The sequence below is a fragment of the Sciurus vulgaris genome, assembly GCF_902686455.1.
Source record: "Sciurus vulgaris genome assembly, chromosome: 1".
NCBI lineage: Eukaryota > Metazoa > Chordata > Mammalia > Rodentia > Sciuridae > Sciurus > Sciurus vulgaris.
The window spans coordinates 113554038-113626126 of record NC_136461.1 but is presented as its reverse complement, the minus strand read 5'-3'; the positions used below and the strand labels follow the sequence as shown (position 1 = coordinate 113626126).

Genomic DNA, 72089 nt, shown 5'->3' with positions numbered 1-72089 from the left:
TGCATGCAAGAGAGAGAGTGAAAGCCAGGAGGAGAGAGCATAAAAGCAAGAAGGGGGGGGGGGGAGAAAATGGCAGGGGGAGCTATTCTTAAGTAGTCAAATTTCGAAGGCTGTAACAGACCAATGACTGACGAGAATGTTCGCAGGCTGATGAGTGGACCAATGACTGATTAGGATGTTCACAGGCTGACAATCTGGGTTGTAAAATGGTGTGGGGGAGGGAGAATAATGGCGGCAGCAAAATAGCAGAACTGATGCCAACACTGGCTATAAAAATAGCCTCGTACTGGGAATTTTTTTAAAAACTTCCTTTTGCAAAGAATAACCCACTTGGTGTCTGAAAAACTAGGAGTTCTGGCCAAGCATGTGTTAAGTACAGAAAATCTTGAGGAAAAACAGAAATCTGGCAAAAAGAAACTTGGCAAATAATAGTAACCAACTACAAATGTTTTCATTCCATATTTGTGTTCTCTCTAGCAGAATAGATTCTTTGAGAAATAGATATGAAAGTGGATTAATTTTGAATAGCCTTATGTACACCTTATGTTAAGGACACCATTTGTAGTTTGATCTCAAGGTTTATTTTTAGTACCCAGTAGATTGACTTTTGCATAATTTCTTTTCTTTTATTTTTTCCTTCTCCCCAATCCCAAGGCCCTGGGGATTCAAACTCCGGTCCTCATGCTTGCTAGGCAAGCACCCGAGATGAGCTATATCATCAGCACTGCATAATTCCTTAAGAGAGTATATTAGTATCAGAATTATGAATACATGGGAGAATTTTTCATATATAATTGGTCATTTTAATCTTAGTATTTTAGCTCACTTGTCCTCCCAGAATTTTCTATAAGTTCAACAACTTGGTTTGGAGAATTTTAGTCTTTTCTAAGCAATTTTTAAAAATTCAGTTGGTAGAATCTGGTAAGAGAATCAGTATGAAATATTACATTAAGATGTTATAAAATGAGAAGATTCACTCATATAACTTATAAGTTACTAGATTTGGGCTACTTTTAATCATGGAATAATCTTATATACTAGTGTATGATTTGATGAATGACTTTGGCTGTATGAGTATAAAATATACTGCAAATATTTTGCATCCCTTTTGTGACCTAATTTACAAATATTTAAAATTGTGTTACAGTTCTGCTTTGCTGTTTAATAAAAATATGTTTGGGAGAAAAAAATCAATATACCCTCTCAGAACTGATAGGTCAAAAGTGAGCAGAGGTAGCATATATCTAAAAAATAAAATATTAATCTCAAGTTATTGCAAACATACAGAACTCTTTACCCACAAAAATGAGATTATGCATGCTCTGTAATACATTATGCAATCAAAAAGTACACTATTCAGGCCATAAAAGAAAAAATTCTGAAAGAGCAGCATCCTATAACCTATGTGTCTCTCACCATAATCGCTAAATAATAAGAAATGAATAGCTTTAAGAAAAAAAGCTCACGTTTCCAAAATATGAGCTTTTTGGAGGTGGGGGTGGAGGGTCAAACAGAAGTCATGAAGAGGATTGAGAAACACTTGGAAATACATTATTATGAAAATTCGGGGGAGAAGGATCAAACAGTTCATAAAGGGAAAGTTTGGCATTAAATACATTTGTCAGGAAATAAATAGGGTAAAAACAAATCAAGTAATAATAATATATCCTAAGTATTCAAAGGAAGGCATGGGCAAAGAACAAGAAACCAAAGAATAATTACAAAATCAGAAATCCATGAAATAAGGAACCAAAGTAATAAGAATTAATAAAACTCTGTTTTTTTCTTTTTTTGGTACTGGGCATTGAACTTAGGGGCACTCAATCACTGAGTCACATCCCCAGCTCTTTTTTCTATTTTATTTAGAGACAGGGTTTCACTAAGTTGCTTGTGCCTCACTGCTGAGGCTGACTTTAAATTCATGGTTCTTCTGCCTCAGTTTCCTGAGCCAATTGGATTACAAGCGTGTGCCACCCCACCTGGCAAAAACACTATTTCTTTGAAACAATTAATAAAATACACCCACTTATACCAAAGCTAAACTAAGAATAAAAGAGATGAGATAAAAATACAGTGGTCCCTCAGTGTCCAGAGGGTGACTGGCTCCAGGACTCTCGAGAATACAAAAATATTTGAATGTTCCTGTCCTTAAATACAAAGGTATAATATTTGCACAGGCCCTATACACACCTTCCCATATACTTTAAATCATTTCTACTTATTACTCACCTAATGCAATGTAATTGCTACGCAGATAGTTGTTATACAGTATTGCTTAGAAATAATGACAAGAAAAAAGTCTATTACGTTCAGTACTGATGCAATTTTTTTCCCCCAAATATTTTCAGTCTGTGATTAGTTAAATCTGGGGATGCAAAACCCACAGGAGATAAAGGTCCTGATACATAACAAAGCAAATACACAATAAGAAAGACTACATGACCACCGAACATGTTAACACTTTTGAAAACCTAGATTAATGGGAGGTAGACCTGGAAAAAATATAATTGCCAAAACTGGTACAAAATGAAATAGTTCAATTCAACAAGCCAGTAAGTGTTGAATATTTCCTTTTCTCATCTTGAAACAAAGTCACACCCAGTTCACTAAGGAGTTCTACAAGATTTTTAAGGAAAGATTCTTGTTTTACATAACTTCTTCCAGAAAAGGGGAAGAACAAGCTACTCAACTAATTTTATGAAGTATTATAATCTTGATTCCAAAAATGGAATATGGGCAATACAAGAAAATAGAATTATAGTTTCACTTTATTTATTAGTGTATGCTTTTAAATCCTAAATAAAATATGGACTATTAAATATGATTGTATGCAACAATGGATTTTTAAAGAACACTGTATCATGATTAACTCAGTTTGATGCCAAAAATGCAAAAGTTATTCAATAATCTTTGTAATTTGTCACTTTAATAAAAGAGAAAAATAATGTTTATCTCAGTCAATGTAGAAAATATATTTTAGGCATCGCAGTATATATCAAAGACAAAAAACTCACACTAGAAAGAGATGGTAAGTTTATTAACTTGATGTTGTATATCAAAAACTTATAGTATACCTCATAATTAATTAAGAAACTTAGAGGCATTCCCTTCAGAACTAAAATCTGGGACAATATTATTATTAGTGTTTAACACAGCATAAGATATCCTGCTCAATGCTATAAAAGAAAAAATATATTGATTGAAAAAAAGAGAGAAAATGTGACTTTTTTTTTTCAGATGATATAACCTTACAGCTAGGAAAAAAAAATAACAAAATCAGAAAATTATTGGAACTAATGGGAAAATTCAGCAAGTTTATAAGATGTAATTAAGTTGTAAAAATTGAAAACATTTCTCTTACCAATAATAATCATGAAGTTATTAAAATCAACATTCAAAGTAGCAACAAAAACTTAAAGTAACTAAAAATTAGCAATGATTTGTATATCTTCATGGAGAAAAATTTAAAATTTAATAAAGGACATATGAATACATAGACATTCTATCTTTTTGTTGGGATGACTTAATATTATAAAAATGACAGTTCATATTAATCTGAAAATTCAACAAAATCATATCTTAAAATATTTTGTTTACTTTTTTGAGAAAAGTGATAACCTTAATTTACATGCAAAAATAAAATTCTATAAATAGGTAAGTCAACATTTCAAGAAAAGGGTGAGTGAGGGAACTTGCCCTACTATGTATTAAGATATACTGTACAATCAGTAATGAAAAAATGTGACATTATAGAAATAACAAATAGAACAGTGAAATATAAAAGCTTAGAAATATAGCCATGTTTATGTTTATCTATATAACTATATGTAAATTTAATATACAGTCAAGTGGGCACCACATATTAATGGAAAAAGATAAATGGTTAATAGAGTTGCAAACCTAGATAAAACCTAAATAGACTTTTTTTTTTTTAATTTTAGGTTTTACCTAAAACCACATACAAGGGTAGACTCCAAACTGAATAAAGATCTAAAGGTGAAACTTAAAACAACAAAGTAAAAAGGAGAAGATATAAGAAAAGGGTAATCTCAGGGTAGGAAGGATATTGTAGACAGAACTTCACATGTAACATAGTATAAAAATAGAGGTGACATTATATCATAATTAAATATTTCTGTTCAGGGAAAGACAGTATGAAAAAAGTTAACAGGCAGATGACAGATTGGGAGAAATTATTTGCAGTGTCTAAAACTAATAATGTACTAATATCTAAAATGTACAAGGAACTCCTCTTAAGCAAGAAAAGGAAAAAAAAGAAAAAAGAAAATGGGCAAAATTTTTAAACAGGCAATTTACAGAATAGGTAATTAAAGTGGCTTTGTAATGTACATAGAGCTGCTCAAACTCACTAATTAGGGAAATAAAAACTGAAATACAAGTGATATTGGCTGGAAAATATTAGGAAACTGAATAATTGTTGAGAGTTGGCAAGGATGCAGGTTTATGAAACCTCATGCATTTCTGGTAGGAGAGTAAATCTGTTCTAGAAAGCAATCTAACAGTATTTAGTCAAATCAAGTATACCATCTAGTAATTCTACTTCTTTGTTTATGACATGAAACATCTCTCAGAGATCCATAACAAATAAATAAATAAATAAATATCTGTGTGTGTGTGTGTGTGTGTGAGAGAGAGAGAGAGAGAGAGAGAGAGAGAGAGAGAGAGAGAGAGAGAGAGAGAGAAAAATCATCATAATATTGTTTTTAGCACTGAGGAATTGGAAACACTCTGTCCACTGCCAGGGAAGTGCACAGATATACTGATATATGCACAACAATGCATAGTAATAAGCAATGGACTAGATATACATAGAGAAACATGAATGCTGAGTGAAAAAAAGTAAAAGAAAGAGATCTACCATATATTGCACTTAGTAAAAGTCAAACTATGTTAACATAAAAATAATAATGTATATTTTACATCAACTCACATAAATTAAGAGATACACAATAAACTTGTTAGAATAATTGTCTAGTGGGAGAGGAACAGAAGGATGGGAATAAAGAATGAAGAAGTTTATCAATCAACTATTCCAAAGAAGACTCTGCACAGACCAATAATTATAATGTGCCATGAAGTAAGGAATATAAGCAACTAAAATTTCTACACCTAGTACACCTAGAACTCATATACATACGTGTGTGTGTGTGTGTGTGTGTGTGTGTGTGTGTGTGTGTTTATAAAATGCTGATGATTTCAAGTTGTCAAAAAATCTGGGGCCCAAGTGTATAAAGGATTAATTTTGCAAGCTTTTAAAATTGTGAGTAAGGGAAAACATCTTTGGTGAAGGAATAGGAGGAAATAAAAGAGCAGAGACCTAAGAAAATTAGGGTTCTGGATCTCTGACTTTTTAGAAGATAAAAGGCAAAAAAGGCAAGAAAATACTGAAACAATTTTTTTTAAAGGAGAAACTAGGCTCATATTGCCAGATATTTTGCAATGCTGCATGGGGCTGAGCTCATGAACTCACACTCAACTTTCCACAGAAGTTTCTAGGGCCAGACCCCTATTGTCCTCAGAGAGAACCCTGGCCTTGCCTCCAACGGAATTTATTCTTTAAAATGTATAATGTGACTGGTTTTGGTTCAGCCTTTGATTTGGAGGAAAAGGGGACATATGAAAGAACAGAGAAGAGGGCTTGTTAGTCCCCTTTTGTTACCACTCTTTCTTTAACATACCTCTGGTGATCTTGCTGTTTTTTACACTTAGTATAGATGGAGAGCACAGGAAAAGTAAATAGCAACTTTATGTTAGTTCTACTCCACTTGAAATAACAGAAAAACTCAAACTTTATTACCTGAAAAGGGGAATTTATTGGTTTATGAAATTGAAAAGTATCAAAGTAGACTTACCAGGCAGTGTTCAATTTGAAATTCAAAGGATACCAACAGGTTCAGGTGAGTTTCTCAGTCCCTCATCTCTGCTTTCCTCTCTGTTGACTTCATATTTAGATAGGCTGTTGACATATAGTTGTGAGGTGGATATAACAACTCTGTCTACATCCTTCTATGTTCAAATATCAAGGTGCAAGAGGCTGAGGGAGAAGAACAATGCTGTGTCTTTACTGGTAATTCCCACAAGAGTCCTGAGGTTTGCTCTGCCTTAGACATCTCATCCACCCCTGCCACCACATATCCAAGCAACATTTTTCATCTTTAGAGTCAAAGGTAGATCCCACACACCACACCAACCACACAGTAAGAATGGGCAATTGGGGAATTCACAAATGGAAATCAGGGACTGCTGCCAGAATAAAGTGGAATGTATACAGAGGAGGCAAGAAATAAATACATGTACCTAAAGTAATTTTTATCAATTTGAGTAGTGTTTGTATTCATGATTTCCTATGCCCCTAAAGTTACTCTTTTCCCAAACAGATGAAAATCTTCTCCCTGATCTTCTAGAGTAAGCAAAGGGATTCAGTAGATCACACTGCACCTTAAAGGACCTTCAAAAATTTCCATAAACTCATGGAAAGAAAATTAACTCTTGAAAAACATTTTGAAAGGGATATACCTTCCTGCTCTTGTTTTTTGATGGACCATATAGACAAATCAAATCAAAATAAGAAATAATCAAATCAAATCAATCAAAATAAGAGTGCCTCATGTTGGGTATATCAATTCTGTAAGACTTCATAGTTATGCAATACTAATAATTGCCATTTATTGAACATCTGCTACAATGCCAGGCAAAGTGCCAGACCATTGACATATAATTCATTTAATACCCTCAAGAACCATGCAAAGTAGGTATTATTATGCTCACTTCAAAGATGAGGAAACAGACTAAGGGAGGTTAAGAAATTTGCTAAAAGTCAAAGAGCTGGTAACTGGAGGAGCCAGTAGTCAAATGCAAGTCTGAGAAGTTTGTGAAACTGTACTGTCACCACTGTAGCATGGGTTTTATGATCTTGGCACTAATTAGGGTACCAATATTATGAGCACAGTGTTACATGAATTCAACCAGTTCATGCACCTCATCTAAAAAGTTCTTATTATTAGGAATTTCATGAGAAAATTAAAAAAAAAAAAGATTACTTGAATGTAACTAAATCTATACTGTGGAAAAAATTCCAAGAGTTTTCTATTAATTACTTTAAACATAAATATGTGAAATATTGTCAGAGTGTACTTTGCAGGGGTAATTAACTGGTGGACTGATTAGGAAAATGTTAGAATGAGATAAAGATGTAGATTCTGAGAAATATGAATGATTAAACAAAATTTGAGAACAACAACAACCAAACACCCTTAACCTCTCAAGTAATGCCACCCACAGAAGAGCAGAGAAATCCTGAAAAGAGCCAAAGACTAACCCCTGGGTTCCAGACAAAAATGCTGGGTTTGAGAAACACACTGTGGGTGCCACCAAAAACAGTTAATTTGATTTAGCCCTTTCTCCCAAGTTGTCTGGATGTCCTAAAATAAGATACATCTCTTGAAACAAATGCTTGAAGAAACTGGGAAAATCATGCCTTAGGAGATGCTGATAAAACACATAGAAATGTTAGTGGAGTCTGCCTATACCTCAAGGATCACCATTAATGTGAGAACCTATGAGGTTAACAAAAAGAGCATTATTCATCTCAAAAGTCACACTTTAAGGACTTTGGAGCCTTCACTCAGTGATTCTCTGGACATATGGTAGTTTAAGGTCCTAAATTGTTTTTTTTTAAATTTTTACTACAAGCAGAAATTGGAAATAGTATGCCAGTATAACTCCAGAGTGGTTATGATGTTCACCTTCTGAACTCATCTAGTTGCCAGACTATTAGAGACTGTGTAAACCTTCTGGCCCCATAGCTAAGCCACGTATGCTATTGTGGGCCCTCCCCTAACTACATCTGGGTGACAGGGTGTGGTACAAAGTTTGGTTCTGGGCTACACCAATAATCATGTAGATTATCAAACATTTGCCCGATATACTGAGCAGTGATGGATGAACAACCAACCACAAGACTTATAAGGGGGAAATAAAATCCACATTGATTAAAAAAAAAGAATAAGAACTAAACAGATAAACACCTACAGGTACTAGAATTTTAGTGAGGGTCCCTATCATTTAGAACAAATACTTACCTTCAGGAGGGGGAATTTAAAGATAAGAAGTTACCTAAAACTCAGGAATAAGTATCAGATCACCTATGCTGTTAATCTAGCTTTGATTCCTCTCAAATGATTATAAGACCTCTGTCTGGCTCCTTGTCCTTCAGTGATTCTTGATAGGAACTCTTCTTTGTTCTTCAGTCTTCCTTATTAAAATCCTGGTCTAAGAAATGAGCACTACAGTCCTGCTACCCACTGATGTTCCCAATGTCTGCCCATCTAAACCTCCTGTTCATGGTTTTTCCATTACTAAATACCATCCACCTGTCAGACCCAATTTTATTGAGTTTCCCCTCCCTAATTTGCCCTACACCAGCAGCTGGACAGAACTCTATCCTTCAGCCTCTTGTTCTTCACCCTCCATTATTCCCCACATCCAATGTACCACCAAGGTCTGCTTGTGGAAATGTCTCTTCCCATCCATAACACTGTTGATGCCTTAGTCTGAGGTTTCAATCTCTCTTCTCTTTTATATTTCAATTGTCTATATCCAACTCAATCCACCACCATACTCCCAGCAATTATTTTTACTGAATAAAAATCTGATCCTGTTATTTTTCCACTTGAAAAACCTTCAGTTGCTACCCATATAAATAAGATAATATACACATCACTCATCATTAATTCTGAGGACTTTCTATATAGTCTTTAAGGTCCATCTCCCTCTGTTTTTCCCCTATACAATCCAATAAATGCATTCCTTAAAGCTTAGCTCAAATGTCACCTCATCTTGACCACTCTAAAAGAGAATGAACTGATTCCTCATCTGTCTTATATTAATTTTCAAATACTTTTATTATAACACATATCACATTGTTTACATGTCTGCTTTCCTCATCAGATTATGAATTCTTTGAGAACAGGGAACATACCTTCTTCATTTATAGGCCTGTGACAAGCACAGTGACTGACAAGTAATCAGTTGGCAACAAATGTTTGTTGAATGAATGAATGATCCCTGAACATTGTGACATATCTTAATCTGAATTTCCCTTAGTCACCTGCAGAAATTTTCCCTTCAGAATATATTCTTATCTCTCTGCCTATCATTTCTCTATGTAAAATATACCTATACATAAAGGGGAAAGGTGAGAAAGGAGAGTAGGAGCATATTTTAAGTTCCAACCTCTCTCGATGTTCCACATTCTCCTGTAATTACTGGCCTATGCTAGACCCTGTCTGAACAGATAATATTGGTAAAGCCTTAGTCAGAAATCACTATAATGTCTCTTTCCTGGCTCACTTCTGAATTCTTTTTTCCAAGGTTTTTAATGCCACACCAGTCTGTCACCAATCCTTACTATTTCTATGGGACTTGAACTGATGAATGTTCATCCTTTACCACTTGAACTGGCTCTTGCTGATGATACAGTCACCCAAATATCTTACAATCCCTCTGGTCATAATCATTCAAGAATTAATTCATGAAGACTTTTCCCCTTAACTACACGGCATGATCAGTGGCTTTTCTATTCTTTTTTGTTATTGTTTACGTCTTAATTGTTAGGAAACATTCATATAACATATTTACTGTATAGCTATACCTCCCTTTACATTCTAGAATACCTCTAGTCATCTCTACAGTTGTACTTGAGGGATTTAATAAACCCACATGACTTTTGGGAAAAAATAATCTTATTGATATAAGCACTTCTGGAGAATATCTCTTCACTATTCAAAAGGCTCACCTCAACATAGTTTTCTCTGAATCTGCCTTTCTCTCACACATACTATCAATTTGTGTGTGTGTGTGTGTGTGTGTGTGTGTGTGTGTTCAGTGACTTCTGCATCTGTAGTAGCTAGAATAACATGTATGTCACATACGCCACCACCACCACCACCTATGCTGCAGGCTTACTTCAGTTATATTCTCAATTTCTAACTTGCCAGCCATTCTGATTTCCTCTTTTCCAAACCTAAGTGAAACTGTCTGAGTAGCCACATTGGACATGCATGTAAAAAACTGAAAGATGATATACATTGGCATAAAATTGCTTGCTTATATCTAGAAAAGCCTCCCCACCCTTCCATATATTACTTAACAGTCTCTGTCTTTCTCTGATTCTGATTCTCTCTCTGACAGAGAGAGAGGAAAAAAAAAAAGAATGAGGGTGAGAGAGAACAGGTTGAAGAAAGTAAAGTCTGAGGGCACTGAAGACAACTTGAAAAGTTTGCTTGGAATCAACAATATTTTTCTCCACCATTATCCTGGAAAATTCATGCAGCAAATAAAGGCATTCTCATCAAATACTGCTCCACCACTGAATGGCTAAAGCAAGAGTATACACTTAACTATGCCAAGGAATCCAAGAGAATATTCAATCTGGAAAAATTCTAACCCCAAAAGAACACCTCCCAGGAGATGACTACAGCTCCTATAGGAAATCATTTAACCACAAATTCCAACTCCCCTTCACTCCTACAGCCTCAGTCACACATCTCAAAGGGTTGATCCCTTGAATCGTGACAACCTGACCCACATCAGCAACCCAGAGGCCATATGGCAACACAATGCCTTTCCAGCCCACTGAGTAGGAAAAGGGAGGGACAACCAATTGAATGATTATAATTGAAATCCTGTAATTTATGATTTGTCAATAATTCCTGCCTTTTGGGAAGTTCTATTCGCCCCTTAACAAATTCTGGCAGCTACCATATGTAACTAAAAACACCTAAAACATTTCTAAAACCATTTTATTGTGTGGTACCAATAAGATGAAGAATAAGGTCTGTGTGGGGATTGATTGCCAAGGTCCTATCTAGTTCAAAATTCTCCAGGCAGTGATAAAGAATTTTCTATCTCCAAAGATAATTATTTTCATGTCTGAAAACAATTCTATTTAAAAAGTTACTCATTTAACAAACCCCAAATATGATTTCACATGGTTTCTACCCATCTGTCTGAATTTTACCTGCTTTGGGATTATATGGTCTAAGTATAATCCTTTTTATATCACAGCCACTCACATAACTAAAGACAGTTTCATCCATCCATCTCCATCCATCTGCCATTTCACTTGGTTCTTCCTACCACTAGCCAATCAATCAGCCTAACTGCATTATTCAAAACATATACCAAGTTACCTATATTCTTAATGAAAAGGGATCATCAGATTAGAACAGAGGTATAGAAACAATCTGATAAATGCTGAACTAAGAATACCACCACTTGTTTGGTGCTCACTAATGCACTTCTTTTAATATAGTCTACAATAGCATTCATTACCCTTTTGGCTATGACATTGCAGTCACTGCCACAATATCACTTCTTTTATCCATGTCTTTTAGCTTGTCTTTGTGAAGTTTAACTTAGAACCAAAGTTAGCATTTTATTTTTGTGTTAGAAATATTCTTTTTATTAAATATGAATCATTGTTGCTACATACTAAAATCTTCTTGCATCCTTAGTCATAAAAATATTTGCCATATGTCCACACTTTCATTCAAGTTATTGATGAAATATAACGATTATAACATGATCAAGAGAGCAGTCCTGGAGCAGACCATGAAAGACTACTTCCCAAATTGATATGAATCTGAAAGATTTGGGCCTTCTGGCCATTAAAATGTCGGATTCCAGATTTCCCATCCTTGCCACTCTTGGACTCTATCATCCTCAGTTCTCTTACATTCTATAGTCTAGTCCCCTGCAATGATTTCCACAGTTAAGTTCACCCAGACTTGGGGCACTTTGAGAGAAACCACTGTTTAAAAAATATCAAATATAAATAAAGCTAACAAAAGAAAGGAGAAAAGCTCACACCCAGAGCAACCTGATATAGTGGAAATAATGTGAGGAGTCTGAATGACCTGGGATTGAATCCTAGTTGCTCACCTTATCACTATCAGTTCTCTCATCTTTAAAGAGAGATAATAATAATGACCTCACAAGGGTTGTTGTGAAGATTAGAAGTAATACATGCAAAATCTTACCACATTCTTGGCACATAATGAATACACAATATAGATTATTATTATTATTCTAGTATGGTAAAAGACAATAACTACACTGGCACACAAAGACAATTAAATCCAAGAAGAAAAGAGAAAATGAAAACCTGTGTACTGTGAATGTTAACTGATATTCCAAAAGGGCGGACTTGATAGTCTAATAAGACTAGGAATGAGGGCATTAAAACCTCAGGCATATTTTTCTTTGAATCTAAACAAGATTAGCAGCACCCCCCTTTCTTATTTGCTCATGTCTCTTGTTCTATTATAAGCCCCAAGGATACTAAAGATGATTCAGATTCAGTCAATGCCAGGGTAAGAAAAAACATAAAATGTGGGGAGTTCGGGATGTCAGACACATAAATTAATTATTGAAATATCATAAGTGTTGTAGGAAAAGTACATTCAGAACATGAGGGAACAGCAACCTTTATGGAGATGTAAGTTAAGACTTTATGAACAAGGTGATAATTCAGGAGGGTCCTAAAGGTGGAGAGAAGTTAAGGGACTCTCCAAGTAGAAAAGAAAGTATGTAGAGACTGAGGGGCTCTCACGTCAGTGAGGAGATCACGTGTAGACAGGAACTCTCTGGGAAGGGAGGACAGCATGTAGAGAGATCTTGAACAGTAGGCCACTACAAGATTACCCACAGGATACTGATCATTCTAGAGTGACTTTTCCATAATAGTCATGTAGTAAGAGAAATGAAATCATGTCTATTGTGAAGGGGCTGTGTATCAAGTAAAAGAGTTTAGAATTCTACAGAAAAGAAGCCAGTACAGGGAATGACATTCTAAGATTGGAAGATGAATTTGGCAGACTATTACCGAAAAAGGCTAGTTATGATACTTTTTACAAATACTCAGTCTAAAGCTGGTGAGGTCCAGAACTAAAACTGTAGCACTGAAAATAGAGTAGGCTGCATAAAGAATATTTTAAGTCTGGGCAGGAATTATATGAGCAGGAGGAGTAAAGGGAAGGAAGAAATGAAAAAGGACTTTGTCCAGTTTGAGATGCTTAGTAGGTGGGGATGCCATTAACAACTATGTGGACTTCTGGTAGGGAACACAAAAATGAATTCAGTTCTGACCAGTGTGGACTGAGGTAATGACTGAGGCCATCCAAATGGAGAAGAAATCTGTTTGACATAACAGTGTGGATATCAAGAGAGAGACAGGATTTTCTGTTATTCTGGAGCATCAGAAAATCAACTGTTTAAGGAAGAACATGTCTCTGATCCCCAAATGTAATGAAGCAAGGTTAAATTAGACTAATATTTCTTGCCTAATAAACTAGGCTCTTGCAGATGACTACTTCTAATTCAAGAACTCACATTCTTGCTCTTTTGAAAAAATCAAAAGTAAATTGGCCTATCTTCTCCACTCATCATAATTTCTAGAATATCAACATTCATCTCACGGCAAGTTCTCTCATTATCCAGAGATGGAATTAAGGCACTGGTGATATTTTTCTACCATAAATTGAATTTCAGTTTTTTAAAAATGTGTAGTCCACCCTTCTAGAGATAAGGATCAGGAAGTATATTTATTAACAGATATTTATCAAGGACAAAGTAGGGGTTACAAAAAACATAGGTATGTGTCTTGTACACAAAGAATCTTCAACAAACAAATAGACCCTTCCATAAAATCTCCAATATATGGGGTTTATGTAAACCCAAATTTGAAACTTGCTAAAACAAGTACAGATGAGTACGTGAGGATGTTGGGAAGTAAACATATGTCACTGGAGAATTAGAGGTGGAGATATGGGTGGATCTGGGTTTGGTTAAGAATGAATCAGACCATCCCACAGAGGGTGGCTCCTCCCTGGATGGACTTGCTATAAAAAGGCCATTAACCAGACTTCAGTACCCAGCAAGCTCCTTCAGCTGCATTCTATTTGCTCTTCTTGTGAACAGGTAAGAGGGAATGCATTTAACTTTGCTTACTGAGTTTTAAGCAAAATAGAAATCTAGATGAATGTGTACTCTAAGGAAAGAAGTACTGGTGTTTAGGGTTTTACCCTTATTTTTAGTGTGACTGTCACTAACAGTTTATTTCTATATAGAAAGAAAATAAGGGCAAAAATCTATTTTCCAGGAGGACATTCAATACTCTCTCTTTGTATTGTTAGATTTCCACTTATACATTCATATAACAAATACACATCTATCTTGTATTTGCCAAGTGCTGCTCTTAGCACTCGTTTTTGCAGAAGTAAACTATATAAACTCTGAGAAGCTTACATTTAGTAGGGGGAGACATTCAGTAAACAATAAATAAATAATTTAAAATAATGACAAGAACAATGAAGAAAATACAAGAGTGATAGAGTAATAGGAGGAAGAGAGGATTTCAAATTGTATGGCCAAGGAGGACCTTTCTAAGAATTTTTTGTTTGCCAATTGAGTAAATTCTTTTGAAATTGGCACATAATTGTACATATTTGGGGTACACTATGATTTTTAGATACATATATACAATAAGTCATGATTAAATCAAAGTAATTAGCATACCTATTGCCTCAAACATTTATCATTTCTTTGTGTTGGGAACATTCAAAACCCATTCCTCTAGCCATTTTGAAATATAAAGCAAATTATTGTTAACTATAGTTACCCTACTGTGCTATAAAATACTAGAACTTATTCCTCCTATCTAACTGTGTTTAGCTTCCACATATAAGTGAGAATATGTGGTCTTTTTCTTCCTGTGCCTGGCTTATTTCTCATACTATAATGCCCTTGAGGCTCAATCCATGTTGCCATAAATGACAGGACTTAATTATTTTTTAGGACTAACACTCTATTGTGTATATATGCCATATTTTCCTTATCCATTATCCATCAATGGACACCTACTTTAGTTCCATGTATTATCTATTGTAAATAGTGCTGCAATAATATGGGCATGCAGATATCTCTTTGACATACTGATTTCATTACTTTTGGATATATACTCAGTATTGGGACTGCCAGATTATATGGTAGTTCTATTTTTGTTTTTTTGGTGAACCTCCATACTGTTTTACATAATGGCTATACCAACATTCCTAGCCACACTGTATAACAGTTCCCCTTTCTCTATATCCTTGCCAGCATTTTTTGTTATTGTTTTTTCTAACTGGGATGAGATGATGCTGCACTGAGTTGAGATCTTAATGACAAAAGAAACTAGTCAAGGTAAAGAACTGGATTCTAAAGCACTAACTTATTTCAAGTTAGAAAAGGAGGCAGTGCCTACAGCCAATTTTAAAAGGAGAATAGTGGTATATGGTTATATCAGAGAGCTAAACAGGTGTAGGCCATGTAAAAGGGGGCATAATAGCTAGGTGTGGTGGTACATGCCTGTAATCTCAGTGACTCCAGAGGTGAAGGCAGGAGGATCCCAAGTTCAAAGCCAGCCTCAACCACTTAGCAAGACCCTGTCTCAAAAAAAATAACAAGGGCAAGGCATGCAGCTCAGTGGTTAAGCATCCTTGGTTCAAACCCCAGTACCAAAATAAAAGGTGGGGGTATAATAGAGTTTGTACATTATTTTAAATACATGAATATTAATCAGGGGGAGAAAAATAATCTAATGTTTCTAAAAGATCACTAAATTGCTATGTAGAAAACAGGATTACAGGAATGTAAAAGTGGGATTAAGTAGATAGACTATTAGTTTAGGTGAGAAAGAATGAAAATAAAAATCACAAGAAATACCTGTTTGTGGAATCCAAAAACCTTATCTTTGATATTCTGTCTTTACACCACACTAATTCATCACCATGTCCAGTCAGCTCTGCCTACACAATATGTCAAGTCCACTTCCATTTGTCTTCTTTACCACTGTCATCCTAGTCCAGACTACCCTTATCTCTCACCTCTATTACATTACAAAACACTACAACTTTATTTATTCACTTTTCTAATGATAATTATTTGAATTGTTTCTGAGGAGGTATTATAAATAATAGAGCTATAAGCATTTTGTGTAAAATTTTTGGTTACATGTGCATATGATTTGTGGGGAATATTTTAGGGGTAACTGCTGATTCTTAGATACTGCCAAGTAACTTTTCAGTGATTCTTCCAGTTTATACTCTCTTTAGCTATATATAAAAGACCTAAGTTCTCCACATCCTAATATTTGCTGATGCCAAGTTTCTTTTTTCCTTTTTATCTTTTCAGTCATTTGGTGGATATACTGTAGTTTCCACATTATAATTTCAATTTGTGTCTCCCTAGTAATCACAAGGTTGAAAACTTTTATATATTTATTGGTTATCTAGAGAGTCTTTTCTGTAAAGTTCCTGTGACAGAAACCCAATTTTCTGTTGGCTATCTGTATTTTTTATTCATTTATAGAAGTTATTTTTATATTCAAGATAGCACTTTACTGATTAAATATGTTGTTTATATCTTTCACTCTACAGCTTGTCCTTCTCTCCTTTAAAAGTATCTTTTAAATGAACAGACAATCCTACTTTTAATGCAATCCAATTTTCCAATCATTTTCTTTATGATTAGTACTTTAAGTTCTATTTAAGAAGTATTTCCCTACCCTAAGGTCTTGAAGGTACTCTTTTATCTCTTTTATGTAAGATCCACAATTTTTATTCCACATGGAAATCCTCTTAACCCAGAACAATATATTCAGAACACTACACTTCCCCTACTGACCTGCACCACCATCTGTGCCATAAAACAAATGCCCAGAGTGATATAGGGTCTGACTTTGAACTATTAACTTTCATTGCTCCATCTGTTTAGCCATGGGCCAATGCCATATTGTCTTCCTTTATAATACACCTTGCTATCTGGTATATACTTCATCTTTTCTGAGACGATTGTGTCTAATCTTAGTTCTCTGCATTTTTTATATAAATTTCAGAGATTACCTAATCAATCTTTACTTTTAAAAACTTCATGAATTCTGAATGTAATTTTATTGCATCTGTAAATAAATTTGAGGAGATCTGACATTTAACAATACTGAGATTTTTCAATCCATGAATAAGGCCTATTCTTCCATTTATTTAAATCTTCTTTATCTCTATATTCATCATCTGAGTACAGATCATTTAGAAATTTCCTAAATGTTTATGCTTTTATAAATAGCATCCATTCTTATTTCACTGTTTAGATATTATGTTGAAGTATAATAGATCTTTATATATTTATCTTACAGTCAGTAACACTAGAAAGTTTACTTATTCCAATAGTTTAGCTGTACATTCTTTTGGATTTTCTACCTACAAAAATATCATTCTGTGATTAAGGACAGTTTTATTACTTCTTTTCTAATTACTCTCTTTTCAATTCCTTTTCTTTATTTTTCTGGTTAGGACCTTCAGCACAGTGCGAACAAGATGAAAGCAGGTATATCATTCTCAAACTTGAAGGTGAAAGTTTCAACATTTTACCATTAAACATGAGTTTTGCTATAACACTTTCAAACATAATTGATGTATTTCATTTATAAATCAAAATTGTTGAATTTTATCAGGTTTATGTATTTTTGCATTTTTGAGAGGCTTATATAATTTCCCCATTATTCTACCTATGTAGTTAATTGGTTTTACAATAGTAAATCAAACAAATTTTTTGAAATAAAACTTATTTAGGAGTGATATAAATTCTTATAAAACACTAGACCATGCTTACTATTATTTTCTTTCACATTATTGCACCTATATTTTTGGGAAAAAAAATCTTAAAAACTTCATTCTTTTAATATGGTACTGAGATTATTAATGGATTTAGAAATTAATGTTTCCTCTTTTCATTTCTCTGGAACAATCTGTGGAAGGTCAGATTATATCTATCGCACATTGGAAATGTGTTTAAGAGTCATCTTATTTAATAACCAGGACTATTTAGGTTTTCTATTTTATTAGATTTTTCAGAAGTTGAATCTCAGCTTTCTTGATTCTCTAAATTTATTTTCTATTTCATTAATTTCACTTGCCTCTTTATTACTAGTAAGTTATTATATTTTCATTTATTATTATTTTAATCTTTATTTCCTTCATTATACTCTTTGGGCTCAATTTTTTTTTTAAACTTCTTGAGATAAATGCTTGGTTTATTGATTTTCCAGCCTCTTTTCTTCTTAAATACATATATTTAAGCTCCAAATTTCCACTAGGCATGCAATTAATGAACCCCACGAGTTTTGCTATTTTATATTTTTCTCATTTTCATTAAGTTCGAAATGAAAATTAATAACTGGATTGAAAAGATGGGGGACTTCATCATAATGAGAGTTTTGTAGATTTTTGAGAGCTAAAATGAATTTGAGTACAAGAAAGCAGAATTCAGGAAGTGAGGACTGAATACATAGGCTATCTTTTGAAAAGGTTTGATATAAAAGGAAACAGAGAAGAAGAATTGTACCTTAAGAGGGATGTAGGATTGGGAGTCAGGGGCAAGTGTTAGATATGAAGTTTTTCAGCAAAAATATATGATAAAAAGAATGGTCCTACTGAAATAGAAAAACTGGAGAGAAGTAGAGAACTGCAAAGGTAGTGTGTGATAGAAATGAGAGAGTAAGGTCTAGTACAAGGCACAATAAAAGAGATCAACCTTAATGTATACTCAAGATAAAAGGGAACTGAGTACACAAGTAGTAAGTTGGGCAATAAATTATTGAAGTCAGAGTATGAGAGGAGAGCAGAGAATGGGATCTGTGATACTAAGATTTTTGGACATGATGCAATTAAAGCTAAGTTCAGGGTCTTAAAAATCACCATAAATAAGAATGGCTGAAAAAATATTAAATTTATAAGGGATTTTTTTGTAAGACACATTTAACTGTATTTTTAAAAATTCACTCTTCTTTTATATAGCCAAGATCTTGTCCATTTTACATATATTAAAATAATAAAATTATATGTAATTCTAATTTATTTTACACTTTCTATTTACCATGCCTCTTTATGTTTTCTTTTTTCTTTCCTGATTTCTATTGAATTAATGGAGTTTTAATTTTCCCTTTTCCTCTGTAATGTTTAGAAGATATAAATTCTATTCTTTTAGTGAACATCCAAACATCAAATATACATTGATTTAACACAGCAAAAATTAATCAATATCTATTTTGTCTTACCATCCAAGGCCCACAATTACTTTAATTCTGACTACTACAGTCATGTCTTTCACATTGCTTCTATAGTATTTTAGATTCACCTGTTTTTTAGTCCTAATGTAGTTATTTTAACTTTCATAAATGAATTCCTACTTAGATTTATTGAGACACTCATTAAATTTTTGACCACCAATGAGATAAAACTGAACATGCTATTTCTTTTTTTTTTTTCTTTTCTTTCTTTATTTATTTTGATTCAATGTACACAAATGGGGTACAACTATCATTTCTCTGGTAGTACACGAAGTAGAGTCACACCATTTGCATAATCAAACATGTACACAGGGTAATGATTTTTGTCTCATTCTATTATTTTTTCCTTCCCCCCCCACCCCCCTCTCCACCCCTCATTTTTCTCTATACAATCCATCCTTGCTTAATTCTTGCCTCCCGAACACGCTATTTCTTAAACAGCAAAATGAAAACCAATCAAACCAAATTGTTATAATATTAAAAAGCTACTAAAGACAAACTATTCAATTAAAAATAGTCTAAACTTCACAAAAAAAGGCCAATTTTTAAAAGGCAAATTGAAAGTTCATTTTGTGTCTTGACAGTTGGCAAATTGGCTTTTTCAGCAACTTTTATCATTTACAAAAATCAGCTTTTTGGTTGGGGGTAGGTACCAGGGATTTGACCACAGGGGCATTCAACCACTGAGCCACATCCCCAGTCCTTTTTATTTTTGAGATAGGGTGTTGCTAATTTGCTAAGGGCCTCACTAAATTGCTGCAGTTGGCTTTAAAACCCACAATCCTCCTGCCTCAGCCTCCCAAGTTGCTGGGATTACAGGTGGCCACAACCACATCAAGCTAAAGTCAGCTTCTGAGAAGTGATTTTCAGCAAATTCTTCTAGTAAATTTTCCTGGTTCTAGTTAGTGAGTTTTTTCTGAATCCTGCTATGAGCAACAGCCATATCGGCAAGAGGGATGATCTTACTTAGAGCATACTAAGGTCTGTGAAACTACAAAACTACTGCTGTGAATGGGTTCAAGTCCCAGAAATTAGCAGTTTTAGTAAATCTGTCAAATTCGTTGCTGATTATCACTATGTAGATAGTAGAGAGTTTTTCATGATCAGCTTTCATTTTAAAGATGGACTACTTAGGAGCTATAGCTTAAAAAGTGGAAAATCAATATAATAATTAAAACTACTTTAAAAATGAAGTATAAGAGAAGTAAACTTTTATTTCTTCTTTCTAGTTTCACATATACTGCCTAAAGATGTCTACCATCATGGAGAACATCATTGCCATCATTGATCTATTCCACCAATATTCAGAAAAAGATAAGGAGACTGACACCCTGAGCAAAAATGAGCTGAAGGAACTGCTGGAAAAAGAGTTTCGGCCAATCCTGAAAGTAAGAGCTAGGTGATAGGACCATAGCAGAGCATTTGTATTCTTCATCAAAAATCTAACAAAGGACTGTTCTGAATGTTTTCTGAATTATTTTATTTTAGAGTGAAACTGAGTTAGCCTTATTTCAAAAGAAGTAGATTCTTTTAATTTACCTTTAAATGCACTGCACGTACATACACAGACACGGAATGGGAAAGAAACATACATATTTATTTCCAAAGAAATGAATGCCACTTAGTTTGCTCTTTGTAATGTTCTTCACAAATTAAGCTTATTAATAGGGTATATTAAAAAAAACATAAAATAAGGATTATTTGAAATTGTGATGCTTGAAATACGAAAAGCAGGCAATTACCCCATTAACACATTAACTTATTTCATACTAAGTCTTTAACACTTACTTAAAACATATTATCTACAGAAATCACCTGAGTCAGCATGAGGTAAAAACATCACAGTAAAAACCTCATAGACCTAGTTCCATTCTCTGATACAAAGAGATTAAATAACCAAAATGAACCCGGACTTACTGAGAAGACATTGTGAATAAATATAACATACTCTCACTCTATTATTCCCCCGCCTTGTACAGAATCCGGATGACCCAGACACAGCAGAAGTCTTCATGGAAATCCTGGATATAGACCACAATGAAAAAATTGACTTCACAGAATTTCTGCTGATGGTATTCAAGTTGGCTCAAGCATATTATGATTCCACAAAGAGACAAAATTACCAAACATCAGGGCCAAAGAACAAAAGGCATAGGCATCATGATAAAAATGAAGCAGAGGACGGAGAAGAAGAAGAAGGAGGAAGAAAACTAACAACTAGGAATTCAAGAAGAACAGAAAGAAAGTCAAGATCAAAGAGTCCAAAAGGAAGAGGGAAAAACAAACATAGGAGTGGTTCTGGAGGGCATGGAAAAAGTGATTCAAGCACACATAGAGACACAAAATATGAGCAAAAACATCATGGTTCAAGGGGAAAGAACAAAAGGAGGCCAACCTCCTCAGATATTAGAGAGATAAAGAAAAACGTAGCTCCACAGGACAGTGAAAGAGAGAAATATACACAAGAGTCAAACGGACACATTGGATCACATCCAAATAATGAACAAAATATTGCACGTACACAGGTGAAACAGACCAACAGATGCAATGGATATACTCACAAAGAGAGGAAACAGGGTATACAATATGAATCGGATACTTCAAAAGGAGATTCAACCACACAAAACAGATATGGCAAAAGCAACGAACAGGAAGCAGAAAACACCAGGGACTCAGGTGCCCACACCTCTCATGGACAGGCTCATTCTGCCCACGGCCAGCAAAGAACAGGCCGCAGGGCCGGACAAGAAACCCGCCGCGAGCACTCCGTGGACAGCTCCCGGCACCAGGCCACGGGGCAGGGGCAGGCCACTTCCCGGACTGACAGACACCGGGAACCCAGCGTCGGTCAGGCCAGCGACAGCGAAGGACACTCCGAAGACTCCGCCAGGCAATCCCAAGCGGGCCAGGGAAGGTCCGGGTCCACGTCAAGGACCCAGCGAGGATCTACCCACGGCCACGCCGCAGACAGCGCCAGGCACTCGGGGTCGCGTCAAGGACAGACGGCCAGGCACACGCAGCAGTCGGACACCGCTCACGGCCAGTCAGCCTCCGGCTCCAGGGGAGCACAGGGGAGCCGACACGAGCAGCGGGCAGACAGCGCCCGGCACTCCGGGGCTGGACACTCCCAAACCTCCGCCGCATCCCGTGAGCACGGACGTGGGGCGTACACACACAGCGAGGCCAGTGACAGCGAAGGGCAGTCGCAAGACTCAGAGGGTCAGTCCACCTCAGGCCACGGCCGGGACCGGGACCAGACAGGGCCACCGCCAGGAATCCACCAGCGGAGGGTCCGGGGAGAAGACCAGGCACTCCGGAGGGTACTCTCGCCTGTACCTGGTAGACACTCAGGAAGAACAGTCTGAGTCGGCGGCCCAGAAGGTCCCAGTCCACTACCAGAGCGACACAGGGCTCCCGCCAGGAACACGCACGGGACAGCACCAGACACGGGGCCTCCCAGGACCGCCAGACTTCCACGGGCACACACACCGACTCCTCCCGGGGAAGGTCCGGAACCAGCTCCGGCAGAACACAGGATCCCGCCACGAGCAGGCACGAGACAGCTCTGCGCACTCCGAGTCCGACCAGGCTGAGGCCCACGCTCGCGGACCACTCAGCGTCCGGCAGTAGAGGGGGAAGACAGGGATCCCGCCAGGAGCAGGCACGAGACAGCTCGGGGCACTCCGGGTCCAACACCGCCAGGCGGCCTCCCAGGGACGGTCAGGATCCAGCAGCGCAACCCGCCAAGCCCACGGCCACGAACAGGCAGCGGACAGCGCCCGGCACTCAGGCGCCCGCTCCTCTGGCGCACAGGCTGATTCTGCCCACGGGCCAGCAAAGAACAGGCCGCAGGGCCGGACAAGAAACCCGCCGCGAGCACTCCGTGGACAGCTCCCGGCGCCAGGCCACGGGGCAGGGGCAGGCCACTTCCCGGACTGACAGACACCGGGAACCCAGCGTCGGTCAGGCCAGCGACAGCGAAGGACACTCCGAAGACTCCGCCAGGCCAATCCCAAGCGGGCCAGGGAAGGTCCGGGTCCACGTCAAGGACCCAGCGAGGATCTACCCACGGCCACGCCGCAGACAGCGCCAGGCACTCGGGGTCGCGTCAAGGACAGACGGCCAGGCACACGCAGCAGTCGGACACCGCTCACGGCCAGTCAGCCTCCGGCTCCAGGGGAGCACAGGGGAGCCGACACGAGCAGCGGGCAGACAGCGCCCGGCACTCCGGGGCTGGACACTCCCAAACCTCCGCCGCATCCCGTGAGCACGGACGTGGGGCGTACACACACAGCGAGGCCAGTGACAGCGAAGGGCAGTCGCAAGACTCAGAGGGTCAGTCCACCTCAGGCCACGGCCGGACCGGGACCAGACAGGGCCACCGCCAGGAATCCACCAGCGGAGGGTCCGGGAGAAGACCAGGCACTCCGGAGGGTACTCTCGCCTGTACCTGGTAGACACTCAGGAAGAACAGTCTGAGTCGGCGGCCAGAAGGTCCCAGTCCACTACCAGAGCGACACAGGGCTCCCGCCAGGAACACGCACGGGACAGCACCAGACACGGGGCCTCCCAGGACCGCCAGACTTCCACGGGCACACCACACCGACTCCTCCCGGGGAAGGTCCGGAACCAGCTCCGGCAGAACACAAGGATCCCGCCACGAGCAGGCACGAGACAGCTCTGCGCACTCCGAGTCCGACCAGGCTGAGGCCCACGCTCGCGGACACTCAGCGTCCGGCAGTAGAGGGGGAAGACAGGGATCCCGCCAGGAGCAGGCACGAGACAGCTCGGGGCACTCCGGGTCCCAACACCGCCAGGCGGCCCTCCCAGGGACGGTCAGGATCCAGCAGCGCAACCCGCCAAGCCCACGGCCACGAACAGGCAGCGGACAGCGCCCGGCACTCAGGCGCCCGCTCCTCTGGCGCACAGGCTGATTCTGCCCACGGCCAGCAAAGAACAGGCCGCAGGGCCGGACAAGAAACCCGCCGCGAGCACTCCGTGGACAGCTCCCGGCGCCAGGCCACGGGGCAGGGGCAGGCCACTTCCCGGGACTGACAGACACCGGGAACCCAGCGTCGGTCAGGCCAGCGACAGCGAAGGACACTCCGAAGACTCCGCCAGGCAATCCCAAGCGGGCCAGGGAAGGTCCGGGTCCACGTCAAGGACCCAGCGAGGATCTACCCACGGCCACGCCGCAGACAGCGCCAGGCACTCGGGGTCGCGTCAAGGACAGACGGCCAGGCACACGCAGCAGTCGGACACCGCTCACGGCCAGTCAGCCTCCGGCTCCAGGGGAGCACAGGGGAGCCGACACGAGCAGCGGGCAGACAGCGCCCGGCACTCCGGGGCTGGACACTCCCAAACCTCCGCCGCATCCCGTGAGCACGGACGTGGGGCGTACACACACAGCGAGGCCAGTGACAGCGAAGGGCAGTCGCAAGACTCAGAGGGTCAGTCCACCTCAGGCCACGGCCGGACCGGGACCAGACAGGGCCACCGCCAGGAATCCACCAGCGGAGGGTCCGGGGAGAAGACCAGGCACTCCGGAGGGTACTCTCGCCTGTACCTGGTAGACACTCAGGAAGAACAGTCTGAGTCGGCGGCCAGAAGGTCCCAGTCCACTACCAGAGCGACACAAGGGCTCCCGCCAGGAACACGCACGGGACAGCACCAGACACGGGGCCTCCCAGGACCGCCAGACTTCCACGGGCACACACACCGACCTCCTCCCGGGGAAGGTCCGGAACCAGCTCCGGCAGAACACAAGGATCCCGCCACGAGCAGGCACGAGACAGCTCTGCGCACCTCCGAGTCCGACCAGGCTGAGGCCCACGCTCGCGGACACTCAGCGTCCGGCAGTAGAGGGGGAAGACAGGGATCCCGCCAGGAGCAGGCACGAGACAGCTCGGGGCACTCCGGGTCCCAACACCGCCAGGCGGCCTCCCAGGGACGGTCAGGATCACAGCAGCGCAAACCCGCCAAGCCCACGGCCACGAACAGGCAGCGGACAGCGCCCGGCACTCAGGCGCCCGCTCCTCTGGCGCACAGGCTGATTCTGCCCCACAGGCCAGCAAAGAAACAGGCCGCAGGGCCGGACAAGAAACCCGCCGCGAGCACTCCGTGGACAGCTCCCGGCGCCAGGCCACGGGGCAGGGGCAGGCCACTTCCCGGACTGACAGACACCGGGAACCCAGCGTCCGGTCAGGCCAGCGACAGCGAAGGACACTCCGAAGACTCCGCCAGGCAATCCCAAGCGGGCCAGGGAAGGTCCGGGTCCACGTCAAGGACCCAGCGAGGATCTACCCACGGCCACGCCGCAGACAGCGCCAGGCACTCGGGGTCGCGTCAAGGACAGACGGCCAGGCACACGCAGCAGTCGGACACCGCTCACGGCCAGTCAGCCTCCGGCTCCAGGGGAGCACAGGGGAGCCGACACGAGCAGCGGGCAGGACAGCGCCCGGCACTCCGGGGCTGGACACTCCCCCAAACCTCCGCCGCATCCCGTGAGCACGGACGTGGGGCGTACACACACAGCGAGGCCAGTGACAGCGAAGGGCAAGTCGCAAGACTCAGAGGGTCAGTCCACCTCAGGCCACGGCCGGACCGGGACCAGACAGGGCCACCGCCAGGAATCCACCAGCGGAGGGTCCGGGGAGAAGACCAGGCACTCCGGAGGGTACTCTCGCCTTACCTGGTAGACACTCAGGAAGAACAGTCTGAGTCGGCGGCCAGAAGGTCCCAGTCCACTACCAGAGCGACACAGGGCTCCCGCCAGGAACACGCACGGGACAGCACCAGACACGGGGCCCTCCCAGGACCGCCAGACTTCCACGGGCACACACACCGACTCCTCCCGGGGAAGGTCCGGAACCAGCTCCGGCAGAACACAAGGATCCCGCCACGAGCAGGCACGAGACAGCTCTGCGCACTCCGAGTCCGACCAGGCTGAGGCCCACGCTCGCGGACACTCAGCGTCCGGCAGTAGAGGGGGAAGGACAGGGATCCCGCCAGGAGCAGGCACGAGACAGCTCGGGGCACTCCGGGTCCCAACACCGCCAGGCGGCCTCCCAGGGACGGTCAGGATCCAGCAGCGCAACCGCCAAGCCCACGGCCACGAACAGGCAGCGGACAGCGCCCGGCACTCAGGCGCCCGCTCCTCTGGCGCACAGGCTGATTCTGCCCACGGCCAGCAAAGAACAGGCCGCAGGGCCGGACAAGAAACCCGCCGCGAGCACTCCGTGGACAGCTCCCGGCGCCAGGCCACGGGCAGGGGCAGGCCACTTCCCGGACTGACAGACCACCGGGAACCCAGCGTCGGTCAGGCAGCGACAGCGAAGGACACTCCGAAGACTCCGCCAGGCAATCCCAAGCGGGCCAGGGAAGGTCCGGGTCCACGTCAAGGACCCAGCGAGGATCTACCCACGGCCACGCCGCAGACAGCGCCAGGCACTCGGGGTCGCGTCAAGGACAGACGGCCAGGCACACGCAGCAGTCGGACACCGCTCACGGCCAGTCAGCCTCCGGCTCCAGGGGAGCACAGGGGAGCCGACACGAGCAGCGGGCAGACAGCGCCCGGCACTCCGGGGCTGGACACTCCCAAACCTCCGCCGCATCCCGTGAGCACGGACGTGGGGCGTACACACACAGCGAGGCCAGTGACAGCGAAGGGCAGTCGCAAGACTCAGAGGGTCAGTCCACCTCAGGCCACGGCCGGACCGGGACCAGACAGGGCCACCGCCAGGAATCCACCAGCGGAGGGTCCGGGGAGAAGACCAGGCACTCCGGAGGGTACTCTCGCCTGTACCTGGTAGACACTCAGGAAGAACAGTCTGAGTCGGCGGCCAGAAGGTCCCAGTCCACTACCAGAGCGACACAGGGCTCCCGCCAGGAACACGCACGGGACAGCACCAGACACGGGGCCTCCCAGGACCGCCAGACTTCCACGGGCACACACACCGACTCCTCCCGGGGAAGGTCCGGAACCAGCTCCGGCAGAACACAAGGATCCCGCCACGAGCAGGCACGAGACAGCTCTGCGCACTCCGAGTCCGACCAGGCTGAGGCCCACGCTCGCGGACACTCAGCGTCCGGCAGTAGAGGGGGAAGACAGGGATCCCGCCAGGAGCAGGCACGAGACAGCTCGGGGCACTCCGGGTCCCAACACCCGCCAGGCGGCCTCCCAGGGACGGTCAGGATCCAGCAGCGCAACCCGCCAAGCCCACGGCCACGAACAGGCAGCGGACAGCGCCCGGCACTCAGGCGCCCGCTCCTCTGGCGCACAGGCTGATTCTGCCCACGGCCAGCAAAGAACAGGCCGCAGGGCCGGACAAGAAACCCGCCGCGAGCACTCCGTGGACAGCTCCCGGCGCCAGGCCACGGGCAGGGGCAGGCCACTTCCCGGACTCTGAAATTTGTCAAGCATATTAACCACCGAAGCCTAGAACAAAAGAAAACCTTCCCAAACAGAACTGGTTCTGACTTTTCATTTGTCTATTAGAATAACAGGATGGGCAAGGCCAAACAAAAAAGTGACCATCGATACTGGGAAAGTTAGGCACGGAATGAAGGAGAGGTACATGGTGGCCTGTTTGCTAGTGGGTGTTCTTTGGGGGATTGTTTTTGGCAGTGCTGAGGCTCAAATCTGGGACCTCTTACATGCCAGGCAAGTGCTCCACCACCAAGCCACATCCCTAGCCCATCTGCTAGCATTTTAGAACTATTTTTCCTTTAATAGGACTCATGATTTGTCCTCAACCTAGACCTTGAGCTTGGAGCTGTGTACATATCTTTTAACTTCAAAAAGGTTTTTAATTTTGTTTCACATTGAATTCTCAATTTCCACAAAAAAATAAAATAAAATAAAAAATAAAAATTTCAAGGAGTATATAATTTGAACAGGTTTAACTTCCATGAAATTTTCTGTTTCAGATTAATTTCCTAGGATTACCCACACCTCATTTTGCTCCCTGAATTTTCACAACTAACTACTTTTACCTTAACTATTGGTATAGGAACTTTTTATCTGACCTGTATAAAAGTATAAAGATTTATAACTTACATACAAAATTTAATTTATAGTAAATAAAAACAATAATGACTTCTTTTGAATTTTAGTTCAAAAATATTCAATGGATATTACAGTTCCCAATTAATGATCTTAATAAATAAATAACATTCTTGAGGGAAAAATCATTTACTTTTTATTTTCTTTTCTCCTCTCTCTTGTTATTGGAAGAATCTATTCATGTTTCCCTAAGATTGTTTGTTTTGTTTTTTTTTTTCAATTTTAAAATGTATTTTAATTGAAAGTAATGTATATTTATAAAATACAAGGTGATCTAACTGTAGAAAAATTCAATAAAACTAATTAACATACCCATCATCTCACCAACTTACCATATTTTGTGATGTTAAAGATCTATTTTATTAGTGATTTTGAAATATGCACTACACTATTATGAACTACAGTCATATACAGTGCAATACATCACTAAAACACAGTCCTTCAGTCTAATGGAATTAACATCTTCCCTTTCCCAACCCAAACCCCACTTCCTCAGCCTCTGGTAACCATTTTGTACTCGGTTTCTATGAGATCAACTTCTTCAGCTTCTACACATAAGATTATATAGTATTTGTCTGTGCCTAGTTTATTTCTCTTAGCATAATGCCTTCTGGTTTCATCCATGTTGTAGTAAATCATAGAATTTCCTTTCTGAAGACTGTATGGTATTCTACTGTACATACATACCACATTTTTTTTATTTATTTATCCATCCATTTATGGACACTTGGGCTGCTTATGTATATTGGTTATTGCGATAATCTTGAAATGAACATGGGAATGCAGATATCTCTTCAACATACTAATTTTGATTCTTTTGAGTACATATCCAGAAGTGTGATTGTCAGTTCATTCACATGGTAAGTCTATTTTCAGTTTTTTGAGGAATGTCCATGCTGTTTCCAAACTGGCTAATACTAATTTACATTATCACTAAGAAAACTGGACATCCTTCTCTCCCCTCTGCTCCCACTCCAGTGTTGGGGTTGAACCCAGGGCCCCAGGCATGCTATGTAAGCATTCTAGCAATAAACTATATCTCCCAGCCCCCAAACTGGTCATTGTAACATGCTACATTTTCCAACTTATTAAGATTTTCTTTGATGTCCTCCTTTGTGTTTATTCATTAGGTTTATTTGGAGAAACTTCATCTTTGATGTTAATAAAAATGGAATTTTTCTATTATATCCTGAATTAATGATTTATATAAGAAGCTATGAATTTGTTTATGCTGATCTTGGATTTGGTTATTTTGCTGCACCTACTTTGTTTTTTAATGTTAATCAATTTTCTTGGGTTCATTTTGTCTGAAACTGATGAATTCTTTTCAATATTTATACTTCATTTCTTAATTTTATGATGATAAGATACACCCAACGTAAAATTTACTGATGATTATGTCATTTTTAGGCATACTATTCAGTGACATTAATCATTCATATTGCTTTGCTTTGTAACAATCACCACCCATCCATCCAGAAATCATATTTTCCCAAACTGAAACTCTGTACCCATTAGACATTAACTCACCATATTCCTCAGCCCCTGGAAGCCATCATTCTGTTTTCTGTCTCTATGAATTTGACCACTGTGGGCACCTCATACAAATGCAATCAAACAATATTTTCCCTTCTATGTCTGGCTTATTTCACTTACCATAATGTCTTTAAGGTACATCCATGTTGTAGCATGTTTCATAACTTTCTTCCTTTCTAAGGCTGAATAATACTTTATTGTATGTACATACCACATTTTGTTTGTCCATTAACAAAATGCAAATTTGGCTTATTTCCCCCTTTAAGCTATGGTGAATACTACTACTATGAACACAAATGTGCAAATCTCTCTTTAAATCCTGGCTTCCATTTCTTTTGTAAATCTACCTAGAAGTGAAACCCCATTTCTTATAGGTTAGGACTATGCATATATTAATAGCAATAGCAGGAATCCTTGTCTTATTCTTGACTTCAATGGTATATTCCCAGTATTTCAGCATTTGAAGCATAATGTTTGCTATAGGTTTTTGTTAGTTTATAAATGCCATCGGATTAAGGGTGTTCTTTTCTATTCCTAGTTTGCTGAGAATTTTTATCATAAATGAGTTCTTAATTTTATCACATGCCTTTTTCAGTCTAGTAAGATAATTACAGGGATTTTTTCTACTTATTTATTAATTACATTAAGTATCTTGATTGATTTTCAAAGATTGAACTGATCTTGCAATCCTATGGTAAATTTTATTTAGGAAATATATTTGGCACATTCCTAGAGTTGATATGTTCATATTTTATCACAACATTTGTACCTCTGTGTTCATAAGTGAAACTGACCTATAGGTTTATTTTCTGGGGCTTTCATTATCTAATTTTCATATCAAGGCTATACTAATCTGATTAAGTTAGCTGAGAGTTTTTATTCTTTTCTGTTGTTTGTTTATCCAGCCTAAGTTTATATCTGTTAAAAGGATAACTATTCATTTTGTCCAGAAAACATAAACCTAAAATAAAACCTACAGCTAAGGGAAAGTATGAACTAGGATGGCAGAAGTAACAGAATTTCAAAAAAATAAAATAAAATAAATGGCCTAATCTAATTAATGAAAACATTTCTGAATTTGATAACAACAAAATATTAAACAATGTGCTGTCTATAAAAGACAAAAGTCATCAAATGGTTGAAAATAGAGCAATGATGAATACTGACATGGATGCACTTGATTTTAAAATTAGGTGGAACTGGAAGGAAAAAAACACGATTTATTAATCAAGTGTTGAAACTCTAACACAAACTTGAGGATCTCTCTGCAAGAGTAGATACAGTTAAGGAAGAAAATCTGAAAAGATAGCCTCTTCAACAAATGGTGCTGGGCAAATTGGAAATCCATAAGCAGTAAAATGAAATCAACACCTATCTCTCACCATGCACAAAACTCAACTCAAAATGTATCAAGTACCTAGGAATTAGACCAGAGATCCTGCACCAAATAGAAGAAAAAGTAGGCCCAAATCTTCATCATGTTGGCCTAGGACCTAACTTCCTTAACAAGACCTAGAGTACAAGAAATGAAAGCAAGAATCAATAAATGGGATACATTCAAACTAAAAAGCTTTTTCTCAGCAAAGGAAACAATCAATAAATGTAAAAGGAGAGTCTGCAGAATGAGAGAAAATCTTTTCCACATGCGTGCACTTCAAACAGTTGATAAATCTCCAAAATTTAAAAAGAACTTTAAAAACTTTATACCAAAAATACAAATAACCCAATCAGTAAATGGGCTAAGGAACTGGGTGGATACTTCACAGAAGATATACAACTGATCAACAAACATATGAAAAAATGTTCAACATCTCTAGTAATTAGAGAAATGCAAATCAAAACCACCCTAAGATTTCATCTCACTCCAATCAGAATGGCTATTATCAAGAACACAAGCAACAACAGGTATTGATGAGGATGTGGGGAAAAAGGTACACTCATACATTGCTGATGGGACTGCAAATTGGTGCAGGTGCTCTGGAAAGCTGTATGGAGATTCCTTAGAAAACTTGGAATGAAACCACCAGCTACCCACTCCTTGGCCTATACCCAAAGGACTTAAAATCAATGGTTATATCGGCTCAATTCACAATAGCTAAATTGTGGAACCAACCTAGATGCCCTCTGATAGATGAATGAATAAAGACACTGTGGGATATATACACAATGATTGTAGTCAAAAAGAAGAATGAAATTATGGCATTTGCAGGTAAATGGATGAAGTTGGAGAATATCATGCTAAGTGAGATAGACCAATCCCAAAAAAACAAAGGACAAATATTTTCTCTGATAAGTGGATGCTGAGTATATATGAGTATATAATATACTGAAAACATTTTGCATCCCTTTTGTGATCTAATTTACATAATAGGGGTGGAAAGGGAAGAATGGAGGAACTTTGGATTGTGTAGAGGGAAATGAGGAGAGGGGACAGGGGGAAGGAAAGATGGTGGAATAAGACAAACATCATTACCCTGTATCCATGTATGATTACATAAATGGTGTGACTCCACATCATGTACAACCAGAGAAATGAAAGGCTGTACTCCATTTGTGTACAATGAATCAAAATGCATTCTGCTGTCATATATAACTAAACAGAACAAACAATAAGAACTATCAAGTTCACAGTAGTAAATAAAAGTTTTCCAAATATATTTTCTTAAATTTGCATTTGTGATATTTAATAATAAGATAAGATTACTGATTTCCTTTTTATCAACTGAAAACAGATTGAGGCTGAAAGCACCCAGAAACCACTCCAGATGCAGGAACTCACACAAGAGATTTTATTAAGCAGACAGGTAGAGTGTCTCCCTTGCAGGGTAGGAGAGAGAAAATGAGAGAAAGAGAGAGAGAGAGAGCATGCATGCAAGAGAGAGAGTGAAAGCCAGGAGGAGAGAGCATAAAAGCAAGAAGGGGGGGGGGGGGAAAATGGCAGGGGGAGCTATTCTTAAGTAGTCAAATTTCGAAGGCTGTAACAGACCAATGACTGACGAGAATGTTCGCAGGCTGATGAGTGGACCAATGACTGATTAGGATGTTCACAGGCTGACAATCTGGGTTGTAAAATGGTGTGGGGGAGGGAGAATAATGGCGGCAGCAAAATAGCAGAACTGATGCCAACATGGCTATAAAAATAGCCTCGTACTGGGAATTTTTTTAAAAACTTCCTTTTGCAAAGAATAACCCACTTGGTGTCTGAAAAACTAGGAGTTCTGGCCAAGCATGTTAAGTACAGAAAATCTTGAGGAAAAACAGAAATCTGGCAAAAAGAAACTTGGCAAATAATAGTAACCAACTACAAATGTTTTCATTCCATATTTGTGTTCTCTCTAGCAGAATAGATTCTTTGAGAAATAGATATGAAAGTGGATTAATTTTGAATAGCCTTATGTACACCTTATGTTAAGGACACCATTTGTAGTTTGATCTCAAGGTTTATTTTTAGTACCCAGTAGATTGACTTTTGCATAATTTCTTTTCTTTTATTTTTTCCTTCTCCCCAATCCCAAGGCCCTGGGGATTCAAACTCCGGTCCTCATGCTTGCTAGGCAAGCACCCGAGATGAGCTATATCATCAGCACTGCATAATTCCTTAAGAGAGTATATTAGTATCAGAATTATGAATACATGGGAGAATTTTCATATATAATTGGTCATTTTAATCTTAGTATTTTAGCTCACTTGTCCTCCCAGAATTTTCTATAAGTTCAACAACTTGGTTTGGAGAATTTTAGTCTTTTCTAAGCAATTTTTAAAAATTCAGTTGGTAGAATCTGGTAAGAGAATCAGTATGAAATATTACATTAAGATGTTATAAAATGAGAAGATTCACTCATATAACTTATAAGTTACTAGATTTGGGCTACTTTTAATCATGGAATAATCTTATATACTAGTGTATGATTTGATGAATGACTTTGGCTGTATGAGTATAAAATATACTGCAAATATTTTGCATCCCTTTTGTGACCTAATTTACAAATATTTAAAATTGTGTTACAGTTCTGCTTTGCTGTTTAATAAAAATATGTTTGGGAGAAAAAAATCAATATACCCTCTCAGAACTGATAGGTCAAAAGTGAGCAGAGGTAGCATATATCTAAAAAATAAAATATAATCTCAAGTTATTGCAAACATACAGAACTCTTTACCCACAAAAATGAGATTATGCATGCTCTGTAATACATTATGCAATCAAAAAGTACACTATTCAGGCCATAAAAGAAAAATTCTGAAAGAGCAGCATCCTATAACCTATGTGTCTCTCACCATAATCGCTAAATAATAAGAAATGAATAGCTTTAAGAAAAAAAGCTCACGTTTCCAAAATATGAGCTTTTTGGAGGTGGGGGTGGAGGGTCAAACAGAAGTCATGAAGAGGATTGAGAAACACTTGGAAATACATTATTATGAAAATTCGGGGGAGAAGGATCAAACAGTTCATAAAGGGAAAGTTTGGCATTAAATACATTTGTCAGGAAATAAATAGGGTAAAAACAAATCAAGTAATAATAATATATCCTAAGTATTCAAAGGAAGGCATGGGCAAAGAACAAGAAACCAAAGAATAATTACAAAATCAGAAATCCATGAAATAAGGAACCAAAGTAATAAGAATTAATAAAACTCTGTTTTTTTCTTTTTTTGGTACTGGGCATTGAACTTAGGGGCACTCAATCACTGAGTCACATCCCCAGCTCTTTTTTCTATTTTATTTAGAGACAGGGTTTCACTAAGTTGCTTGTGCCTCACTGCTGAGGCTGACTTTAAATTCATGGTTTCTTCTGCCTCAGTTTCCTGAGCCAATTGGATTACAAGCGTGTGCCACCCCCCTGGCAAAAACACTATTTCTTTGAAACAATTAATAAAACACCCACTTATACCAAAGCTAAACTAAGAATAAAAGAGATGAGATAAAAATACAGTGGTCCCTCAGTGTCCAGAGGGTGACTGGCTCCAGGACTCTCGAGAATACAAAAATATTTGAATGTTCCTGTCCTTAAATACAAATATAATATTTGCACAGGCCCTACCCACCTTCCCATATACTTTAAATCATTTCTACTTATTACTCACCTAATGCAATGTAATTGCTACGCAGATAGTTGTTATACAGTATTGCTTAGAAATAATGACAAGAAAAAAGTCTATTACGTTCAGTACTGATGCAATTTTTTTCCCCCAAATATTTTCAGTCTGTGATTAGTTAAATCTGGGGATGCAAAACCCACAGGAGATAAAGGTCCTGATACATAACAAAGCAAATACACAATAAGAAAGACTACATGACCACCGAACATGTTAACACTTTTGAAAACCTAGATTAATGGGAGGTAGACCTGGAAAAAATATAATTTGCCAAAACTGGTACAAAATGAAATAGTTCAATTCAACAAGCCAGTAAGTGTTGAATATTTCCTTTTCTCATCTTGAAAACAAAGTCACACCCAGTTCACTAAGGAGTTCTACAAGATTTTTAAGGAAAGATTCTTGTTTTACATAACTTCTTCCAGAAAAGGGGAAGAACAAGCTACTCAACTAATTTTATGAAGTATTATAATCTTGATTCCAAAAATGGAATATGGGCAATACAAGAAAATAGAATTATAGTTTCACTTTATTTATTAGTGTATGCTTTTAAATCCTAAATAAAATATGGACTATTAAATATGATTGTATGCAACAATGGATTTTTAAAGAACACTGTATCATGATTAACTCAGTTTGATGCCAAAAATGCAAAAGTTATTCAATAATCTTTGTAATTTGTCACTTTAATAAAAGAGAAAAATAATGTTTATCTCAGTCAATGTAGAAAATATATTTTAGGCATCGCAGTATATATCAAAGACAAAAAACTCACACTAGAAAGAGATGGTAAGTTTATTAACTTGATGTTGTATATCAAAAACTTATAGTATACCTCATAATTAATTAAGAAACTTAGAGGCATTCCCTTCAGAACTAAAATCTGGGACAATATTATTATTAGTGTTTAACACAGCATAAGATATCCTGCTCAATGCTATAAAAGAAAAAATATATTGATTGAAAAAAAGAGAGAAAATGTGACTTTTTTTTTCAGATGATATAACCTTACAGCTAGGAAAAAAAAACAAAATCAGAAAATTATTGGAACTAATGGGAAAATTCAGCAAGTTTATAAGATGTAATTAAGTTGTAAAAATTGAAAACATTTCTCTTACCAATAATAATCATGAAGTTATTAAAATCAACATTCAAAGTAGCAACAAAAACTTAAAGTAACTAAAAATTAGCAATGATTTGTATATCTTCATGGAGAAAAATTTAAAATTTAATAAAGGACATATGAATACATAGACATTCTATCTTTTTGTTGGGATGACTTAATATTATAAAAATGACAGTTCATATTAATCTGAAAATTCAACAAAATCATATCTTAAAATATTTTGTTTACTTTTTTGAGAAAAGTGATAACCTTAATTTACATGCAAAAATAAAATTCTATAAATAGGTAAGTCAACATTTCAAGAAAAGGGTGAGTGAGGGAACTTGCCCTACTATGTATTAAGATATACTGTACAATCAGTAATGAAAAAATGTGACATTATAGAAATAACAAATAGAACAGTGAAATATAAAAGCTTAGAAATATAGCCATGTTTATGTTTATCTATATAACTATATGTAAATTTAATATACAGTCAAGTGGGCACCACATATTAATGGAAAAAGATAAATGGTTAATAGAGTTGCAAACCTAGATAAAACCTAAATAGACTTTTTTTTTTTAATTTTAGGTTTTACCTAAAACCACATACAAGGGTAGACTCCAAACTGAATAAAGATCTAAAGGTGAAACTTAAAACAACAAAGTAAAAAGGAGAAGATATAAGAAAAGGGTAATCTCAGGGTAGGAAGGATATTGTAGACAGAACTTCACATGTAACATAGTATAAAAATAGAGGTGACATTATCATAATTAAATATTTCTGTTCAGGGAAAGACAGTATGAAAAAAGTTAACAGGCAGATGACAGATTGGGAGAAATTATTTGCAGTGTCTAAAACTAATAATGTACTAATATCTAAAATGTACAAGGAACTCCTCTTAAGCAAGAAAAGGAAAAAAAGAAAAAAGAAAATGGGCAAAATTTTTAAACAGGCAATTTACAGAATAGGTAATTAAAGTGGCTTTGTAATGTACATAGAGCTGCTCAAACTCACTAATTAGGGAAATAAAACTGAAATACAAGTGATATTGGCTGGAAAATATTAGGAAACTGAATAATTGTTGAGAGTTGGCAAGGATGCAGGTTTATGAAACCTCATGCATTTCTGGTAGGAGAGTAAATCTGTTCTAGAAAGCAATCTAACAGTATTTAGTCAAATCAAGTATGCCATCTAGTAATTCTACTTCTTTGTTTATGACATGAAACATCTCTCAGAGATCCATAACAAATAAATAAATAAATAAATAAATCTGTGTGTGTGTGTGTGTGAGAGAGAGAAGAGAGAGAGAGAGGAGAGAGAGAGTGAGGAGAGAGAGAGATCATCATAATATTGTTTTTAGCACTGAGGAATTGGAAACACTCTGTCCACTGCCAGGGAAGTGCACAGATATACTGATACATGCACAACAATGCATAGTAATAAGCAATGGACTAGATATACATAGAGAAACATGAATGCTGAGTGAAAAAAAGTAAAAGAAAGAGATCTACCATATATTGCACTTAGTAAAAGTCAAACTATGTTAACATAAAAATAATAATGTATATTTTACATCAACTCACATAAATTAAGAGATACACAATAAACTTGTTAGAATAATTGTCTAGTGGGAGAGGAACAGAAGGATGGGAATAAAGAATGAAGAAGTTTATCAATCAACTATTCCAAAGAAGACTCTGCACAGACCAATAATTATAATGTGCCATGAAGTAAGGAATATAAGCAACTAAAATTTCTACACCTAGTACACCTAGAACTCATATACATACGTGTGTGTGTGTGTGTGGTGTGTGTGTGTGTGTGTGTGTGTTTATAAATGCTGATGATTCAAGTTGTCAAAAAATCTGGGGCCCAAGTGTATAAAGGATAATTTTGCAAGCTTTTAAAATTGTGAGTAAGGGAAAACATCTTTGGTGAAGGAATAGGAGGAAATAAAAGAGCAGAGACCTAAGAAAATTAGGGTTCTGGATCTCTGACTTTTTAGAAGATAAAAGGCAAAAAAGGCAAGAAATACTGAAACAATTTTTTTAAAGGAGAAACTAGGCTCATATTGCCAGATATTTTGCAATGCTGCATGGGGCTGAGCTCATGAACTCACACTCAACTTTCCCACAGAAGTTTCTAGGGCCAGACCCCCTATTGTCCTCAGAGAGAACCCTGGCCTTGCCTCCAACGGAATTTATTCTTTAAAATGTATAATGTGTACTGGTTTTGGTTCAGCCTTGATTTGGAGGAAAAGGGGACATATGAAAGAACAGAGAAGAGGGCTTGTTAGTCCCCTTTTGTTACCACTCTTTCTTTAACATACCTCTGGTGATCTTGCTGTTTTTTACACTTAGTATAGATGGAGAGCACAGGAAAAGTAAATAGCAACTTTATGTTAGTTCTACTCCACTTGAAATAACAGAAAAACTCAAACTTTATTACCTGAAAAGGGGAATTTATTGGTTTATGAAATTGAAAAGTATCAAAGTAGACTTACCAGGCAGTGTTCAATTTGAAATTCAAAGGATACCAACAGGTTCAGGTGAGTTTCTCAGTCCCTCATCTCTGCTTTCCTCTCTGTTGACTTCATATTTAGATAGGCTGTTGACATATAGTTGTGAGGTGGATATAACAACTCTGTCTACATCCTTCTATGTTCAAATATCAAGGTGCAAGAGGCTGAGGGAGAAGAACAATGCTGTGTCTTTACTGGTAATTCCCACAAGAGTCCTGAGGTTTGCTCTGCCTTAGACATCTCATCCACCCCTGCCACCACATATCCAAGCAACATTTTTCATCTTTAGAGTCAAGGTAGATCCCACACACCACACCAACCACACAGTAAGAATGGGCAATTGGGGAATTCACAATGGAAATCAGGGGACTGCTGCCAGAATAAAGTGGAATGTATACAGAGGAGGCAAGAAATAAATACATGTACCTAAAGTAATTTTTATCAATTTGAGTAGTGTTTGTATTCATGATTTCCTATGCCCCTAAAGTTACTCTTTTCCCAAACAGATGAAAATCTTCTCCCTGATCTTCTAGAGTAAGCAAAGGGATTCAGTAGATCACACTGCACCTTAAAGGACCTTCAAAATTTCCATAAACTCATGGAAAGAAAATTAACTCTTGAAAAACATTTTGAAAGGGATATACCTTCCTGCTCTTGTTTTTTGATGGACCATATAGACAAATCAAATCAAAATAAGAATAATCAAATCAAATCAATCAAAATAAGAGTGCCTCATGTTGGGTATATCAATTCTGTAAGACTTCATAGTTATGCAATACTAATAATTGCCATTTATTGAACATCTGCTACAATGCCAGGCAAAGTGCCAGACCATGACATATAATTCATTTAATACCCTCAAGAACCATGCAAAGTAGGTATTATTATGCTCACTTCAAAGATGAGGAAACAGACTAAGGGAGGTTAAGAAATTTGCTAAAAGTCAAAGAGCTGGTAACTGGAGGAGCCAGTAGTCAAATGCAAGTCTGAGAAGTTTGTGAAACTGTACTGTCACCACTGTAGCATGGGTTTTATGATCTTGGCACTAATTAGGGTACCAATATTATGAGCACAGTGTTACATGAATTCAACCAGTTCATGCACCTCATCTAAAAAGTTCTTATTATTAGGAATTTCATGAGAAATTAAAAAAAAAAAAGATTACTTGAATGTAACTAAATCTATACTGTGGAAAAAATTCCAAGAGTTTTCTATTAATTACTTTAAACATAAATATGTGAAATATTGTCAGAGTGTACTTTGCAGGGGTAATTAACTGGTGGACTGATTAGGAAAATGTTAGAATGAGATAAAGATGTAGATTCTGAGAAATATGAATGATTAAACAAAATTTGAGAACAACAACAACCAAACACCCTTAACCTCTCAAGTAATGCCACCCACAGAAGAGCAGAGAAATCCTGAAAAGAGCCAAAGACTAACCCCTGGGTTCCAGACAAAAATGCTGGGTTTGAGAAACACACTGTGGGTGCCACCAAAAACAGTTAATTTGATTTAGCCCTTTCTCCAAGTTGTCTGGATGTCCTAAAATAAGATACATCTCTTGAAACAAATGCTTGAAGAAACTGGGAAAATCATGCCTTAGGAGATGCTGATAAACACATGAAATGTTAGTGGAGTCTGCCTATACCTCAAGGATCACCATTATGTGAGAACCTATGAGGTTAACAAAAAGAGCATTATTCATCTCAAAAGTCACACTTAAGGACTTTGGAGCCTTCACTCAGTGATTCTCTGGACATATGGTAGTTTTAAGGTCCTAAATTGTTTTTTTTTAATTTTTACTACAAGCAGAAATTGGAAATAGTATGCCAGTATAACTCCAGAGTGGTTATGATGTTCACCTTCTGAACTCATCTAGTTGCCAGACTATAGAGACTGTGTAAACCTTCTGGCCCCATAGCTAAGCCACGTATGCTATTGTGGGCCCTCCCCTAACTACATCTGGGTGACAGGGTGTGGTACAAAGTTTGGTTCTGGGCTACACCATAAATCATGTAGATTATCAAACATTGCCCGATATACTGAGCAGTGATGGATGAACAACCAACCACAAGACTTATAAGGGGGAAATAAAATCCACATTGATTAAAAAAAAAGAATAAGAACTAAACAGATAAACACCTACAGGTACTAGAATTTTAGTGAGGGTCCCTATCATTTAGAACAAATACTTACCTTCAGGAGGGGGAATTTAAAGATAAGAAGTTACCTAAAACTCAGGAATAAGTATCAGATCACCTATGCTGTTAATCTAGCTTTGATTCCTCTCAAATGATTATAAGACCTCTGTCTGGCTCCTTGTCCTTCAGTGATTCTTGATAGGAACTCTTCTTGTTCTTCAGTCTTCCTTATTAAAATCCTGGTCTAAGAAATGAGCACTACAGTCCTGCTACCCACTGATGTTCCCAATGTCTGCCCATCTAAACCTCCTGTTCATGGTTTTTTCCATACTAAATACCATCCACCTGTCCAGACCCAATTTTATTGAGTTTCCCCTCCCTAATTTGCCCTACACCAGCAGCTGGACAGAACTCTATCCTTCAGCCTCTTGTTCTTTCACCCTCCATTATTCCCCACATCCAATGTACCACCAAGGTCTGCTTGTGGAAATGTCTCTTCCCATCCATAACACTGTTGATGCCTTAGTCTGAGGTTTCAATCTCTCTTTCTCTTTATATTTCAATTGTCTATATCCAACTCAATCCACCACCATACTCCCAGCACTTATTTTTACTGAATAAAAATCTGATCCTGTTATTTTTCCACTTGAAAAAACCTTCAGTTGCTACCCATATAATAAGATAATATACACATCACTCATCATTAATTCTGAGGACTTTCTATATAGTCCTTTAAGGTCCATCTCCCTCTGTTTTTCCCCTATACAATCCAATAAATGCATTCCTTAAAGCTTAGCTCAAATGTCACCTCATCTTGACCACTCTAAAAGAGAATGAACTGATTCCTCATCTGTCTTATATTAATTTCAAATACTTTTATTATAACACATATCACATTGTTTACATGTCTGCTTTCCTCATCAGATTATGAATTCTTTGAGAACAGGGAACATACCTTCTTCATTTATAGGCCTGTGACAAGCACAGTGACTGACAAGTAATCAGTTGGCAACAAATGTTTGTTGAATGAATGAATGATCCCTGAACATTGTGACATATCTTAATCTGAATTTCCCTAGTCACCTGCAGAAATTTTCCCTGCAGAATATATTCTTATCTCTCTGCCTATCATTTCTCTATGTAAAATATACCTATACATAAAGGGGAAAGGTGAGAAAGGAGAGTAGGAGCATATTTAAGTTCCAACCTCTCTCGATGTTCCACATTCTCCTGTAATTACTGGCCTATGCTAGACCCTGTCTGAACAGATAATATTGGTAAAGCCTTAGTCAGAAATCACTATAATGTCTCTTTCCTGGCTCACTTCTGAATTCTTTTTTCCAAGGTTTTTAATGCCACACCAGTCTGTCACCAATCCTTACTATTTCTATGGGACTTGAACTGATGAATGTTCATCCTTTACCACTTGAACTGGCTCTTTGCTGATGATACAGTCCACCCAAATATCTTACAATCCCTCTGGTCATAATCATTCAAGAATTAATTCATGAAGACTTTTCCCCTTAACTACACGGCATGATCAGTGGCTTTTCTATTCTTTTTTGTTATTGTTTACGTCTTAATTGTTAGGAAAACATTCATATAACATATTTACTGTATAGCTATACCTCCCTTTACATTCTAGAATACCTCTAGTCATCTCTACAGTTGTACTTGAGGGATTTAATAAACCCACATGACTTTTGGGAAAAAATAATCTTATTGATATAAGCACTTCTGGAGAATATCTCTTCACTATTCAAAAGGCTCACCTCAACATAGTTTTCTCTGAATCTGCCTTTCTCTCACACATACTATCAATTGTGTGTGTGGTGTGTGTGTGTGTGTGTGTGTGTGTTCAGTGACCTTCTGCATCTGTAGTAGCTAGAATAACATGTATGTCACATACGCCACCACCACCACCACCTATGCTGCAGGCTTACTTCAGTTATATTCTCAATTTCTAACTTGCCAGCCATTCTGATTTCCTCTTTTCCAAACCTAAGTGAAACTGTCTGAGTAGCCACATTGGACATGCATGTAAAAAACTGAAAGATGATATACATTGGCATAAAATTGCTTGCTTATATCTAGAAAAGCCTCCCCACCCTTCCATATATTACTTAACAGTCTCTGTCTTTCTCTGATTCTGATTCTCTCTCTGACAGAGAGAGAGGAAAAAAAAAAGAATGAGGGTGAGAGAGAACAGGTTGAAGAAAGTAAAGTCTGAGGGCACTGAAGACAACTTGAAAAGTTTGCTTGGAATCAACAATATTTTTCTCCACCATTATCCTGGAAAATTCATGCAGCAAATAAAGGCATTCTCATCAAATACTGCTCCACCACTGAATGGCTAAAGCAAGAGTATACACTTAACTATGCCAAGGAATCCAAGAGAATATTCAATCTGGAAAAATTCTAACCCCAAAAGAACACCTCCCAGGAGATGACCTACAGCTCCTATAGGAAATCATTTAACCACAAATTCCAACTCCCCTTCACTCCTACAGCCTCAGTCACACATCTCAAAGGGTTGATCCCTTGAATCGTGACAACCTGACCCACATCAGCAACCCAGAGGCCATATGGCAACACAATGCCTTTCCAGCCCACTGAGTAGGAAAAGGGAGGGACAACCAATTGAATGATTATAATTGAAATCCTGTAATTTATGATTTGTCAATAATTCCTGCCTTTTGGAAGTTCTATTCGCCCCTTAACAATTCTGGCAGCTACCATATGTAACTAAAAAACACCTAAAACATTTCTAAAACCATTTTATTGTGTGGTACCAATAAGATGAAGAATAAGGTCTGTGTGGGGATTGATTGCCAAGGTCCTATCTAGTTCAAAATTCTCCAGGCAGTGATAAAGAATTTTCTATCTCCAAAGATAATTATTTTCATGTCTGAAAACAATTCTATTTAAAAGTTACTCATTTAACAAACCCCAAATATGATTTCACATGGTTTCTACCCATCTGTCTGAATTTACCTGCTTTGGGATTATATGGTCTAAGTATAATCCTTTTTATATCACAGCCACTCACATAACTAAAGACAGTTTTCATCCATCCATCTCCATCCATCTGCCATTTCACTTGGTTCTTCCTACCACTAGCCAATCAATCAGCCTAACTGCATTATTCAAAACATATACCAAGTTACCTATATTCTTAATGAAAAGGGATCATCAGATTAGAACAGAGGTATAGAAACAATCTGATAAATGCTGAACTAAGAATACCACCACTTGTTTGGTGCTCACTAATGCACTTCTTTAATATAGTCTACAATAGCATTCATTACCCTTTTGGCTATGACATTGCAGTCACTGCCACAATATCACTTCTTTTATCCATGTCTTTTAGCTTGTCTTTGTGAAGTTTAACTTAGAACCAAAGTTAGCATTTTATTTTTGTGTTAGAAATATTCTTTTTATTAAATATGAATCATTGTTGCTACATACTAAAATCTTCTTGCATCCTTAGTCATAAAAATATTTGCCATATGTCCACACTTTCATTCAAGTTATTGATGAAATATAACGATTATAACATGATCAAGAGAGCAGTCCTGGAGCAGACCATGAAAGACTACTTCCCAAATTGATATGAATCTGAAAGATTGGGCCTTCTGGCCATTAAAATGTCGGATTCCAGATTTCCCATCCTTGCCACTCTTGGACTCTATCATCCTCAGTTCTCTTACATTCTATAGTCTAGTCCCCTGCAATGATTTCCACAGTAAGTTCACCCAGACTTGGGGCACTTTGAGAGAAACCACTGTTTAAAAAATATCAATATAAATAAAGCTAACAAAAGAAAGGAGAAAAGCTCACACCCAGAGCAACCTGATATAGTGGAAATAATGTGAGGAGTCTGAATGACCTGGGATTGAATCCTAGTTGCTCACCTTATCACTATCAGTTCTCTCATCTTTAAAGAGAGATAATAATAATGACCTCACAAGGGTTGTTGTGAAGATTAGAAGTAATACATGCAAAATCTTACCACATTCTTGGCACATAATGAATACACAATATAGATTATTATTATTATTCTAGTATGGTAAAAGACAATAACTACACTGGCACACAAAGACAATTAAATCCAAGAAGAAAAGAGAAAATGAAAACCTGTGTACTGTGAATGTTAACTGATATTCCAAAAGGGCGGACTTGATAGTCTAATAAGACTAGGAATGAGGGCATTAAAACCTCAGGCATATTTTTCTTTGAATCTAAACAAGATTAGCAGCACCCCCCTTTCTTATTTGCTCATGTCTCTTGTTCTATTATAAGCCCCAAGGATACTAAAGATGATTCAGATTCAGTCAATGCCAGGGTAAGAAAAAACATAAAATGTGGGGAGTTCGGGATGTCAGACACATAAATTAATTATTGAAATATCATAAGTGTTGTAGGAAAAGTACATTCAGAACATGAGGGAACAGCAACCTTTATGGAGATTGTAAGTTAAGACTTTATGAACAAGGTGATAATTCAGGAGGGTCCTAAAGGTGGAGAGAAGTTAAGGGACTCTCCAAGTAGAAAAGAAAGTATGTAGAGACTGAGGGGCTCTCACGTCAGTGAGGAGATCACGTGTAGACAGGAACTCTCTGGGAAGGGAGGACAGCATGTAGAGAGATCTTGAACAGTAGGCCACTACAAGATTACCCACAGGATACTGATCATTCTAGAGTGACTTTTCCATAATAGTCATGTAGTAAGAGAAATGAAATCATGTCTATTGTGAAGGGGCTGTGTATCAAGTAAAAGAGTTTAGAATTCTACAGAAAAGAAGCCAGTACAGGGAATGACATTCTAAGATTGGAAGATGAATTTGGCAGACTATTACCGAAAAAGGCTAGTTATGATACTTTTTACAAATACTCAGTCTAAAGCTGGTGAGGTCCAGAACTAAAACTGTAGCACTGAAAATAGAGTAGGCTGCATAAAGAATATTTTAAGTCTGGGCAGGAATTATATGAGCAGGAGGAGTAAAGGGAAGGAAGAAATGAAAAAGGACTTTGTCCAGTTTGAGATGCTTAGTAGGTGGGGATGCCATTAACAACTATGTGGACTTCTGGTAGGGAACACAAAAATGAATTCAGTTCTGACCAGTGTGGACTGAGGTAATGACTGAGGCCATCCAAATGGAGAAGAAATCTGTTTGACATAACAGTGTGGATATCAAGAGAGAGACAGGATTTTCTGTTATTCTGGAGCATCAGAAAATCAACTGTTTAAGGAAGAACATGTCTCTGATCCCCAAATGTAATGAAGCAAGGTTAAATTAGACTAATATTTCTTGCCTAATAAACTAGGCTCTTGCAGATGACTACTTCTAATTCAAGAACTCACATTCTTGCTCTTTTGAAAAAATCAAAAGTAAATTGGCCTATCTTCTCCACTCATCATAATTTCTAGAATATCACATTCATCTCACGGCAAGTTCTCTCATTATCCAGAGATGGAATTAAGGCACTGGTGATATTTTTCTACCATAAATTGAATTTCAGTTTTTTAAAAAATGTGTAGTCCACCCTTCTAGAGATAAGGATCAGGAAGTATATTTATTAACAGATATTTATCAAGGACAAAGTAGGGGTTACAAAAAACATAGGTATGTGTCTTGTACACAAAGAATCTTCAACAAACAAATAGACCCTTCCATAAAATCTCCAATATATGGGGTTTATGTAAACCCAAATTTGAAACTTGCTAAAACAAGTACAGATGAGTACGTGAGGATGTTGGGAAGTAAACATATGTCACTGGAGAATTAGAGGTGGAGATATGGGTGGATCTGGGTTTGGTTAAGAATGAATCAGACCATCCCACAGAGGGTGGCTCCTCCCTGGATGGACTTGCTATAAAAAGGCCATTAACCAGACTTCAGTACCCAGCAAGCTCCTTCAGCTGCATTCTATTTGCTCTTCTTGTGAACAGGTAAGAGGGAATGCATTTAACTTTGCTTACTGAGTTTTAAGCAAAATAGAAATCTAGATGAATGTGTACTCTAAGGAAAGAAGTACTGGTGTTTAGGGTTTTACCCTTATTTTTAGTGTGACTGTCACTAACAGTTTATTTCTATATAGAAAGAAAATAAGGGCAAAAAATCTATTTCCAGGAGGACATTCAATACTCTCTCTTTGTATTGTTAGATTTCCACTTATACATTCATATAACAAATACACATCTATCTTGTATTTGCCAAGTGCTGCTCTTAGCACTCGTTTTTGCAGAAGTAAACTATATAAACTCTGAGAAGCTTACATTTAGTAGGGGGAGACATTCAGTAAACAATAAATAAATAATTTAAAATAATGACAAGAACAATGAAGAAAATACAAGAGTGATAGAGTAATAGGAGGAAGAGAGGATTTCAAATTGTATGGCCAAGGAGGACCTTTCTAAGAATTTTTTGTTTGCCAATTGAGTAAATTCTTTTGAAATTGGCACATAATTGTACATATTTGGGGTACACTATGATTTTTAGATACATATATACAATAAGTCATGATTAAATCAAAGTAATTAGCATACCTATTGCCTCAAACATTTATCATTTCTTTGTGTTGGGAACATTCAAAACCCATTCCTCTAGCCATTTTTGAAATATAAAGCAAATTATTGTTAACTATAGTTACCCTACTGTGCTATAAAATACTAGAACTTATTCCTCCTATCTAACTGTGTTTAGCTTCCACATATAAGTGAGAATATGTGGTCTTTTTCTTCCTGTGCCTGGCTTATTTCTCATACTATAATGCCCTTGAGGCTCAATCCATGTTGCCATAAATGACAGGACTTAATTATTTTTTAGGACTAACACTCTATTGTGTATATATGCCATATTTTCCTTATCCATTATCCATCAATGGACACCTACTTTAGTTCCATGTATTATCTATTGTAAATAGTGCTGCAATAATATGGGCATGCAGATATCTCTTTGACATACTGATTTCATTACTTTTGGATATATACTCAGTATTGGGACTGCCAGATTATATGGTAGTTCTATTTTTGTTTTTTTGGTGAACCTCCATACTGTTTTACATAATGGCTATACCAAACATTCCTAGCCACACTGTATAACAGTTCCCCTTTCTCTATATCCTTGCCAGCATTTTTTGTTATTGTTTTTTCTAACTGGGATGAGATGATGCTGCACTGAGTTGAGATCTTAATGACAAAAGAAACTAGTCAAGGTAAAGAACTGGATTCTAAAGCACTAACTTATTTCAAGTTAGAAAAGGAGGCAGTGCCTACAGCCAATTTTAAAAGGAGAATAGTGGTATATGGTTATATCAGAGAGCTAAACAGGTGTAGGCCATGTAAAAGGGGGCATAATAGCTAGGTGTGGTGGTACATGCCTGTAATCTCAGTGACTCCAGAGGTGAAGGCAGGAGGATCCCAAGTTCAAAGCCAGCCTCAACCACTTAGCAAGACCCTGTCTCAAAAAAAATAACAAGGGCAAGGCATGCAGCTCAGTGGTTAAGCATCCTTGGTTCAAACCCCAGTACCAAAATAAAAGGTGGGGGTATAATAGAGTTTGTACATTATTTTAAATACATGAATATTAATCAGGGGGAGAAAAATAATCTAATGTTTCTAAAAGATCACTAAATTGCTATGTAGAAAACAGGATTACAGGAATGTAAAAGTGGGATTAAGTAGATAGACTATTAGTTTAGGTGAGAAAGAATGAAAATAAAAATCACAAGAAATACCTGTTTGTGGAATCCAAAAACCTTATCTTTGATATTCTGTCTTTACACCACACTAATTCATCACCATGTCCAGTCAGCTCTGCCTACACAATATGTCAAGTCCACTTCCATTTGTCTTCTTTACCACTGTCATCCTAGTCCAGACTACCCTTATCTCTCACCTCTATTACATTACAAAACACTACAACTTTATTTATTCACTTTTCTAATGATAATTATTTGAATTGTTTCTGAGGAGGTATTATAAATAATAGAGCTATAAGCATTTTGTGTAAAATTTTTGGTTACATGTGCATATGATTTGTGGGGAATATTTTAGGGGTAACTGCTGATTCTTAGATACTGCCAAGTAACTTTTCAGTGATTCTTCCAGTTTATACTCTCTTTAGCTATATATAAAAAGACCTAAGTTCTCCACATCCTAATATTTGCTGATGCCAAGTTTCTTTTTTCCTTTTTATCTTTTCAGTCATTTTGGTGGATATACTGTAGTTTCCACATTATAATTTCAATTTGTGTCTCCCTAGTAATCACAAGGTTGAAAACTTTTATATATTTATTGGTTATCTAGAGAGTCTTTTCTGTAAAGTTCCTGTGACAGAAACCCAATTTTCTGTTGGCTATCTGTATTTTTTATTCATTTATAGAAGTTATTTTTATATTCAAGATAGCACTTTACTGATTAAATATGTTGTTTATATCTTTCACTCTACAGCTTGTCCTTCTCTCCTTTAAAAGTATCTTTTAAATGAACAGACAATCCTACTTTTAATGCAATCCAATTTTCCAATCATTTTCTTTATGATTAGTACTTTAAGTTCTATTTAAGAAGTATTTCCCTACCCTAAGGTCTTGAAGGTACTCTTTTATCTCTTTTATGTAAGATCCACAATTTTTATTCCACATGGAAATCCTCTTAACCCAGAAACAATATATTCAGAACACTACACTTCCCTACTGACCTGCACCACCATCTGTGCCATAAAACAAATGCCCAGAGTGATATAGGGTCTGACTTTGAACTATTAACTTTCATTGCTCCATCTGTTTAGCCATGGGCCATGCCATATTGTCTTCCTTTATAATACACCTTGCTATCTGGTATATACTTCATCTTTCTGAGACGATTGTGTCTAATCTTAGTTCTCTGCATTTTTTATATAAATTTCAGAGATTACCTAATCAATCTTTACTTTTAAAAACTTCATGAATTCTGAATGTAATTTTATTGCATCTGTAAATAAATTTGAGGAGATCTGACATTTAACAATACTGAGATTTTTCAATCCATGAATAAGGCCTATTCTTCCATTTATTTAAATCTTCTTTATCTCTATATTCATCATCTGAGTACAGATCATTTAGAAATTTCCTAAATGTTTATGCTTTTATAAATAGCATCCATTCTTATTTCACTGTTTAGATATTATGTTGAAGTATAATAGATCTTTATATATTTATCTTACAGTCAGTAACACTAGAAAGTTTACTTATTCCAATAGTTTAGCTGTACATTCTTTTGGATTTTCTACCTACAAAAATATCATTCTGTGATTAAGGACAGTTTTATTACTTCTTTTCTAATTACTCTCTTTTCAATTCCTTTTCTTTATTTTTCTGGTTAGGACCTTCAGCACAGTGCTGAACAAGATGAAAGCAGGTATATCATTCTCAAACTTGAAGGTGAAAGTTTTCAACATTTTACCATTAAACATGAGTTTTGCTATAACACTTTCAAACATAATTGATGTATTTCATTTATAAATCAAAATTGTTGAATTTTATCAGGTTTATGTATTTTTGCATTTTTTGAGAGGCTTATATAATTTCCCCATTATTCTACCTATGTAGTTAATTGGTTTTACAATAGTAAATCAAACAAATTTTTTGAAATAAAACTTATTTAGGAGTGATATAAATTCTTATAAAACACTAGACCATGCTTACTATTATTTTCTTTCACATTATTGCACCTATATTTTTGGGAAAAAAAATCTTAAAAACTTCATTCTTTTAATATGGTACTGAGATTATTAATGGATTTAGAAATTAATGTTTCCTCTTTTTCATTTCTCTGGAACAATCTGTGGAAGGTCAGAATTATATCTATCGCACATTGGAAATGTGTTTAAGAGTCATCTTATTTAATAACCAGGACTATTTAGGTTTTCTATTTTATTAGATTTTTCAGAAGTTGAATCTCAGCTTTCTTGATTCTCTAAATTTATTTTCTATTTCATTAATTTCACTTGCCTCTTTATTACTAGTAAGTTATTATATTTTCATTTATTATTATTTTAATCTTTATTTCCTTCATTATACTCTTTGGGCTCAATTTTTTTTTAAACTTCTTGAGATAAATGCTTGGTTTATTGATTTTCCAGCCTCTTTTCTTCTTAAATACATATATTTAAGCTCCAAATTTCCACTAGGCATGCAATTAATGAACCCCACGAGTTTTGCTATTTTATATTTTTCTCATTTTCATTAAGTTCGAAATGAAAATTAATAACTGGATTTGAAAAGATGGGGGACTTCATCATAATGAGAGTTTTGTAGATTTTTGAGAGCTAAAAGGAATTTGAGTACAAGAAAGCAGAAATTCAGGAAGTGAGGACTGAATACATAGGCTATCTTTTGAAAAGGTTTGATATAAAAGGAAACAGAGAAGAAGAATTGTACCTTAAGAGGGATGTAGGATTGGGAGTCAGGGGCAAGTGTTAGATATGAAGTTTTTCAGCAAAAATATATGATAAAAAGAATGGTCCTACTGAAATAGAAAAACTGGAGAGAAAGTAGAGAACTGCAAAGGTAGTGTGTGATAGAAATGAGAGAGTAAGGTCTAGTACAAGGCACAATAAAAGAGATCAACCTTAATGTATACTCAAGATAAAAGGGAACTGAGTACACAAAGTAGTAAGTTGGGCAATAAATTATTGAAGTCAGAGTATGAGAGGAGAGCAGAGAATGGGATCTGTGATACTAAGATTTTTGGACATGATGCAATTAAAGCTAAGTTCAGGGTCTTAAAAATCACCATAAATAAGAATGGCTGAAAAAATATTAAATTTTATAAGGGATTTTTTTGTAAGACACATTTAACTGTATTTTTAAAAATTCACTCTTCTTTTATATAGCCAAGATCTTGTCCATTTTACATATATTAAAATAATAAAATTATATGTAATTCTAATTTATTTTACACTTTCTATTTACCATGCCTCTTTTATGTTTTCTTTTTTCTTTCCTGATTTCTATTGAATTAATGGAGTTTTAATTTTCCCTTTTCCTCTGTAATGTTTAGAAGATATAAATTCTATTCTTTTAGTGAACATCCAAACATCAAAATATACATTGATTTAACACAGCAAAAATTAATCAATATCTATTTTGTCTTACCAATCCAAGGCCCACAATTACTTTAATTCTGACTACTACAGTCATGTCTTTCACATTGCTTTCTATAGTATTTTAGATTCACCTGTTTTTTATGTCCTAATGTAGTTATTTTAACTTTCATAAAATGAATTCCTACTTAGATTTATTGAGACACTCATTAAATTTTTGACCACCAATGAGATAAAACTGAACATGCTATTTCTTTTTTTTTTTCTTTTCTTTCTTTATTTATTTTGATTCAATGTACACAAATGGGGTACAACTATCATTTCTCTGGTAGTACACGAAGTAGAGTCACACCATTTGCATAATCAGACATGTACACAGGGTAATGATTTTTGTCTCATTCTATTATTTTTCCTTCCCCCCCCACCCCCTCTCCACCCCTCATTTTTCTCTATACAATCCATCCTTGCTTAATTCTTGCCTCCCGAACACGCTATTTCTTAAACAGCAAAATGAAAACCAATCAAAACCAAATTGTTATAATATTAAAAAGCTACTAAAGACAAACTATTCAATTAAAAATAGTCTAAACTTCACAAAAAAGGCCAATTTTTAAAAGGCAAATTGAAAGTTCATTTTGTGTCTTGACAGTTGGCAAATTGGCTTTTTCAGCAACTTTTATCATTTACAAAAATCAGCTTTTTGGTTGGGGGTAGGTACCAGGGATTTGACCACAGGGGCATTCAACCACTGAGCCACATCCCCAGTCCTTTTTATTTTTGAGATAGGGTGTTGCTAATTTGCTAAGGGCCTCACTAAATTGCTGCAGTTGGCTTTAAACCCACAATCCTCCTGCCTCAGCCTCCCAAGTTGCTGGGATTACAGGTGGCCACAACCACATCAAGCTAAAGTCAGCTTCTGAGAAGTGATTTTCAGCAAATTCTTCTAGTAAATTTTCCTGGTTCTAGTTAGTGAGTTTTTCTGAATCCTGCTATGAGCAACAGCCATATCGGCAAGAGGGATGATCTTACTTAGAGCATACTAAGGTCTGTGAAACTACAAAACTACTGCTGTGAATGGGTTCAAGTCCCAGAAATTAGCAGTTTTAGTAAATCTGTCAAATTCGTTGCTGATTATCACTATGTAGATAGTAGAGAGTTTTTCATGATCAGCTTTCATTTTAAAGATGGACTACTTAGGAGCTATAGCTTAAAAAGTGGAAAAATCAATATAATAATTAAAACTACTTTAAAAATGAAGTATAAGAGAAGTAAACTTTTATTTCTTCTTTCTAGTTTCACATATACTGCCTAAAGATGTCTACCATCATGGAGAACATCATTGCCATCATTGATCTATTCCACCAATATTCAGAAAAAGATAAGGAGACTGACACCCTGAGCAAAAATGAGCTGAAGGAACTGCTGGAAAAAGAGTTTCGGCCAATCCTGAAAGTAAGAGCTAGGTGATAGGACCATAGCAGAGCATTTGTATTCTTCATCAAAAATCTAACAAAGGACTGTTCTGAATGTTTTCTGAATTATTTTATTTTAGAGTGAAACTGAGTTAGCCTTATTTCAAAAGAAGTAGATTCTTTTAATTTACCTTTAAATGCACTGCACGTACATACACAGACACGGAATGGGAAAGAAACATACATATTTATTTCCAAAGAAATGAATGCCACTTAGTTTGCTCTTTGTAATGTTCTTCACAAATTAAGCTTATTAATAGGGTATATTAAAAAAAACATAAAATAAGGATTATTTGAAATTGTGATGCTTGAAATACGAAAAGCAGGCAATTACCCCATTAACACATTAACTTATTTCATACTAAGTCTTTAACACTTACTTAAAACATATTATCTACAGAAATCACCTGAGTCAGCATGAGGTAAAAACATCACAGTAAAAACCTCATAGACCTAGTTCCATTCTCTGATACAAAGAGATTAAATAACCAAAATGAACCCGGACTTACTGAGAAGACATTGTGAATAAATATAACATACTCTCACTCTATTATTCCCCCGCCTTGTACAGAATCCGGATGACCCAGACACAGCAGAAGTCTTCATGGAAATCCTGGATATAGACCACAATGAAAAAATTGACTTCACAGAATTTCTGCTGATGGTATTCAAGTTGGCTCAAGCATATTATGATTCCACAAAGAGACAAAATTACCAAACATCAGGGCCAAAGAACAAAAGGCATAGGCATCATGATAAAAATGAAGCAGAGGACGGAGAAGAAGAAGAAGGAGGAAGAAAACTAACAACTAGGAATTCAAGAAGAACAGAAAGAAAGTCAAGATCAAAGAGTCCAAAAGGAAGAGGGAAAAACAAACATAGGAGTGGTTCTGGAGGGCATGGAAAAAGTGATTCAAGCACACATAGAGACACAAAATATGAGCAAAAACATCATGGTTCAAGGGGAAAGAACAAAAGGAGGCCAACCTCCTCAGATATTAGAGAGATAAAGAAAAACGTAGCTCCACAGGACAGTGAAAGAGAGAAATATACACAAGAGTCAAACGGACACATTGGATCACATCCAAATAATGAACAAAATATTGCACGTACACAGGTGAAACAGACCAACAGATGCAATGGATATACTCACAAAGAGAGGAAACAGGGTATACAATATGAATCGGATACTTCAAAAGGAGATTCAACCACACAAAACAGATATGGCAAAAGCAACGAACAGGAAGCAGAAAACACCAGGGACTCAGGTGCCCACACCTCTCATGGACAGGCTCATTCTGCCCACGGCCAGCAAAGAACAGGCCGCAGGGCCGGACAAGAAACCCGCCGCGAGCACTCCGTGGACAGCTCCCGGCACCAGGCCACGGGGCAGGGGCAGGCCACTTCCCGGACTGACAGACACCGGGAACCCAGCGTCGGTCAGGCCAGCGACAGCGAAGGACACTCCGAAGACTCCGCCAGGCAATCCCAAGCGGGCCAGGGAAGGTCCGGGTCCACGTCAAGGACCCAGCGAGGATCTACCCACGGCCACGCCGCAGACAGCGCCAGGCACTCGGGGTCGCGTCAAGGACAGACGGCCAGGCACACGCAGCAGTCGGACACCGCTCACGGCCAGTCAGCCTCCGGCTCCAGGGGAGCACAGGGGAGCCGACACGAGCAGCGGGCAGACAGCGCCCGGCACTCCGGGGCTGGACACTCCCAAACCTCCGCCGCATCCCGTGAGCACGGACGTGGGGCGTACACACACAGCGAGGCCAGTGACAGCGAAGGGCAGTCGCAAGACTCAGAGGGTCAGTCCACCTCAGGCCACGGCCGGACCGGGACCAGACAGGGCCACCGCCAGGAATCCACCAGCGGAGGGTCCGGGGAGAAGACCAGGCACTCCGGAGGGTACTCTCGCCTGTACCTGGTAGACACTCAGGAAGAACAGTCTGAGTCGGCGGCCAGAAGGTCCCAGTCCACTACCAGAGCGACACAGGGCTCCCGCCAGGAACACGCACGGGACAGCACCAGACACGGGGCCTCCCAGGACCGCCAGACTTCCACGGGCACACACACCGACTCCTCCCGGGGAAGGTCCGGAACCAGCTCCGGCAGAACACAAGGATCCCGCCACGAGCAGGCACGAGACAGCTCTGCGCACTCCGAGTCCGACCAGGCTGAGGCCCACGCTCGCGGACACTCAGCGTCCGGCAGTAGAGGGGGGAAGACAGGGATCCCGCCAGGAGCAGGCACGAGACAGCTCGGGGCACTCCGGGTCCCAACACCGCCAGGCGGCCTCCCAGGGACGGTCAGGATCCAGCAGCGCAACCCGCCAAGCCCACGGCCACGAACAGGCAGCGGACAGCGCCCGGCACTCAGGCGGCCCGCTCCTCTGGCGCACAGGCTGATTCTGCCCACGGCCAGCAAAGAACAGGCCGCAGGGCCGGACAAGAAACCCGCCGCGAGCACTCCGTGGACAGCTCCCGGCGCCAGGCCACGGGGCAGGGGCAGGCCACTTCCCGGACTGACAGACACCGGGAACCCAGCGTCGGTCAGGCCAGCGACAGCGAAGGACACTCCGAAGACTCCGCCAGGCAATCCCAAGCGGGCCAGGGAAGGTCCGGGTCCACGTCAAGGACCCAGCGAGGATCTACCCACGGCCACGCCGCAGACAGCGCCAGGCACTCGGGGTCGCGTCAAGGACAGACGGCCAGGCACACGCAGCAGTCGGACACCGCTCACGGCCAGTCAGCCTCCGGCTCCAGGGGAGCACAGGGGAGCCGACACGAGCAGCGGGCAGACAGCGCCCGGCACTCCGGGGCTGGACACTCCCAAACCTCCGCCGCATCCCGTGAGCACGGACGTGGGGCGTACACACACAGCGAGGCCAGTGACAGCGAAGGGCAGTCGCAAGACTCAGAGGGTCAGTCCACCTCAGGCCACGGCCGGACCGGGACCAGACAGGGCCACCGCCAGGAATCCACCAGCGGAGGGTCCGGGGAGAAGACCAGGCACTCCGGAGGGTACTCTCGCCTGTACCTGGTAGACACTCAGGAAGAACAGTCTGAGTCGGCGGCCAGAAGGTCCCAGTCCACTACCAGAGCGACACAGGGCTCCCGCCAGGAACACGCACGGGACAGCACCAGACACGGGGCCTCCCAGGACCGCCAGACTTCCACGGGCACACACACCGACTCCTCCCGGGGAAGGTCCGGAACCAGCTCCGGCAGAACACAAGGATCCCGCCACGAGCAGGCACGAGACAGCTCTGCGCACTCCGAGTCCGACCAGGCTGAGGCCCACGCTCGCGGACACTCAGCGTCCGGCAGTAGAGGGGGAAGACAGGGATCCCGCCAGGAGCAGGCACGAGACAGCTCGGGGCACTCCGGGTCCCAACACCGCCAGGCGGCCTCCCAGGGACGGTCAGGATCCAGCAGCGCAACCCGCCAAGCCCACGGCCACGAACAGGCAGCGGACAGCGCCCGGCACTCAGGCGCCCGCTCCTCTGGCGCACAGGCTGATTCTGCCCACGGCCAGCAAAGAACAGGCCGCAGGGCCGGACAAGAAACCCGCCGCGAGCACTCCGTGGACAGCTCCCGGCGCCAGGCCACGGGGCAGGGGCAGGCCACTTCCCGGACTGACAGACACCGGGAACCCAGCGTCGGTCAGGCCAGCGACAGCGAAGGACACTCCGAAGACTCCGCCAGGCAATCCCAAGCGGGCCAGGGAAGGTCCGGGTCCACGTCAAGGACCCAGCGAGGATCTACCCACGGCCACGCCGCAGACAGCGCCAGGCACTCGGGGTCGCGTCAAGGACAGACGGCCAGGCACACGCAGCAGTCGGACACCGCTCACGGCCAGTCAGCCTCCGGCTCCAGGGGAGCACAGGGGAGCCGACACGAGCAGCGGGCAGACAGCGCCCGGCACTCCGGGGCTGGACACTCCCAAACCTCCGCCGCATCCCGTGAGCACGGACGTGGGGCGTACACACACAGCGAGGCCAGTGACAGCGAAGGGCAGTCGCAAGACTCAGAGGGTCAGTCCACCTCAGGCCACGGCCGGACCGGGACCAGACAGGGCCACCGCCAGGAATCCACCAGCGGAGGGTCCGGGGAGAAGACCAGGCACTCCGGAGGGTACTCTCGCCTGTACCTGGTAGACACTCAGGAAGAACAGTCTGAGTCGGCGGCCAGAAGGTCCCAGTCCACTACCAGAGCGACACAGGGCTCCCGCCAGGAACACGCACGGGACAGCACCAGACACGGGGCCTCCCAGGACCGCCAGACTTCCACGGGCACACACACCGACTCCTCCCGGGGAAGGTCCGGAACCAGCTCCGGCAGAACACAAGGATCCCGCCACGAGCAGGCACGAGACAGCTCTGCGCACTCCGAGTCCGACCAGGCTGAGGCCCACGCTCGCGGACACTCAGCGTCCGGCAGTAGAGGGGGAAGACAGGGATCCCGCCAGGAGCAGGCACGAGACAGCTCGGGGCACTCCGGGTCCCAACACCGCCAGGCGGCCTCCCAGGGACGGTCAGGATCCAGCAGCGCAACCCGCCAAGCCCACGGCCACGAACAGGCAGCGGACAGCGCCCGGCACTCAGGCGCCCGCTCCTCTGGCGCACAGGCTGATTCTGCCCACGGCCAGCAAAGAACAGGCCGCAGGGCCGGACAAGAAACCCGCCGCGAGCACTCCGTGGACAGCTCCCGGCGCCAGGCCACGGGGCAGGGGCAGGCCACTTCCCGGACTGACAGACACCGGGAACCCAGCGTCGGTCAGGCCAGCGACAGCGAAGGACACTCCGAAGACTCCGCCAGGCAATCCCAAGCGGGCCAGGGAAGGTCCGGGTCCACGTCAAGGACCCAGCGAGGATCTACCCACGGCCACGCCGCAGACAGCGCCAGGCACTCGGGGTCGCGTCAAGGACAGACGGCCAGGCACACGCAGCAGTCGGACACCGCTCACGGCCAGTCAGCCTCCGGCTCCAGGGGAGCACAGGGGAGCCGACACGAGCAGCGGGCAGACAGCGCCCGGCACTCCGGGGCTGGACACTCCCAAACCTCCGCCGCATCCCGTGAGCACGGACGTGGGGCGTACACACACAGCGAGGCCAGTGACAGCGAAGGGCAGTCGCAAGACTCAGAGGGTCAGTCCACCTCAGGCCACGGCCGGACCGGGACCAGACAGGGCCACCGCCAGGAATCCACCAGCGGAGGGTCCGGGGAGAAGACCAGGCACTCCGGAGGGTACTCTCGCCTGTACCTGGTAGACACTCAGGAAGAACAGTCTGAGTCGGCGGCCAGAAGGTCCCAGTCCACTACCAGAGCGACACAGGGCTCCCGCCAGGAACACGCACGGGACAGCACCAGACACGGGGCCTCCCAGGACCGCCAGACTTCCACGGGCACACACACCGACTCCTCCCGGGGAAGGTCCGGAACCAGCTCCGGCAGAACACAAGGATCCCGCCACGAGCAGGCACGAGACAGCTCTGCGCACTCCGAGTCCGACCAGGCTGAGGCCCACGCTCGCGGACACTCAGCGTCCGGCAGTAGAGGGGGAAGACAGGGATCCCGCCAGGAGCAGGCACGAGACAGCTCGGGGCACTCCGGGTCCCAACACCGCCAGGCGGCCCTCCCAGGGACGGTCAGGATCCAGCAGCGCAACCCGCCAAGCCCACGGCCACGAACAGGCAGCGGACAGCGCCCGGCACTCAGGCGCCCGCTCCTCTGGCGCACAGGCTGATTCTGCCCACGGCCAGCAAAGAACAGGCCGCAGGGCCGGACAAGAAACCCGCCGCGAGCACTCCGTGGACAGCTCCCGGCGCCAGGCCACGGGGCAGGGGCAGGCCACTTCCCGGACTGACAGACACCGGGAACCCAGCGTCGGTCAGGCCAGCGACAGCGAAGGACACTCCGAAGACTCCGCCAGGCAATCCCAAGCGGGCCAGGGAAGGTCCGGGTCCACGTCAAGGACCCAGCGAGGATCTACCCACGGCCACGCCGCAGACAGCGCCAGGCACTCGGGGTCGCGTCAAGGACAGACGGCCAGGCACACGCAGCAGTCGGACACCGCTCACGGCCAGTCAGCCTCCGGCTCCAGGGGAGCACAGGGGAGCCGACACGAGCAGCGGGCAGACAGCGCCCGGCACTCCGGGGCTGGACACTCCCAAACCTCCGCCGCATCCCGTGAGCACGGACGTGGGGCGTACACACACAGCGAGGCCAGTGACAGCGAAGGGCAGTCGCAAGACTCAGAGGGTCAGTCCACCTCAGGCCACGGCCGGACCGGGACCAGACAGGGCCACCGCCAGGAATCCACCAGCGGAGGGTCCGGGGAGAAGACCAGGCACTCCGGAGGGTACTCTCGCCTGTACCTGGTAGACACTCAGGAAGAACAGTCTGAGTCGGCGGCCAGAAGGTCCCAGTCCACTACCAGAGCGACACAGGGCTCCCGCCAGGAACACGCACGGGACAGCACCAGACACGGGGCCTCCCAGGACCGCCAGACTTCCACGGGCACACACACCGACTCCTCCCGGGGAAGGTCCGGAACCAGCTCCGGCAGAACACAAGGATCCCGCCACGAGCAGGCACGAGACAGCTCTGCGCACTCCGAGTCCGACCAGGCTGAGGCCCACGCTCGCGGACACTCAGCGTCCGGCAGTAGAGGGGGAAGACAGGGATCCCGCCAGGAGCAGGCACGAGACAGCTCGGGGCACTCCGGGTCCCAACACCGCCAGGGCGGCCTCCCAGGGACGGTCAGGATCCAGCAGCGCAACCCGCCAAGCCCACGGCCACGAACAGGCAGCGGACAGCGCCCGGCACTCAGGCGCCCGCTCCTCTGGCGCACAGGCTGATTCTGCCCACGGCCAGCAAAGAACAGGCCGCAGGGCCGGACAAGAAACCCGCCGCGAGCACTCCGTGGACAGCTCCCGGCGCCAGGCCACGGGCAGGGGCAGGCCACTTCCCGGACTGACAGACACCGGGAACCCAGCGTCGGTCAGGCCAGCGACAGCGAAGGACACTCCGAAGACTCCGCCAGGCAATCCCAAGCGGGCCAGGGAAGGTCCGGGTCCACGTCAAGGACCCAGCGAGGATCTACCCACGGCCACGCCGCAGACAGCGCCAGGCACTCGGGGTCGCGTCAAGGACAGACGGCCAGGCACACGCAGCAGTCGGACACCGCTCACGGCCAGTCAGCCTCCGGCTCCAGGGGAGCACAGGGGAGCCGACACGAGCAGCGGGCAGACAGCGCCCGGCACTCCGGGGCTGGACACTCCCAAACCTCCGCCGCATCCCGTGAGCACGGACGTGGGGCGTACACACACAGCGAGGCCAGTGACAGCGAAGGGCAGTCGCAAGACTCAGAGGGTCAGTCCACCTCAGGCCACGGCCGGACCGGGACCAGACAGGGCCACCGCCAGGAATCCACCAGCGGAGGGTCCGGGGAGAAGACCAGGCACTCCGGAGGGTACTCTCGCCTGTACCTGGTAGACACTCAGGAAGAACAGTCTGAGTCGGCGGCCAGAAGGTCCCAGTCCACTACCAGAGCGACACAGGGCTCCCGCCAGGAACACGCACGGGACAGCACCAGACACGGGGCCTCCCAGGACCGCCAGACTTCCACGGGCACACACACCGACTCCTCCCGGGGAAGGTCCGGAACCAGCTCCGGCAGAACACAAGGATCCCGCCACGAGCAGGCACGAGACAGCTCTGCGCACTCCGAGTCCGACCAGGCTGAGGCCCACGCTCGCGGACACTCAGCGTCCGGCAGTAGAGGGGGAAGACAGGGATCCCGCCAGGAGCAGGCACGAGACAGCTCGGGGCACTCCGGGTCCCAACACCGCCAGGCGGCCTCCCAGGGACGGTCAGGATCCAGCAGCGCAACCCGCCAAGCCCACGGCCACGAACAGGCAGCGGACAGCGCCCGGCACTCAGGCGCCCGCTCCTCTGGCGCACAGGCTGATTCTGCCCACGGCCAGCAAAGAACAGGCCGCAGGGCCGGACAAGAAACCCGCCGCGAGCACTCCGTGGACAGCTCCCGGCGCCAGGCCACGGGGCAGGGGCAGGCCACCTTCCCGGACTGACAGACACCGGGAACCCAGCGTCGGTCAGGCCAGCGACAGCGAAGGACACTCCGAAGACTCCGCCAGGCAATCCCAAGCGGGCCAGGGAAGGTCCGGGTCCACGTCAAGGACCCAGCGAGGATCTACCCACGGCCACGCCGCAGACAGCGCCAGGCACTCGGGGTCGCGTCAAGGACAGACGGCCAGGCACACGCAGCAGTCGGACACCGCTCACGGCCAGTCAGCCTCCGGCTCCAGGGGAGCACAGGGGAGCCGACACGAGCAGCGGGCAGACAGCGCCCGGCACTCCGGGGCTGGACACTCCCAAACCTCCGCCGCATCCCGTGAGCACGGACGTGGGGCGTACACACACAGCGAGGCCAGTGACAGCGAAGGGCAGTCGCAAGACTCAGAGGGTCAGTCCACCTCAGGCCACGGCCGGACCGGGACCAGACAGGGCCACCGCCAGGAATCCACCAGCGGAGGGTCCGGGGAGAAGACCAGGCACTCCGGAGGGTACTCTCGCCTGTACCTGGTAGACACTCAGGAAGAACAGTCTGAGTCGGCGGCCAGAAGGTCCCAGTCCACTACCAGAGCGACACAGGGCTCCCGCCAGGAACACGCACGGGACAGCACCAGACACGGGGCCTCCCAGGACCGCCAGACTTCCACGGGCACACACACCGACTCCTCCCGGGGAAGGTCCGGAACCAGCTCCGGCAGAACACAAGGATCCCGCCACGAGCAGGCACGAGACAGCTCTGCGCACTCCGAGTCCGACCAGGCTGAGGCCCACGCTCGCGGACACTCAGCGTCCGGCAGTAGAGGGGGAAGACAGGGATCCCGCCAGGAGCAGGCACGAGACAGCTCGGGGCACTCCGGGTCCCAACACCGCCAGGCGGCCTCCCAGGGACGGTCAGGATCCAGCAGCGCAACCCGCCAAGCCCACGGCCACGAACAGGCAGCGGACAGCGCCCGGCACTCAGGCGCCCGCTCCTCTGGCGCACAGGCTGATTCTGCCCACGGCCAGCAAAGAACAGGCCGCAGGGCCGGACAAGAAACCCGCCGCGAGCACTCCGTGGACAGCTCCCGGCGCCAGGCCACGGGGCAGGGGCAGGCCACTTCCCGGACTGACAGACACCGGGAACCCAGCGTCGGTCAGGCCAGCGACAGCGAAGGACACTCCGAAGACTCTGCCAGGCAATCCCCTTCTTCCAAGAGAAGGCCTGTTTCATCACATGAATCTGTTCCTGTCTATTCATCTGATAGTTCTAAAGAGTCTATGTTTCATTATAGTGTGTTTCATAATCAGGAGTTGTCTGATTCTGCTGATGAAGTTTCAGAGTATGATGCAGACAATCTACATGATAATTCTCCTATTCTTTTGGCATCAGACTATAGGTCTGGAATAGAATCCCCTGTTTATAATTACAACTGTGAGGTGAATCATTTCCCTTCATTTAACACTGAATGTCCACAGTATGGTTCAGGTATAGGTTGGAGGCATGGCAGTTATGGTAGTGGTGAATATGACTATGGTCAGTCAGGATTTGGGAACTCTCAAGCTAGAGTCATGAGTCAAAATTACAGTCATGTGGAATTTTCCAAGAGATCTGAAAACAGAAAATCATCTGGATATACAGTAGAATATATGGGATCCAGTGTATTAGGCAGTGATAGACAGCCAGTAATACATAGCTGTTCAAGTGATATACCAACACAGCTGGGGTTTAGTCAGTCCAAAGGATATTATTACTATGAGTGAGATATCAGTGAGAAACCAATAGAAAAAGAATTAAACCAAATAGTAGGAGTAAGAACCTGTAACACTACTTTGTTCTAGAAACTTTTCAAAATTCTTTCACTGAAGTTTTCTTACTATTTTCTTTAAATATGCTACTCTTTCATTAGTTTGGTGGTAGTTTCTTTTATTCTCTAGGACCTTTGAACATTTTAGTTAGCAAATGTTAAAGAAATTAATGTCATTCAGTGCTAAAACTGCAAAACTATTAATGTCTGTAGTTGAAATAAGGATTCTTGCTTCTAAAATCTGGAGTGCTACGTCCTCTCTAGATTGATACACAAATCTTTCTGAAAAACATCTAAATCATTCTTATGGAGGCCAAAGTCACTATATCACATCAGGGCTCAGCACATCTGCCTCTATTATTCTTCTACTAGAACTTTGTTTTCTTAACATTCAATAAAATCACATTGGATTCAAAACGGTACAATGTATAAAATTCTAGAATAAAAATTGATCTTATTACATAGCTTGTCTCTTTTATGCTTTTTTCCTCCAAATTCAAAAGGCCTGCTTTTCCATGGGTTGGATTTGATCTCTTGGTATATCATGGGAAATCTGATTGAACATATAGCAGTACATACTTGCAAAAGTAATAAGTACTAAATAAGAAGGAATATAATCAAATCATATGTTTTCTCCAATAGTCATTGTCCCATATTATCACACCTTTAAGAAGTTAAAGTCCATTGTTCAATCAAATATCACCACCATTAATATGAAAGCATTAATCTAAGTGGTTAACAGCCATGTCAAACCAAGAATTACTGTCTGCGGTTCCTTCTGCCAAAGATGCTGGGAGATGCTTTAAACGTAGACTAATAAGAGTAAGGAACTTAGCTGAAATATTGTGACAACAGAAAAGCAATTAAGAAAATGCCTTCCTGTCCTGGAAGGACAACAGATGAACCTTTACGATTTAGCCAAGTGGATAAAGAAAGGATGGGGAAAAAAAAGAATAGTACAAATGTCAACAATTTTCTCCTACTACAAGGAATATCCTTTTGTGAGACTCATAGCCAAATTTTACTTCCTATAATATCCAACTGGTGGGTGTATGTAGGCCAGTGTTCTCATTTTACAGATGAATCTATCACACAAGTAATTCACACCAAAACAGAATTTAGATTTCAAGTCTTCAAGCTTCAAATTTGGTAATTTTATAGGAGAATTTATGAAAGTTGCCTTTCTTGAACTTCTTTTTGAAGAAATCAAGCTAAAGGAAAATTGTCAGCATTTTAATGATCTCAAAAGCAGGTAGGGACTGAAAGAAAAAGGAATAAACAAACTCATTTTTAAAATTAGCATCAAACAATAAAATGTCTATGTTTGTTCTCCACAAGCCACTTAGAGGTGATATTTCCTTCCTATCAGTGCTTCCATGCTTGAAGTACAATCCCCAAGTGTCTTTACTAAGCAGCAAAATTCATGAAGTGTCAGACCTGCAGACCTCCCAGTGCTGCCGCATACACAGGGTGCCCCAGTCTCAGCCTATTCAGCTGTCTCCTACAGCCCCTCTCTAAAGGAGTCAGGCCTAACAGACTGAGGAATAAAAAATAAAAATGTAATGAGGAAACAGTATAGACCTGGCCTAACTAAACTTGGGAGGTATTTATGGACACTGACAGACATTACAAGAGAGAGACAGATCTGTGTGCTCTATGATAGAAAAACTTCTCCATGAAGAACCCATCTACAACTCAAATTATTTTCTTTCACATTCCTATCCATTAAGGACAGACTTGCCTGAAATTCCCTTTTGTTAGCTGTCAGAAAATCAGTTTACCCAAAAAGGTGAAACAAGTTTCACTGGAAACATGAATTTTTCTCTGTTCTCTTCCCTTATAAAAATTTCTGTTTGTCCTTGTTCTTTACTCAGTTGACCAATTCTCTCAGTAAATCAATAAGTTTCATGCAACATAACTAAATATTTCTAAGTTTTTCTTTCACTGGGATAATCTCAAGGAACCAACTACGTCTTATTGTCTCTCTTTTCTCTACACAAATGCTTTCTCAATGCATATCAATTCATAACAACCTTATTCATTGAGTAAAGCCATTCTCGGCACCAGAACTGGAAAAAGACAAAGACCAGCACAAGCTTAATATTCACAGTCTTTGACTACTCATTTTCAGTGTCCTGTGAGAGGATTTCTGTAAGTGCAGTTCACAGAAAACTGCACTGCTAGTCTACAAACTTTATTAGTGGTACACAGCAAGATAAGCACAGAAATTGAGGATCAGGATTTAGAAATGTTTTATATCAATTTGGCACTGACACATCTGAGTGTGTGACCATTTTTTAAATTGCATAAAGTATCAGTCTCTGGTAGATTAGAAATATTACTCCTGATCTTTCACCACAGACAGTATAAGAAACACTGTTCTTTGGTTCTCACTACAAATAGTTGAGTTTGAATTCTATCTAGTAGACAAGCTAATGAAGACTTATGAACAGGGGAACACTCTAATCAAATGTATACATTAAGGATCTGGGATGGTCTAGAAAAGATAAAAAGATAGGGAGGTCTGCCTGCAACAAGGGAAAGATAAAATGAGAGTCAATCAAGTCAGTAGTAGTAGGATGTCCGAACAGTGAGGTCAACTAAATTTGATCATTGATGGAATCTGGGGGGTAAAAAAGAGGAAAGAATAAAGGATTTTTTTTCTAGATGTTTATATCCATATTTCAAAAAAGAGAATCAGCCTTCAGCATATGTATAGCTTACTGAACTGGTTAAAAGTATGGGTTTTGGAACTAGATGCTATGTAGGCAAAAATCTCAGCCCTAACAATTAATTGTGAACCTTAGGAAACTTACTCCAGATTTCTATTCCTTCATTTCCTCATCTGAAAATTTCATGTAATAACAGTACCTACCTTGGCACCATTACAAAGATTGAGTTGACACATGAAAAGCACTTAATATGATGGTACCTCACGCATATTAAGCACACAATAAATGTTTGCCAACATGGATGAAGCTATAGGAATGGCTGAAATGAGAAGGTGAAGAATGAAAGCCAAGGATAGAATGTTGAGAAAATCCATCAAAGTTCTTCTCACAGTCAAATAACAAATATGTAATAGAAACAAGATTTTCAGCCTTGTTCTATCTTCCAATCCCATGCTCTCATCACTGAAAAGGAGTGTTTCAAAGTTCAAGTATGCCAGAATAGTCAAGTAAAGTCAGAAATGAAATACTGTCTTTAATATCTTGACATCTGTGATTCTGGAAAGAGCCATTTCTATGGAGAGATGGTGATGTAAACAAATTGTTAGAGAATTTAAAGGGTACATGATTTTTAAGAAATTGGACACAATAAATACAGATTACCTCTGTGAGGAAGCCAAAAACTAGTTTCTAACCAAATCCTTCAGTTTTCTCCATTTCTAGTGACCTGGGTTGTAGGGACTCTGGAGGTAAAGGTTGGGAAGACAGTCTGCAAGAGATAACTTTTGGCTTCTTCCCTGGCTTTATTAAGGAATAACGACAAATAAAAATTGTACGTGTTTAGATATATGTATACATTGTGAAATGATTACCAGAATCTAGCTAATTAACATATCCATTACCTTTCATAGTTACCATTTGTGGGTGTATGTATGGTGAGAATACGAGAACTACTCTCTTAACAGATTTCAATATATAATTATTAACTACAGTTAACAGACTTTATATACATTGTTTCTAATAATTATTCATCTTATAAATGAAGATTTGTACCTTTTCTCAATATTTCTCCTTTTCTCCCCTGATAATCACTGTTCTTCTCTCTGCTTTTATGAGTTTGACTTTTTTCTAAGATTCCACACATAAATGAGTTCTTGCAGTATTTTTATTTCTGTGTCTGGTTTAGCACTATGTCCACTGGGTTAATTTATGTTATTGCAAATGGCAAAATTTCCTTCTTTTTAAAGCTAAGTAATATTTCATCATGCATACTGTCATACATTGTTTAACAACAGTGATATATTCTGAGGAATACTTCATTAAGCAATTTCGTTACTCTGTGAATATACTACACAAACATAAATGGGATAGGTGAATCACTTTACTTGGTCTCTTGATGTCATCAAATAAACATGAGTTGTAAGAGGCTACTGCCAACATAATGTGACCTACTCTTTTACAGGAAACTTTTAAGTAGAATATACTCTAAAATAATGATAAGGAGCTAGGGCTGGGGGTCAGTGGTAGAGCACTTGTCTTCCACGTGTGAGGCACTGGGTTCGATCTTCAGCACCATATTAAAAAAAATAAATGAATAAATAAAGATATTGTGTACATCTACAACTAAAAATATTTTTAAAAATAATGATAAAAAGTATAGCACAGTAAACATATAAATCACTAACGTAGTCACTATTATGAAATATTATATACTATACATAATTATATGTGCTATTTGGGGCGGGATAAACCAGGGATCGAACACAGGGGCACTCAAACACTAAGCCACATGCCCAGCCCCTTTTTATTTTTTATTTTGAGACATGGTCTTGCTAAGTTGCTTAGTGTCCAGAGCCGGCAGGTCACGCGCCCTGCCTTGCCTCAAGGTCACGCGCCTTGGCTCATGGTCAGGCGCTTTGACTCATGGTCACGCCCCCTGCCGCGCCTCATGCTGAGCTAAGATGGCGCCTGCCAGATGTTGGTGGGGCGTGCCATTACCTGTTTACACACCTGTCAGACTATACCAGGTGCATCACACTAAATTGCGTGGTGCTTCATGATTGGACAACTACACTTCTTTATTGGAGTTCTGGCGCGAGACTAGTCTTGCCTTCGCGTGCTTTACTCTGATTGGTTTCTGTAGTTTATATTAACTGTGTTTATTCCTCTAATAAACGAGACTTGATCAGGCTTTTGTCTTGTCTCCATTTCTCGTGTCTCTTGTCTCACTCAATCCCAGCACCCCCCTCCAGGTACCCGTTGATGTCCTGCAGGCTGGGGCAGCTTAGGGTCTTGCTAAGTTGCTGAGAGGGTGGCTTTGAACTTACCTGCTTCAGCCTTCCAAGCTGCTGGGATTACAGGCACATGCCAGTGTGCCTGGCTGTGCTATATTTTAACATGGCAGCACAGAAGGTTTGCTTGCACTGGCATTACCACAAAAACATGAGTAATGCATTGTGCTGCAAAGTTATAATGGCTATGACATTACTAGATGATAGGAATTTTTCAGCTCCATTATAATCTTATGGGACCACTGCCATATGTGTAGTCTGCCCTTGACTGAAATGTCATAATTATTTAGCACTTGACTATATACAAGTATAGTATGTAAATTTTAAATTTTTATTTTCATTGTATATTTTTAAAATATACAACATGATGTTTTGACATATACATAGCGAAAACACAAGATCTACAGAGCTCAATGACAGAACTCAGGGAGATATTACTGCCTGAATACTCTGAACCTAAAATCAGTACAGTAGTGCCCATTTATCTACAAGGGATACCACAAGATACCTGAAATCACAGATAGTACAAAGTCCTATATACACTATGTTTTTTCCTACATGCCTATAATGAAGTTTAATTTATATATGTGGCACAGTAAGAGATTAACAACAATAATAAAATAGAACAATTAAAATAGTATACTAATAAAATTGCCAGCAACACCACTCCTGTACTTTGTACCCATTATTAAGTAAAAAAGGGTTTCCCAAACACAAGCACTGCAATACTTAACAGTTGATCTAAAAACCAAAACTGCTACTAGGTAAATAAATGGTGGGTAGTATATACAGCACAGATACTCTCAACAAAAAGATGATTCACAACCCAGTTGAGAATGAGCAGAACAGTGAGATTTAATCACAGTACCACTACTCTGAATGGCATACATTTTAAAATTTATTATTTCTTCCTTGGATTTTCCATGTAATATTTTTGGACCACAGCTGACAACAGATAATTGAAACCATAGATAAGGGGGCCTAGCACTTCAGCTTCCATCCTGTGACAGGAATATTCTGCTTTCCTGGTACCAACTTGATAAAATTGACTTTATTAAAAATATTTAATATTGATGTTATTTTTTCCACTAAAAGAAATGAAGAGAATAAAAATCTATTGACTTCTCACTATGTATCACTTTCCTCAGAATATAGCAAAGCTAAAAATTATTATCCACATTCTCTGATTATAAAAGAGGTGAGCAGAGATGTCAACAACAATTTACTTAAAGGAATCAACTAAGGAAAGATGAATTTAAACTTTCAAAGCCCATGTCCTTTCTACTATAACACACTGCCCTTGCAGTTTCTGACACATCAGTTAATCCAGATTAAAAAACAGTTTCTTTTTCTGTCTTTCTCTAAAAAAATTACAGCCAAAAAAGAGAAGACAAAATCTTCTTAACAGTCAGAAAGGGCTTTTTTTCCTTGCCAATAAGGCTTTAATAAAAACAGTTGAATTTCAAAATTCTCAAAGTGAAAGTCTGTTGTAATATAAGCTGAAACTTTCCTTATGATTTCCAGGCACATTTGATTCCAGAAAAATCAACAGTTTCTAAATAGTGTTAAAAAGTATAAAAACATTAATCATTGCCTAATAGTGCAATTTTAGGGTAAAAATAGGGGGCATGTTGTCTTAAAATCACTTGATCAAGGTGACAACTTACTGTTAAGTTGTGCATGTTCAAGGGAATAGGAGACATGAGGGAAAAAGTAAATTATAATCATATCCTATACTATTACTAAAGTAACTCAGAATCTGGAAATAAGACTATGGTTTATATTTAACAAATAATTTATGTGTATAGTTTCATATGAAAATTAGCAAAATAGTCCCTAGCTTTTTTTAAGCCATATTTCCATCAGTTAATCATTGCTTTTCCTTTTCAGCAGTGGTAACTGATGGCAATATGGATTAACAATTGTTCCACTCTTCTCAGCACCTTTCCCAACCTAGCATGTGAGGAAAAGATGGCCAAGACATAGCAGTAGATGACTTAACTCTAGCTATGTGTCAAACTTATTCTCATATATCTCATTCAAAGAGAAAGATAAGAATAAATGTTAGATCAGAATTTAGATAATGTATTTGTTGCTTCATCCTTGATACAGCATTGCTTCATTCTTTCACTAGAAGGAAAGTATTAATGATCTAATTGTCAGACTCTCTACTAGATGTTGAAATTACAAAGATTGGGGAGGCAGATCTGCCCTTCAGGAGTTCACAGACTATGAATGAAAGACATAACCAACCATATGACAAATATATTTTTATAAAAAAAGATAATAAGGTGCAGTGGTGGTATATAGTGCAACCACTTGACCATGTTTAGAGGTGAGGAAGAAATAGCTCAGATAAACCTGAATTTAGGAGACATGTGTACTGAATTTCTATGAATGGCTGGGAATGTGCCAGGTAAACTTGGAAAGGAGCGTGTCCAAGGGAAATTAAACATATTATGTAAAATCCCACAGATAAGAAAAACAAAGGTGGGCTCAAGAAACTAATAGTAGTTCAGTATAGCCAAGATATATGACGAATATGAGTGACATGGCATGATTATTCCATGTAAAAACATGAAGAACTAACTTCTTCAAAATTGTAAGATAAGGCATCAAAGAATACCATCCATGTCAGAAAACAATCAGCAATACCTGAAGTAAGACTGCCACCTGTTGGCTGAGCAGATAGCCGATTTCATTTGTACCCATCAGGCCTACTGGCTTCCCTACACTGAAAACTGCCACACTTGTTTACATCATACTGCCTATGCCCTTCAGGTAAATGATAATTGATCCCTCCTGCAGTGACTAAAGCATACTGAAGCTTTCTCCTTCGCTATCAACCCACATTTCACTTTACCATCAGACAGAGGAACTTGAAATTGGTCAAGAGCACCAAGAGGGTCTAGAAATAAAGACCAACTGAATGAGAATAAGCAAAAACTGTTTACTCCACAAATATTAATCCAACTGTAACTTTGTGCCAGGCCAGGGATTACAACAAATACAAATGTATTAGAGAAAAAACATGTGGTAAAGGTGGGGAAAGGAGCTTAGCATGAACAAACAAAAAAGAAAAATGAAAAACAACCCAAGAAAATATTTTCCTTAACTGCCACAGAAGAATTTTAATAAGAATATAAAATCAATAAAATAATATTCAAGAAGAGATTGGTTTAAAAAGAGAGAGAATGAAAGGGAAATTGGATGGTTAAGGAAACCAAAAATACACTTGCAAATCTAATGCATGAATTACAGAAACAGTTAAAAAATCAAGTTACTAAGAGTGTGGAAAAGGTTTGAAATAATCCTAATGAATTCACAAGAAAATGGCAAAGATTAAAGTCATTAATGAGAAGTTGACAGATATGAAACAGCTTATGAATGAACCTTAATCAAGAGCCAAATAGATGAGCAAAAAAAGTATTATCAAATAAATGATATACAAAAATTCCCTGAAATGAAAAAGTAGCTTAATACAAAGAACGAGCCCACCATATACCCAGAAAAAAATGAACACAAAATGACCAAAACATAGTCATATCTCAATAACTTTACAAAATTTAAAAGATGAAGAATTTTGAGCCTGCCATCCCAATAATTAGGAGGCTGAGTCAGGAGGATCATGAGTTCAAAGCCAGCCTCATCAAAATCAAGGTGTTAAGCAACTCTGTGAGATCCTCTCTCTAAATAAATTCAAAATAGGGCTAGGGATGTTGCTCAGTGGCTGAATGTCCCAGAGTTCAATCCCTGGTACCCACCCCCCACCCAAAAAAAAGAATTTTGAGAGGAAACCTGAATTCCAAACTGCGCTGAGGCTTGGGACCAAAGCAGCAGGTGTGCAGCGTCTCATCAAGATGGGTGAAAGAGGGATTTCACTAAAAATTCAATATTGGACAATCAAAGAGGCTTGGGGACTCAGAAATTTGGGTACAATAAACAAAGAATGAATTCATCAGAGCTGACCCAGCAGTGCCCATGGGCCACCAGCATGGATTCACCACAGAGGTGAATCAAATTCACCACAG

At 41.0% G+C, this 72089-nt stretch overlaps 1 protein-coding gene across 1 annotated transcript; it reads left to right on the top strand.

The window, feature by feature from the left end:
- Positions 1-13947: 13947 nt before the first annotated feature.
- Positions 13948-63562, top strand: FLG (filaggrin). The gene is given in 20 exon segments (XM_079156001.1): positions 13948-14001; positions 20416-20574; positions 21166-22431; positions 22433-22561; positions 22563-22716; positions 22719-22795; positions 22797-22878; positions 22881-23023; positions 23025-23192; positions 23194-23602; positions 23605-23780; positions 23782-24009; positions 24011-24205; positions 54594-55433; positions 55435-55596; positions 55598-58852; positions 58854-59960; positions 59962-60157; positions 60160-61298; positions 61300-63562. Coding segments are annotated over 19 exon segments (11619 nt in total). The 5' UTR covers positions 13948-14001; positions 20416-20436; the 3' UTR covers positions 63055-63562.
- Positions 63563-72089: the final 8527 nt, after the last annotated feature.